The sequence below is a fragment of the Amblyraja radiata genome, chromosome 5, assembly GCF_010909765.2.
Source record: "Amblyraja radiata isolate CabotCenter1 chromosome 5, sAmbRad1.1.pri, whole genome shotgun sequence".
In the NCBI taxonomy this organism is placed as follows: domain Eukaryota; kingdom Metazoa; phylum Chordata; class Chondrichthyes; order Rajiformes; family Rajidae; genus Amblyraja; species Amblyraja radiata.
The window spans coordinates 114,656,733-114,728,821 of record NC_045960.1 but is presented as its reverse complement, the minus strand read 5'-3'; the positions used below and the strand labels follow the sequence as shown (position 1 = coordinate 114,728,821).

The 72,089-nt window shown below is 48.8% G+C and overlaps 1 protein-coding gene across 1 annotated transcript; it reads left to right on the top strand.

The window, feature by feature from the left end:
- The first annotated feature begins 18,138 nt into the window (after nucleotides 1-18,138).
- On the top strand, nucleotides 18,139-65,273 carry dlgap2 (DLG associated protein 2). The gene is made up of 9 exons (XM_033022104.1): nucleotides 18,139-18,380; nucleotides 22,410-22,557; nucleotides 24,260-24,479; nucleotides 46,896-47,248; nucleotides 49,860-49,954; nucleotides 51,123-51,535; nucleotides 57,732-57,823; nucleotides 61,938-62,090; nucleotides 65,024-65,273. Exons 1-9 carry the CDS (start codon nucleotides 18,139-18,141, stop codon nucleotides 65,240-65,242), a joined length of 1,935 nt encoding a protein of 644 aa, XP_032877995.1. The 3' UTR covers nucleotides 65,243-65,273.
- Nucleotides 65,274-72,089: the final 6,816 nt, after the last annotated feature.

Here is a 72,089-nt window from a genome sequence, read left to right as displayed (position 1 = left end):
ACCATTCTATTGTCTATTGTCGATTCCGTGGGGTGGGAGATTGCAACCTTCACGTGGTCCGCCCTGTTACATAGAAACATAGAAACATAGAAAATAGGTGCAGGAGTAGGCCATTCGGCCCTTCGAGCCTGCACCGCCATTCAATATGATCATGGCTGATCATCCAACTCAGTATCCCATCCCTGCCTTCTCTCCATACCCCCTGATCCCTTTAGCCACAAGGGCCACATCTAACTCCCTCTTAAATATAGCCAATGAACTGGCCTCAACTACCTTCTGTGGCAGAGAATTCCACAGATTCACCACTCTCTGTGTAAAAAATGATTTTCTCATCTCGGTCCTAAAAGACTTCCCTCTTATCCTTAAACTGTGACCCCTAGTTCTGGACTTCCTCAACATCGGGAATAATCTTCCTGCATCTAGCCTGTCCAACCCCTTAAGAATTTTGTATGTTCCTACTGTTTCGACGAATGCAATCAACCTGGCATACACAATCAAATAACATCAAATAGAACAAGTTGTCCTACAACGTTCGGCTGTGCACGCCATACGCAGGAAGAAGTAGAACCATTCCTCATCCCACGTGCCCAGCTGGCCAATAAACATCATCTGGAATATTTTATCTGTGATGCCAGATTTGGAGTGGAGACCTGATACATAAAACTGTGCGGCATAGATAGAGTAGACAGTCACAACCTGTTCCCCAGGGTGCAATTTCCAAATACTAGAGAACACAGCATTTAAAATGAGAGGGGAAAAGCGTAAAGGAGATGTGCGGGGCAGGTTTTTTTACACAGAGGGTGGTGGGTGATGGAACGTGCTGCCAGGGGTGGTGGTGGAGGCAGATACGATAGTGGTGTTTAAGAGGCTTCTGAAATCTACACATGGATACGCTGGGAATGGATCATGTGCTGGCTGATAAGAGTTGGTCATGGCATTAAACTCAGCATTAGTTTAACTCGGTATCATGTTTGGCACAGACATTGTGGGCCGAATCAGGCAGGCAGACAAATCCAGGGCAAAAATCAAAAAGGGCCACTTTTCAACATAATTGTATAAGGGGTAAGAGCGTTGTAAAAACAAGCCTGAAGGCTTTGTGTCTCAATGCAAGGAGCATTCGTAATAAGGTGGATGAGTTGAATGTGCAGATAGCTATTAACGACTATGATATAGTTGGGATCACGGAGACATGGCTCCAGGGTGACCAAGGCTGGGAGCTGAACATCCAGGGATATTCAATATTCAGGAGGGATAGACAGAAAGGAAAAGGAGGTGGGGTAGCGTTGCTGGTTAGAGAGGAGATTAACGCAATAGAAAGGAAGGACATTAGCTTGGAGGATGTGGAATCAATATGGGTAGAGCTGCGAAACACTAAGGGACAGAAAACGCTAGTGGGAGTTGTGTACAGGCCACCTAACAGTAGTAGTGGAGTTGGGGATAGCATCAAACAGGAAATTAGAAATGCGTGCAACAAAGGCAAAACCGTTATAATGGGTGACTTCAATCTACATATAGATTGGGTGAATCAAATTGGCAGGGGTGCTGAGGAAGAGGATTTCTTGGAATGTATGCGGGATAGTTTTTTAAACCAACATGTAGAGGAACCAACGAGAGAGCAGGCTATTCTAGACTGGGTATTGAGTAATGAGGAAGGGTTAGTTAGCAGTCTTGTTGTGTGTGGCCCCTTGGGCAAGAGTGACCATAATATGGTTGAGTTCTTCATTAGGATGGAGAGTGACATTGTTAATTCAGAAACAATGGTTCTGAAATTAAAGAAAGGTAACTTTGAGGGTATGAGACGTGAATTGGCCAAGATTGACTGGCAATTGATTCTTAAAGGGTTGACGGTGGATATGCAATGGAAGGCATTTAAAGACTGCATGGATGAACTACAACAATTGTTCATCCCAGTTTGGCAAAAGAATAAATCAGGGAAGGTAGTACATCCGTGGATAACAAGGGAAATCAGGGATAGTATCAAAGCAAAAGATGAAGCGTGCAAATTAGCCAGAAAAAGCAGCCTACCAGAGACCAGCAGAGGAGGACAAAGGGCTTAATTAGGAAAGGGAAAATAGATTATGAAAGAAAACTGGCAGGGGACATAAAAACTGACTGCAAAAGTTGTTATAGATATGTGTAGAGAATGTGTTAGTAAAAACAAATGTAGGTCCCTTGCAGTCAGAAACAGGTGAATTGATCATGGGGAACAAGGACATGGCGGTCCAATTGAATACCTACTTTGGTTCCGCCTTCACCAAGGAAGACATAAATAATCTGCCGGAAATGGCAGGGGACCGCGGGTCAAAAGAGATGGAGGAACTGAGTGAAATCCAGATTAGCCGGGAAGTGGTATTAGGTAAATTGAATGGATTAAAGGCCGATAAATCCCCAGGGCCAGATAGGCTGCATCCCAGAGTACTTAAGGAAGTAGCTCCAGAAATAGTGGATGCATTAGTGATAATTTTTTTAAACTCTTTAGATTCTGGAGTAGTTCCTGAGGATTGGAGGGTAGCTAATGTAACCCCACTTTTTAAAAAGGGAGGGAGAGAGAAAACGGGGAATTACAGACCAGTTAGTCTAACATCGGTAGTGGGGAAACTGCTAGAGTCAGTTATTAAAGATGGGATAGCAGCACATTTGGAAAGTGGTGAAATCATTGGACAAAGTCAGCATGGATTTATGAAAGGTAAATCATGTCTGACGAAACTTATAGAATTTTTCGAGGATGTAACTAGAAGTATGGATAGGGGAGAACCAGTGGATGTGTTATATCTGGACTTTCAGAAGGCTTTCGACAAGGTCCCACATAAGAGATTAGTATACAAACTTAAAGCACATGGTATTGGGGGTTCAGTATTGATGTGGTGAGACTGGCTGGCAAACAGGAAGCAAAGAGTAGGAGTAATCAGGTCCTTTTCACAATGGCAGGCAGTGACTAGTGGCGTAACGCAAGGCTCAGTGCTGGGACCCCAGCTATTTACAATATATATTAATGATTTGGACGAGGGAATTGAATGCAACATCTCCAAGTTTGCGGATGACACGAAGCTGGGGGGCAGTGTTAGCTGTGAGGAGGATGCTGGAGGCTGCAAGATGACTTGGATAGGCTGGGTGAGTGGGCAAATGCATGGCAGATGCATTATAATGTGGATAAATGTGAGGTTATCCACTTTGGTGGCAAAAACAGGAAAGCTGACTATTATCTAAATGGTGGCCGATTTGGAAAAGGGGAGATGCAACGAGACCTGGGTATCATGGTACACCAGTCATTGAAAGCACGCATGCAGGTGCAACAGGCAGTAAAGAAATCGAATGGTATGTTGTCATTCATAGCAAAAGGATTTGAGTATAGGAGCAGGGAGGTCCTGCTGCAGTTCTACAGGGTCTTGGTGAGACCACACCTGGAGTATTGCGTACAGTTTTGGTCTCCAAATCTGAGGAAGGACATTATTGCCATAGAGGGAGTGCAGAGAAGGTTCACCAGACTGATTACTGGGATGTCAGGACTTTCTTATGAAGAAAGACTGGATAGACTCGGTTTGTACTCGCTAGAATTTAGGAGATTCAGGGGGGATCTTATAGAAACTTACAAAATTCTTAAGGGATTGGACAGGCTAGATGCAGAAAGATTGTTCCCAATGTTGGGGACGTCCAGAACAAGGGGTCACAGATTAAGGATAGAGGGGAAATCCTTTAGAACCGAGATGAGAAGAAAATCTTTCACGCAGAGAGTGGTGAATCTCTGGAACTCTCTGCCACAGAAGGTAGTTGAGGCCAGTTCATTGGCTATATTTAAGAGGGAGTTAGATGTGGCCCTTGTGGTTAGAGGGATCAGGGGGTATGGAGAGAAGGCAGATACAGGATACTGAGTTGGATGATCAGCCATGATCATATTGAATGGCGGTGCAGGCTCGAAGGGCCGAATGGCCTACTCCTGCACCTATTTTCTATGTTTCTATGTTTCCTGTGCTGTATTGTTCTATATCCTCTGTTGTATGGCACATACCTTGCTGATATTTATCTCAGAGGTTGGGTAGCTGAGGGGTGATGGAACACATGAGGCTGAGGGGTGATCTTATAGTGGTGTGTAAAATCATGAGAGGAATATATTGGGTGAATGCATAGACATTGTGGGCCAAAGGGCCTATTCCCGCGTGTACTTTTCTACGTTGATCCTTTATAATTGCTGGGTCTCAGTCCTTCATCTCCCGGTCCCACTGCATTGTGAAAGTATCTAGGCCACAGTGGTTCACCAGGGCATTTAGACAATAGGTGCAGCTGTAGGCCATTCGGCCCTTCGATGGGATGGCCGATAAATGCTGGCCTTGCCAACAACTTGTAGATCACAAATCACTCGTTACGGCAGGGCAGGAGTTGATAGTGTATCGTGATTTCTACTTGGTTAGTTCCTGGGGTTCATGAAATGTCATCACATTGCACATATTCCCAGAATGGTGAAACATTTTGTTTCCACACCTTCGCTCGTTCAGTTTAGTGATCATTTTATTGTGTCAGTGTACGTAATTAATTAGAGTTTAACAGCTCCATTAATTGTCGATGAAGGAAAGAAGATAGTTTAAACTATCATTAAAGTTGCAATTATCTTATAAATGGTGAAATCTAGAAGATAATGGGTCCAGTTTGCTTCAAGCCACATTCCGAGCAAGTGTATTTACCCCAGTGGCTGTGTGTTGGTGTAGGGTGGATCATCGCCGGTCCACTCATGTCTGGGAGTAAGTGGCCGTGGATATGGTCCACCTCCCATCAATGTCCATCCTGCACCACCAACCTACATGGTGGGTCTAGACACAGAGTGCTGGAGTAACTCAGCGGGTCAGGCAGCATCTGTGGAGAACATGGATAGGTGACGTTTCACAGAGTGCTGGAGTAACTCAGCGGGTCAGGCAGCATCTGCAGTTATTTCCTAAACCTGATTAGTACGGGTATCAGGGGTTATGGTGAGAAGGCAGGAGAATGGGGTTGGAGGGAGAGATAGATCAGCCATGATTGAATGGCTGAGTAGACTTGATGGGCCGAATGGCCTAATTCTACTCCTATCACTTATGAGTTTAAACAAAACTAAAGTTACGTGCTGTGAATCAGAAATCAGCCCAGTGACTGAAACGGCAACGAGGTGGAGTTTGACCGGTACTGAACAAGGTGCTGGAGTAACACAGCAAGTCGGGCAGCATCTGTGGAGGGAATGGACAGACAACAGTTTGTAGAATCCGACGTTCGGAGGTTGTATCTTTTGGAGTAAATACAAGAAACAGCAGGAGCCTCTGTCTCCCGTTCACAGGGTCAATGCTCCCACTCTGTGTGTCTAATGATACATAAAATGTACACCATTCTGGCTTTCAAACATTGATGTACCTGCCTCTTTCAGTCATTACACACAGCTTTGCAGTTATTTTTAAATCGTATGAATTATTAACTGGTGCCAAATACTGTTCACCAGTTTAGCATTTATCTTCATTGTGAGAGGAGTTAAGTACAGGAGCAAAGGGGTCCTTCTGCAGTTGTACTGGACCCTGGTGAGACCTCACCTGGAGTATTGTGTGCAGTCTAATTTGAGGAAGGACATTCTTGCTATTGAGGGAGCGCAGCGTAGGTTCATGAAGTTAATCCCCAGGATGGCAGGACTGTCATATGCTGAGAGAATGGAGCGGCTGGGCTTGTATACACCGGAATTTAGAAGGATGAGAGGGATCCTTATTGAAACATATAAGATTATGAAGGGTTTGGACACGCTAGAGGCAGGAAACATGTTCCCGATGTTAGAAACATAGAAACATAGAAAATAGGTGCAGGATTAGGTCATTCGGCCCTTCGAGCCTGCACCGCCATTCAATATGATCATGGCTGATCATCTAACTCAGTTTCCTGTACCTGCCTTCTCTCCATACCCCCTGATCCTTTTAGCCACAAGGGCCACATCTAACTCCCTCTTAAATATAGCCAATGAACTGGCCTCAACTACCTTCTGTGGCAGAGAATTCCAGAGATTCACCACTCTGTGTGAAAATTGTTTTTCTCATCTCAATCCTAAAGGATTTCCCCCTTATCCTTAAACTGTGATCCCTTGTCCTGCACTTCCCCAACATCGGCAACAATCTTCCTGCATCTAGCCTGTCCAACCCCTTAAGAATTTTGTACGTTTCTATAAGATCCCCTCTCAATCTCCTAAATTCTAGCGAGTACAAGCCGAGTCTATCCAGTCTTTCTTCATATTCCGGAAGTGCCGGTGCTGTGAAACGGCTGCGGCTCGCCTGCAGTCTGTCTGTTTTTACTTTTTTGTGTTGTTTTTTTTGTCTTGTTCAGTTAAACTTTTGGTTATTAGGTTGTGTTATGTGTTGGGGGGGGGGGGGGGGGGGTGAAACAGGGCTTTCTGTCTCTCCCTTCGGGGGAATGCGACTTTCTTGTCGTATCCCCCTTCTCTTCCCCCGTCTGAGCTGAGGCCTAATGGCGGAGCTGGCGGCCTCCAACCTGCGACCGTCCCCGAGGATCCGGAGGTAGAGCCAGCCAGGACTTACCAACGCGAGGCTGGCCGTCTTCGAGCAACGGCGGCGTTCGGGCAGCGGCACAACTCGGCGCTCCGGTGAGGGCGGACGGCGCGGGGCTGAGACACTCCTGTGTGGGCGGCCCGGCTCCCAGCTGGAAGGTGCTCCCGTGTGGGCGGCCCGGTGCGGGGCTGAGACGCTCCAGTGAGGGCGGACGGCGCGGGGCTGAGACACTACTGTGTGGGCGGCCCGGCTCCCAGCTGGAAGGTGCTCCCGTGTGGGCGGCCCGGTGCGGGGTTGAGACGCTCCCGTGTGGGCGGCCTGGTGCGGGGCTGGAAGGCGTCCCGTGTGGGCGGCCCGGTGCGGGGTTGAGACGCTCCCGTGTGGGCGGCCTGGTGCGGGGCTGGAAGGCGTCCCGTGTGGGCGGCCCGGTGCGGGGTTGAGACGCTCCCGTGTGGGCGGCCCGGCTCCCGGCTGGAAGGCGCTCCCGTGGGGGCGGCCCGGCTCCCAGCTGGAAGGCGCTCCCGTGGGGGCGGCCCGGTGCAGGGCTGGAAGGCGCTCCCATGTGGGCGGCCCGGTGCGGGGCTGGAAGGCACTCCCGTGTGGGCGGCCCAGTGCGGGGCTGGAAGGCGCTCCCATGTGGGCGGCCCGGTGCGGGGCGGAGACGCTCCCGTGTAGGCGGCCCGGTGCGGGGCGGAGACGGTGCTCCGGCGGCTGAGTCAGCGTTCTGGCGGCGGCGACCTGAATCCGGGGCTCGGCCACGGGCCAGTGGATGACATCGTCGGGAGCTCGCGGGTCATAGGTTGATGCCTGTTTTCCGGAGCTCCCATGGCAACAGCTGCGTCCGCTGGACTGGAGGGCGGCAGCTTCGACCTGCCCGGGCCACGGAGCTCAGTGAACCGCGGGACTGACTTACCATCGCCCGGTGGGGTATCGCCTCAGCGCAGAGGGAGAAGAGGACGGAAGAGACAGCAACCCTAAGACTTTTGCCTCCATCACAGTGAGGAGGTGCTTGGTGAACTCACTGTGGTGGATGTTAATTTGTGTTTATTGTGTGTTGTTTATTATTACATGTATGGCTGCAGGCAACGACATTTCGTTCAGACCGAAAGGTCTGAATGACAAATAAAGGATTCAATTCAATTCAATTCAATTCAAAGTCCTGACATCCCAGGAATCAGTCTGGTGAACCTTCTCTGTACTCCCTCTATGGCAAGAATGTCTTTCCTCAGATTTATAGACCAAAACTGTACGCAATACTCCAGGTGTGGTCTCACCAAGACCCTGTACAACTGCAGTAGAACCTCCCTGCTCCTATACTCAAATCCTTTTGCTTTTGGGGGAGTCCAGAACTAGGGGCCACAGTTTAAGAATAAGGGGTAAGCCATTTAGAACAGAGACGAGGAAACACTTTTTCTCACAGAGAGTTGTGAGTCTGTGGAATTCTCTGCCTCAGAGGGCGGTGGAGGCCGGTTCTCTGGATACTTTCAAGTGAGAGCTAGACCGGGCTCTTAAAGATAGCGGAGTCAGGGGATATGGGGAGAAGGCAGGAACGGGGTACTGATTGGGGATGATCAGCCATGATCACATTGAATGGCGGTGCTGGCTCGAAGGGCCGAATGGCCTCCTCCTGCACCTATTGTCTATTGTTAGATCGCATGGGATTCAGGGAGAACTAGCCGACTGGACAGAGAATTGACTTCATGGTAGGAATCGAGGATGATGGTGGAAGGTTGCTTCTGGGGCTGGAGGCCTGTGACTAGTGGTGGGCCTCAGGGTTCAGTGCTGGGCCCGTTGCTGTTTACAGTTTCTATCAACGATTTGGATGAGAATTTCCAAGGCACGATGTGTCCATTTGCAAATGACACCAAAATAGCTGGTATCATAACCAGTGAAATGGTTATCAATAATTGTTATTTAATTAGGAATAGGGTTTTGATTAGCTGGGCATGTGAGCTGAGGAATGGCTTTGTATTTTGGTAAGTCTAACAAGGGCAGGACTTACACAGTGAATGGTCGGGCTCTGGGGAGTGTTGTCGAGCAGGGGGATCTAGGAGCACAGGTGCATGGTTCCCTCAAAGTGGTGTCACAGCGAGATAGGATGGTCAAGAGGGCTTTCGATACCTTGACCTTCATAATTTAGGGTACTCTTTACCTCAGTCCCCAGATAGTAGCATGTTGTAGGTGATACTGTCCTGGAGGCTCAACAACTTTGTAACAAGTTAGTACAATCGCAATAGACAGCAGGGGTTCTTCCTTATAACTAATTTCCTTTTACCACTAAACAACTCTTTCTTAGGCGGTTAACTTTGGTTTCTCAAAGGGGAGTCCTGCTATTCACATTTCCTCTTTCTTACTATTTCCAATGCCAACTCATGTTCCCTGTATAACTCTTCCATTTTATCAGATCTTCCCAAGTTCCGTACTTCCCTGATGTTCTTTGAACAATCCTTCCCATCTTTGGCTGCCTGTATGGGGATGAGACAATAAAAATACCAAGTTAAGTAAGTAAGTAAGTTTATTGGCCAAGTATTCACATACAAGGAATTTGCCTTGGTGCTCCGCCCACAAGTAACAACATGACATACTGTGACAGTTACGAATGACTCAGAAAACACTAAACATTAATAATAATTAAACATTAATGATAAAACACCATTGATCAAGCATGTGAACCAACAAAATACCAGATCAAAAGGAGGCTACACATTTTTGGCTGTAGAGTAGAGCAACTACTCGTGGATAAAATCTTTTTTTATGTCTGGCTGTGGCAGCTTTGACAATCCGGAGTCGCCTTCCAGAGGGAAGTGATTCAAAGAGTTTGTGGCCAGGGTGAGAGGGGTCAGAGATAATCACATTTTAAATACTCCTAAGCCAGATCTCATGCCAGTTCCAAATCTCAAGCTTTAAAGTCCTTCCAATTCATCACCATACAATTTAGAGATCGAATTCAAAGTTTTGTCAATTTATTTCTAATGACTATCATTTAGTCACAAAGTAGGTGTCTTGCCCCCGAGCCACAGAGGAGTACTTCATTTTCAAATTTCTAAATTCAATTCTTCAAATTGGAGCTTTCTTTAGAAAATGTTGGATGCTGTTCTTTTCTTTTCCCTTCACTGGTGTCAACTATATGGTATGTTAAAGTTGGGCACTTCTTCTTCTTCCTCAATGTTAGTTCCAAAGGAGTAGGAATGCCGAGGAGCAGCTTCCTTTGTTTGTTGGCCTCTCCCAGACAGTATCTTAAAGGGGACAGAACAGTATCGTTTCTTCTTTGTTGTTGGTCTTTGTCTCTGGGGAGCTACCTGGATGGAGATAATAACTACACATCCTACCTGAGCTGTGTCTTCCGCCCGTTCTTAAGGGTCCACATACTCTTTACCTCACTTTATTTATTTAGCGAATGCAAAGTCCTTTAGCCAAGCAGTTGCCTCTTGATCTGCTGTATGAAGGGTGACAAGTCCTCCTTTGAGTCTTTGTTGAGGGCATGCTTCAATGATGTGTTGCATTGTTTGCTGCTCTCCACAAGCACACCATGGGGTTGGACTGCTGCCCCATTTGTGAAGGCTGGCCAAGCAGGGGCCATGTCCAGATTACCTCACTGCCCAGATAGTAGTCGGTGTTGTCGGTGATACTGTCCTGGAGTCACAACAACTTTGTAACAAGTAAGTAAGTTTAAGTAAGTAAGTAAGTAAGTTTATTAGCCAAGTATTCACATACAAGGAATTTGCCTTGGTGCTCCGCCCACAAGTAACAACATGACATACAGTGACAGTTACGAATGACACAGAAAACACTAAACATTAATAATAATAAAACATTAATGATAAAACACCATTGATCAAGCATGTGAACCAACAAAATACCAGATCAAAGGGAGGCTACAGATTTTTGGCTGTTGAATAGAGCAACTACTCGTGGATAAAAGCTGTTTTTATGTTTGGCTGTGGCAGCTTTGACAGTCCGGAGTCGCCTTCCAGAGGGAAATGATTCAAAGAGTTTGTGGCCCGGGTGAGAGGGGTCAGAGATGATCTTGCCCGCTCACTTCCTGGCCCTTGCAGTGTACAGTTCATCAATGGAGGGAAGGTTGCAGCCAATAACCTTCTCTGCTGATCGGACGATTCGCTGCAGCCTCCAGGTGTCGTGCTTGGTGGCTGAGCCAAACCAGACCATGATGGAGAAGGTGAGGACAGACTCTACGATGGCAGTGTAGAATTGGACCATCAACAAGTTAGTACAATAGCTCCTTTCTCCAACTCCAGTACCTCCTGTGCACTAAGTTCATTTCTTCTCTCCATAGTGCCAGTTTAGTTCTCTTTAGTTCTTATCCTTTTTGCCACCAGCTACTATGTTTCTCTTTTCATATTCATATTCCTTCCTTTGGTGAAGTTTCTCAATCCCAATCAGCTTCTTTGTGCCTCTCTTCCTGGGATTCGAAAGGGGCAGCGTTCTTTCTTGTTCTTATAATTTATCATTATTTTCTTTGGGCCGTATGAAGGATACCCTCAGATTTCATCTTTTTACTTTGTACTAGCTGGCAGATCAGGGATATCGGAATGGATTTGGCTGCCAGAATGTCCCTGCCCCCTGATCCTCCGGCCAGTGTTCCCCTCCTCTATCTTCAGGGTACCAAGTGTCCCTATAACCTCCAGGGATCCACTGATTTCTTAGACCCTGTGGCCCTCTTCTTTGACTCCTTCCTCCTCTGTGTTCCCTCATAGGGCAAGATCTGCTCCAATATCCAGTTTCTCCGCAAACATAGCATTGGTCAGGTCTAACAGCTCGATAGCCACTCCAACCAAACTAAGGGAAAGTCTGCTCCCGGATTGGCATGTCTCCAATGTAACCAGGAGGGATCCATGCTTTACATTCCTCATCCTCCTTCGATGTTACTTCCCGTTTCTGGATTCTTAATACTGGTCCCTGGAAGGATTTAGCTGCTGTTGAACCAGGTTGCACTGGAACGGGGACATCTGTAGCCCGGGGATAGTCTGCCCCTACTGCGGGATCTAATTCTAAAGGCGGAGTAGGCAGCTTCCTACTAGGGAACTGCCTACGGGGAATCCGCTCCATATTGCATACAGTTTTGGTCTCCTAATCTGAGGAAAGACATTCTTGCCATAGAGGGAGTACAGAGAAGGTTCACCAGACTGATTCCTGGGATGGCAGGACTTTCATATGAAGAAAGACTGGATAGACTCGGTTTGTACTCGCTAGAATTTAGAAGATTGAGGGGGGATCTTATAGAAACTTACAACATTCTTAAGGGGTTGGACAGGCTAGATGCAGGAAGATTGTTCCTGATGTTGGGGAAGTCCAGAACAAGGGGTCACAGTTTAAGGATAAGGGGGAAATCTTTTAGGAATGAGATGAGGAAAACTTTTTTCACACAGAGTGGTGAATCTGTGGAATTCTCTGCCACAGAAGGTAGTTGAGGCCAGTTCATTGGCTATATTTAAGAGTGAGTTAGATGTGGCCCTTGTAGCTAAAGGGATCAGGGGGTATGGAGAGAAGGCAGGTACAGGATACTGAGTTGGATGATCAGCCATGATCATATTGAATGGCGGCGCAGGCTCGAAGGGCCGAATGGCCAACTCCTGCACCTATTTTCTATGTTTCTATGTTTCTATATCCATAATATCGGGGATTTGCTCTGATCTTATAATTTTAGCGATATCAGGATTTCATAGCCCCCTACTATCTCACCCTCAGAGAAACTGCTATTTCAGCTAACGGAATCTCTATACTTTAGGAAGGATCCCTTCATTTCTCCAGTGGTCTTCTAATTAATGTTGGCACCCACTTCTGATGAACCTCCCTTCTAGCTCCCTGATCCCCCACACTATCCTCTACAGGTGAAGCAGTCGTCGGAGCTAGAGAGTCCTCTCCCAATTTCCCAGCTTTGGATTTACATTTAGTGGGTGGAGTCAAAGATACCACTGACTCCACCCGAGCTCCCTGTTCGCAAGCTGCACAAGGTGTTTTAGAACTAAGAACATGAGAGGGCCTGAGAGGAATGCTGTGACTCTGTTCCAAAACAGTCTGCCCATCCTTTTATATATTGGGCTTCTGTCCCTTCGAGATCCACGCTAACCGCTGCACTCTTACTAAATTTAATTTTAGTCGGCACCTCCCCTTTAAGAGCCATCATAGTCATTTCCCCTTTGAAAGTCGATGCCCCCTCCTGCTCCTGCTGCTGACTTCCACTATCTTTCTCTCCCTCTTCCGAAATACCTAGAGAAGGACCAGTTCATTCTTATCCCTAACTTTGATGCTGCCATGCTCAAAGCAGCAAGCAGAACAACCTCTTTAGTTACCTTCCTTTCGACATTTTCCATAATTCAATAAGTTTATTCCCCTCTTCACTGCCCCCATATTGCCTAATAATTGTCTCTATGTAGGTTATTCCTATTACAGACTTTAACTCCCCTATCGGCCAAAGTTCATTTCCTAAAACTTTATTTAATTTCCCCGACAATTTCCTTAATCTCTCTGCTTCCCGAGGAATTTTCTCGCAAATTATTCTCAACGGGCTTTCAGGAATGTTTGATCTGTCCTTCTCTAGAATATTTCCCATCCTCCTACACAGATGGACACAAACAGATAAGTTTCAAAGCACTCAAACCTCATCAATACTCGCTCATTTCTTTCAGACTCCAAGGCCACAAAAAATCGCCCTCACACACAATGACTAACGTCTAGCAGATTCACATCTCTCACACACAAATGTACATTCAATCTTTCCCAACCGCTAGTCAAATGTTCTATTCAATCGCTCAGTTCAATCACTCTACTCAATCGTTCTATTCAATTGTTCGACTCAATCACCCAACTTGATCACAATCACCTCATTCAACTTCCAGCCTGTAAACAAAGAATCTCCAGTCTCCCAAACTAAGACTCTTAATATTTAAATCTTCTAGCAGCAATCCCTCCCACTCTGAACACTTTAAGTTCACAAAGACAAATAAACCCGAACCAAAACTATAATCAAACAAGAAACTATTCCCCCAGTTTCAAGTAGACCAAGACACACCCCAATATAAACTACAAGCATCCACTTATTATGACAATGAATCACGCACTGTAATAAATCCTCCTCGTGGCGTACTCGGTCAACGGAATGATCCCTGCCCCGACACATCGATCGAACCCTGATCGAACCACCACGAATCGGATTCTAACAATACTAACAATCCCGATTTAAACAGATCCCATATATTCAATTCAAATGCACTTTTACCCCAATGATCTAACATCCAAAATCCTTAAGCACACACACAGACAATACAAGTAGCGGTTCGCAATCTTAACGCACTCTAAATATATTTTACATACACAAAGTATTTATACAGTTCGGATCCGATAAAGATACTAAAAAGGACTATACTGGAAATTTACATGAATAATTTAACACACTAGCGCACAATTCACAAACCCTTGATTTCAATTCTGCGTCACGCTGTTATCAATCAGTGAACCTCTCCCTCTGATACCGAAGATGTTCCCCCTTCCTAGGGTACTCTTTGCTGAAGGGTACTACTTCTTAAGTGACTACCTTTCCTCCTTCAGATACTTTCCTCCTGCTAAGACTGGACTTCTATTGGGGGACCTCTATCCCTCCACTCTAAGTTCTCAGAATTAGGGGTACCTTTCCCGTCCGGGTACTTTTCACCAAGTAAGCCAGGTTCCAATCTCTCAGGTACTCTTCACTATCAGGTACTAATCAACAATCGATCAGAGGGTTACTATTCACTGTTGATCAGCCGCTATTCAGAATTGATCCCAAACACGTTATACAAACTTCAAAGTTCTATATACACAGAATTCGAATTCTACCGTATGGGCAGAACCTCAAAATGAAGTCCTGTATTTAGGTCTTTGTTTCTGCAAACTTAAGTACACTCTGTGTGGGGTATGAAGAAGGGTTTTGGCCCGAAACGTTGCCTATTTACTTCGCTCCATAGATGCTGCTGCACCCGCTGAGTTTCTCCAGCACTTTTGTCTCCCTCTGTTTGGACCAATCAGTTTTGGTGTGTACCACTCAACGAACGCGGGTTCAAATTCAATTTCCTCAAACAATGAAATCTCGAATAAGGCTTTGCAACATTATTTACACTACGTGTATCTGGTTTGCATTGACCCAATCAGTTCCATGCAATTTACACCTTATTGTAAGAATCTGCAGATGTCCCATTCTTTCCCTGCAGCTCTTATCTAGGTCACGGACAAACTGGCACCATTCAGCAGCTTGTCCTAGTTCTGCAAAAGCACATTTAACTTGACCAAAATGGCCTAGCAGCACACAAGCATTTACTCAATGTTAATGTCCTGGCTGCCCCAATTGAGCCAGGATTAACAGACTCACTCACTCAGGACTTTGGCATTGAAGCGCAGAAAATGGGTGGTGAATCTGTGGAATTCTTTGCCACAGAGCAGAGATAAAGAGATTGAATTGAATAGAATGGAATAAATGTTATTAGCAAGAGTGTACACATACAAGGAACTTGCCTTGGCGCTCCGCCCACAAGTAACAACACGATATACAGTGGACAATTAAAAATAAAACATTATAATTTAAACATGTGAAGAGTGAAATAAAATACCAGAGCAAAATTAGGCTACAGATTTTTGGTTATTGAGTAGAGCAACTGCTCGTGGAAAAAAACATTTTTTATGTCTGGCTGTGGCAGCTTTGACAGTCCGGAGTCGCCTTCCAGAGGAAAGTGATTTAAAGAGTTTGTGGCCAGGGTGAGTGGGGTCAGAGATGATCTTACCCGCTCGCTTCCTGGCCCTTGCAGTGTACAGTTCATCAATGGAGGGAAGGTTACAGCCAATAACCTTCTCTGCTGATCGGACGATTCGCTGCAGCCTCCAGGTGTCGTGCTTGGTGGCTGAGCCAAACCAGACCATGATGGAGAAGGTGAGAACAGGCTCTACGATGGCCGTGTAGAATTGGACCATCATTACCTGTGGCAGATTGTGTTTCCTCAGCTGCCGCAGGAAGTACATCCTCTGTTGGGCCTTTGTTGACTGTGGAGTCGATGGTAGCCCCCCCACTTAAGATCCTTGGAGATGATGGTTCCCATGAACTTAAAAGACTCCACAGATGTGAATGTGGTGTTGTTGATGGTGAGTGGAGGGAAGGGAGGGGGAGCTCTCCTAAAGTCTACAATCAATCCCACTGTCTTAAAAGCATTGAGCACCAGGCACCAGGACACCAGCGGTGACACTTCCTGTCTGTAGGCAGATTCCTCCCCATCCTAGATCAGTCCAATCAGGGTTGTGTCATCCGCAAACTTGAGAAGCTTGACAGAGGTGTCTGTGGAGGTGCAGTCATTGGTGTAGAGAGAGCTGATGTTTCTGGCTTTCTGGCGCAGTAAAATTCGTTCAGGTCGTTAGTCAGCTGACGATTGTCCAAAGAGCGGGGGCTTTCTCCTTCTAGCTGGTAATTTCTTGCAAGCCCTTCCCAACTGAAGAAGAGAACTATCAGTCTGAGAACTATCAGTCTGAAACATCGCCTATTTCCTTCGCTCCATAGATGCTGCTGCACCCGCTGAGTTTCTCCAGCACTTTTGTCTACCTTCGATTTTCCAGCATTTGCAGTTCCTTCTTAAACATTAGCTGAGAACTTGCTCCTCAACTTCTCAGAGTACCTTTCCTTGACAGCTCTGATTCCTCTTCTCAGCTTGTACTTGGCCTGCCTATAGAGGTCTGCATCCCTGCTCCTGTAGGCCTCCTCTTTAGACTGTCGGAGCTGTCTGAGTTCTGCAGTGAACCAGGGCTGGTTGTTGTTGAACCAGGTCTGGGTCCTAGTTGGAATATAACTGTTCTCACAAAAGCTGACATATGATGATACAGTGTCTGTATGGTCATCGAGGATTGTGGTTGCTTCCATGAACACATTCCAATCCGTGCAGTCAAAGCAGGACTGTAGGTTCTCAATACCCTCCCTCGCTTGTCCACCTGTTCATTGTTCTGACCACAGGTTTAGCAGCTTTTTGTTTCTGCCTGTAGGTCGGCATAAGGTGAACTAGACAATGATCAGAGAGACCCAGACCCACCCGGGGAACAGAGCGAAATGCGTTCATGTTTGCTGTATAATTGTGATCGAGTGTTCTCTCCCCTCTGGTGGGGCAGGTAACGTGATGTCTGTATTTTGTCAGGTCACAGCTGAGGTTAGCCTTGTTAAAGTCCCCCAAAACAATGACCATGGAGTCTGGGAAGTCACCCTCTACCCTCATTACCTGGTTAGCGAGTTGCGTTTGTGCCTCACGTACGCAGGCTTGTGGGGGAATGTAAACTCCAGCGAGAATAAAGGAGTTAAATTCCCTCGGAGAATAGAAGGGTTTGCAGTTTATAACTAAAGATCCCAGGTTAGGAGACCAGACAGTAGACCCAAGTGCTGGAGTAACTCAGCTAGACAGGCAGCATCTCTGGAGAGAAGGAATGGGCGACGTTTCGGGTCAAGAACCTTCTTCAGACTGATTAGATTCTGAAGAAGGGTCTCGACCCGAAACGCTGCCCGTTCTTTCTCTCTAGAGATGCTGCCTGTCCAGCTGAGTTACTCCAGCATTCAGTGTCTACCTTCGATTTAAACCAGCATCTGCAGTTCTTTCTTACACAGAGAAGTTAGACAGTACCGTGATATCGCTGCACCCGCCCAGGTCAGTAGAGAAGCATATCCCACCGCCCCTTGATTCTTGATTAGTACGGGTGTCGGGTTATGGGGGAAGGCAGGAGAATGGGGTTGAGAGGGAGAGATAGACCAGCCATGGTTGAATGGCAGACTAGACTTGATGGGCTGAATGGTCTAATTCAGCTCCTATCACTTATGACCTTATGGGAAGTGAGGAGGGTGGTTGGTGGCAATCCACAGGAGGTTTTTGTGTGTATCAGGGGGTATGGAGAGAAGGCGGGTACAGGATACTGAGTTGGATGATCAGCCATGATCATATTGAATGGCGGTGCAGGCTCGAAGGGCCGAATGGCCTATTTCTGAACCTATTTTCTATGTTTCTATGTATGTGTTTGACTTGTTGCTGAATAAATCCCATGGATCCTGAGGTCCGTGTGTGAATCTTCAAGAGAGAGCTAGATAGGGCTCTTAAAAATAGCGGAGTCTGGGGATATGGGGAGAAGGCAGGAACGGGGTACTGATTGGGGATGATCAGCCATGATCACATTGAATGGCGGTGCTGGCTCGAAAGGCCAAATGGCCTACTCCTGCCCCTATTGTCTATTGTGTATAGACACAAAAAGCTGGAGTTACTCAGCGGGACAGGCAGCATCTCTGGAGAAAAGGAATGGGTGACTAGAGTCTGAAGAAGGGTCTCAACCCGAAACGTGACCCGTTCCTTCTCTCCACAGATGCTGCCTGACCCGCTGAGTTACTCCAGCACTCTGTGAAACGTCACCTATCCATGTTCTCCACAGATGCTGCCTGACCCGCTGAGTTACTCCAGCACTGTGAAACGTCACCTATCCATGTTCTCCACAGATGCTGCCTGACCCGCTGAGTTACTCCAGCACTCTGTGAAACGTCACCTATCCATGTTCTCCACAGATGCTGCCTGACCCGCTGAGTTACTCTTGCCTGTCTCTGCCAGATATTCCTTACGTTGTGTCTATCTTGGTACTAATGGGTGGTGGTGCATGGCGTTGTATGTTCCAGGTGCCCCAGGATGAGTGGGCAGGATATCCCCTGGGAGGCAAGGATGAGGAGATCCCGTGTCGAAGGATGAGGAGTGGCAGCTACATTAAAGCCATGGGAGACGATGAGAGCGGGGAGTCGGACACGAGCCCCAAAGACTCACCGAAGGCCACCAGTCTCCAAGAAACCCTGATCAAGGCCGCTGCCGCACACAAAATGGACAATCAGAAGTAAGTGGTCTACATCTCTGTCCTGCCCCTGCTCCAGCTGACCATTGAGGGCAACAGACAATAGATGCAGGAGTAGGCCGTTCGGCCCTTCAAGCCAGCACCGCCATTCAATGTGATCATGGCTGATCATCCACAATTAGTACCCTGTTCCTGCCTTCTCCCCATATCCCCTGACTCCGCTATCTTTAAGAGCCCTATCTAACTCTCTCTTGAAAGTAAATAGAGAACCAGCCTCCACCGCCCTCTGAGGCAGAGAATTCCACAGACTCACAACTCTCTGTGAGAAAAAGTGTTTCCTAATCTCCGTTCGAAATGGCTTACCCCTTATTCTTAAACTGTGGCCCCTGGTTCTGGACTCCCCCAACATCGGGAACATGTTTCCTGCCTCTAGCGTGTCCAAACCCTTAATAATCGTATATGTTTCAATGAGATCGCCTCTCATCCTTCTAAATTCCAGAGTGTACAAGTCCAGCCGCTCCATTTTCTCAGCATATGACAGTCCCTCCATCCCGGGAATTAACCTTGTAAACCTACGCTGCACTCCCTCAATAACAAGAATGTCCTTCCTCAAATTGGGGGACAAAAACTGCACCCAATACTCCAGGTGTGGTATCACTAGGGCCCTGTACAACTGTAGAAGGACCTCTTTGCTTCTCTACTCGACTCCTCTTGTTATAAAGGCCAGCATGCCATTCGCTTTCTTCACTGCCTGCTGTACCTGCATGCTTACTTTCATTGACTGATGAACAAGGACCCCCCAGATCCCCTTGTACTTACCCTTTTCCCAACTTTAATCTTATGTCCTCTAGTATGCGACATTTCCATCCTGCGATAAAGATTCTGGCTGTCTACCCTATCTATTTTATATAGTTTAGTTTCGAGATATAGTGTGGAAACAGGCCCTTCGGCCCACTAAGTCCGTGCCGACCTGTCTCCCCTCAACCTCTGGCGTTCCGGAGAAAACAATCCCAGGCTGTCCAGCCTCTCCCTGTAGCTGTAACCCTGTAATCCCAGCTTCATTCTGGTGAACCTCCTCTGCACCGTCTCCAAAGCCCCCACATGCTTCCTGTAATGGGGGTGACCAGAACTACACTCATTACTCCACATGCGGCCTGACCAACGTCCTAGAGAGCTGCATCATGACTTCCTGACTCTCCATTGCAATGCCGCTAGCATAGAATACGCCTTCTTTACCACCCTATCTACTTGTGTTGCCACCTTTAGGGAGCCATGGTCTCCAACATCCCTCCGCACATCAATGCTGTTCAGGGTCGTGCTGAGGGGTGACCCTTGGACTATCTTTAATCGGACTTTACTGGCTTTATCTTGCACTAAACGTTATTCCCCATACATATATCGTATCTATATATGTCATGTCATAAGATCATAAGTGATTGGAGCAGAATTAGGCCATTAGGCCATGTCATGGCTCGAAGGGCCGAATGGCCTACTCCTGCACCTATTGTCTATAGTCATGCATCATGTATCTGTACAATGTGGACGGCTTGATTGTAATCATGGATTGTCTTTCCGCTGACTGGATAGCACACAACAAAAGCTTTTCACTGTACCTCGCTACACGTGACAATAAACTCAACTGTACACTGTAACTGTATACACTTTTCTTATATTGAACCACCCAAAATGCCACACCTCACACTTGCTCTGGTTAAACTCCATCTGCCATTCCTCTGCCCATTTCCACAGCTGATCTGTACCCCTCTGTATCTTCGGACACCTTTCCTCACTGTCTGCAACTCCTCCAGTTTTGATGTCGTCAGCAAACTTACTGACCGACCCATCTACACTTACGTCTAGATCATTTATACATGTCACAAATGGCACAGATCCCCGCATAGATCCCCGCACAGGTCCCCGCACAGGTCCCCGCACAGATCCCCGCACAGGTCCCCGCACAGGTCCCCGCACAGATCCCCGCACAGATCCCCGCACAGATCCCCGCACAGGTCCCCGCACAGATCCCCGCACAGGTCCCCGCACAGATCCCCGCACAGGTCCCCGCACAGGTCCCCGCACAGATCCCCGCACAGATCCCCGCACAGGTCCCCGCACAGATCCCCGCACAGGTCCCCGCACAGATCCCCGCACAGGTCCCCGCACAGATCCCCGCACAGGTCCCCGCACAGATCCCCGCACAGGTCCCCGCACAGGTCCCCGCACAGATCCCCGCACAGGTCCCCGCACAGGTCCCCGCACAGATCCCCGCACAGATCCCCGCACAGATCCCCGCACAGATCCCCGCACAGATCCCCGCACAGGTCCCCGCACAGGGGTCCCCGCACAGGTCCCCGCACAGCACAGGTCCCCGCACAGGTCCCCGCACAGATCCCCGCACAGATCCCCGCACAGGTCCCCGCACAGATCCCCGCACAGATCCCCGCACAGGTCCCCGCACAGATCCCCGCACAGATCCCCGCACAGGTCCCCGCACAGGTCCCCGCACAGGTCCCCGCACAGGTCCCCGCACAGGTCCCCGCGGAACTCCACTGGTCACAGACAAACAGCCAGAAAATCCACCTTTCAGCACAACCCACTATCAGTCCCAAATCCATGCGACCATGTCATGGTGAATCCTGTATATCTGAAACGTCTGGATCAGCCCACCATGACGGACTTGGAGAGGAGGTGGTGGTATTACTGCGGGAGGTATATGGTGGTGGTTGGATCAAATTTCCACATTGATCATGGTAACATCAGTGATGAATGTAGAGTCATGGAGGCACACAGCACTGGACCACACCGTACAAGATCCCCACCAACATGCCCCATTTAAACTAGTCACATTTGCCTACATTTGGCCCATATCCCTCTCAACTTTTCCTAACTATGTACCTTTTCAAGTGTCTTTTACATGCCGCTATAGTCCCTGCCTCAACCACCTCCTCAGACTGTGCGTTCCATACACTAACCAGCCCCTGTGTGAAAATGTTGCTGCCTTACAGCTCTATCAGCGCCAGAAACCCGGGTTTGATCCTGACTACGGGTGCTGTCTGTACGGAGTTTGTATGTTCACCCCGTGATCTGCGTGGGTTTTCTCCGAGTGCTCCAGTTTCCTCCCACATTCCAAAGACTACATGTTGGTAGGTTCATTGGCTTGGCATAATTGTAAATTGTCCCTAGTGTGGAAAGTGTTAATGTGCGAGGATCGCAGGTCAGTGCGGACTCGGTGGGCCGAAGGGCCTGTTTCCGTGTTGTATCTCTAAAGTAAACTAAATGAATGAATGAATAAGTTTATTGGCCAAGTATTCACATACAAGGAATTTGTCTTGGTGCTCCGCCCGCAAGTGACAACATGACATACAGTGACAGTTAGGAATGACACATAAAACATTAAACATTAATAATAAAACATTATCGATTAAACATGTGAATTAAATAAAATACCAGATCAAAGGGAGGCTACAGATTTTTGGCTGTTGAGTAGAGCTACTACTCGTGGATAAAAACTGTTTTTATATCTGGCTGTGGCAGCTTTGACAGTCCAGAGTCGCCTTCCAGAGGGAAGTGATTCAAAGAGTTTGTGGCCAGGGTGAGAGGGGTCAGAGATGATCTTGCCCGCTCGCTTCCTGGCCCTTGCAGTGTACAGTTCATCAATGGAGGGAAGGTTGCAGCCAATAACCTTCTCAGCTGATCGGATGATTCGCTGCAGCCAATAACCTTCTCTGCTGACCGGATGATTCGCTGCAGCCTCCAGGTGTCGTGCTTGGTGGCTGAGCCAAACCAGACCATGATGGAGAAGGTGAGGACAGACTCTACGATGGCCATGTAGAATTGGACCATCATTGCCTGTGGCAGATTGTGCTTCCTCAGCTGCCGCAGGAAGTACATCCTCTGTTGGGCCTTTGTTGACGTTGCGCTTCTAACAAGTATCATTCATTCATTCATTCATTCATTCATTCATTCATTCATTCGTTCATTCATTCATTCATTCATTCATTCATTCATTCGTTCATTCATTCATTCATTCATTCAATCATTCATTCATTCCTTCCTTCTTTCCATCTGCAGCCAGAACTACCTACAGTCGGCGATCGAGGTGACCATCAACCACAGCCTGGATCCCAGCGGCAACGAGAACTCACCCAAGTTCCGCTCGAGAAACCAGAGCTACATGCGGGCGGTCAGCACCCTGAGCCAGGCCAGCTGCATCAGTCAGGTGAGGGGGTGGTCACCCCACCCTGGAACGGGACCCTCCCTGTCCACCCCCTCCCTGTCACACCCCCTCCCTGTCACACCCCCTCCCTGTCCCACCCCCTCCCTGTCCCCCTCCCTGTCCCCTCCCAACGGGGTGCAGAGTAACAGGATGCAGAGTAACAGGGTGCAGAGTGCAGAGTAACAAAGTGCAGAGTAACAGGGTGCAGAGTAACAGGGTGCAGAGTAACGGGGTGCAAAGTAACAGGATGCAGAGTAACAGGGTGCAGAGTAACAAAGTGCAGAGTAACAAAGTGCAGAGTAACAGGGTGCAGAGTAACAGGGTGCAGAGTAACAGGGTGCAGAGTAACAGGGTGCAGAGTAACGGGGTGCAGAGTAACAGGATGCAGAGTAACAGGGTGCAGAGTGCAGAGTAACAAAGTGCAGAGTAGCAGGGTGCAGAGTAACAGGGTGCAGAGTAACAGGATGCAGAGTAACAGGGTGCAGAGTACCAGGATGCAGAGTAACGGGGTGCAGAGTAACAGTATGCAGAGTAACAGAGTAACAAAGTGCAGAGTAACAAAGTGCAGAGTAACAGGGTGCAGAGTAACAGGGTGCAGAGTAGCGGGGTGCAGAGTAACAGGATGCAGAGTAACAAAGTGCAGAGTAACAAAGTGCAGAGTAACAGGGTGCAGAGTAACAGGGTGCAGAGTAACAGGATGCAGAGTAACAGGATGCAGAGTAACAGAGTGCAGAGTACCGGGATGCAGAGTAACGGGGTGCAGAGTAACGGGGTGCAGAGTAACAGAGTGCAGAGTAACCGAGTGCAGAGTAACTGAGTGCAGAGTAACAGGATGCAGAGTAACAGGATGCAGATTAACAGGATGCAGAGTAACAGGATGCAGAGTAACAGAGTGCAGAGTAACAGAGTGCAGAGTAACAGGTTGCAGAGTAACAGGGTGCAGAGTAACAGGGTGCAGAGTAACAGGATGCAGAGTAACAGGGTGCAGAGTAACAGAGTGCAGAGTGCAGAGTAACAGGGTGCAGAGTAATAGGATGCAGAGTAACAGAGTACAGAGTGCAGAGTGCAGAGTAACAGGGTGCAGAGTAACAAGATGCAGAGTAACAGGATGCAGAGTAACAGAGTGCAGAGTAACAGGATGCAGAATAACAGAGTGCAGAGTAACAGGATGCAGAGTAACAGGGTGCAGAGTACCAGGATGCAGAATAACAGAGTGCAGAGTAACAGGATGCAGAGTAACAGGGTGCAGAGTAACAGGATGCAGAATAACAGAGTGCAGAGTAACAGGATGCAGAGTAACGGGGTGCAGAGTAACAGGATGCAGAATAACAGAGTGCAGAGTAACAGAGTAACAGGGTGCAGAGTAACAGGGTGCAGAGTAACAGGGACAGTAACAGGGTGATTGGGGTGGTGGGAGATAGTGGGAGGGTGGGATGGGATCGTATGTACTGTGGCCTTGTATACTCGCCAAGCAGAATATGAGCATCAGGCCAAAGCTGTTGCACTTGGTGGGCAAATGGGGCTGGCTTAAAGGGACAGCTTGGTCAGCATGGCCCATCTGGGCAGGAAGGGCCTGTTTCCCCTGTGCTGTGTGCCCCTGTGCCTGTATGATTGTAGCTGGGGCGCGGCGTGGTGGTGTTTAAAGGCCCTGCGTGCTGACCCTGACCTTTGTCTCCCCTCTCTCTCTCTCTCTCTCCGTGTGCAGGTGAGCGAGGCTGAGGTGAACGGGCAGTTTGAGTCGGTTTGCGAGTCTGTGTTCGGAGAGATTGAGTCTCAGGCAGTGGATGCGCTGGACCTGCCGGGCTGCTTCCGCACGCGCAGCCACAGCTACCTGCGCGCAATCCAGGCCGGGTACTCGCAGGATGACGACTGCATCCCCTCCATGTCAGCGGCCATGATGGCCTCCTCCATCAGGGCCACCACAGGTGAATGCACACCTCCACCACCCACTCCTCCCTCACAGAGCCCGGACAGCACAGCAACAGGCCCTTCGGCCCACAATGTCAATAGACAATAGGTGCAGGAGTAGGCCATTCGGCCCTTCGAGCCAGCACCGCCATTCAATGTGATCATGGCTGATCATCCCCAATCAGTACCCCGTTCCTGCCTTCTCCCCATATCCCCTGACTCCGCTATCTTTAAGAGCCCTATCTAGCTCTCTCTTGAAAACATCCAGAGAACCGGCCTCCACCGCCCTCTGAGGCAGAGAATTCCACAGACTCACAACTCTCTGTGTGGAAAAAGTGTTTCCTCGTCTCCGTTCTAAATGGCTTACTCCTTATTCTTAAACTGTGGCCCCTGGTTCTGGACTCCCCCAACATCGGGAACACGTTTCCTGCCTCTAGCGTGTCCAAGCCATTAACAATCTTATATGTTTCAATGAGATGCTCTCTCATCCTTCTAAACTCCAGAGTGTACAAGCCCAGCTGCTCCATTCTCTCAGCATATGACAGTCCCACCATCCCGGGAATTAACATTGTATGTCCACGCCCAACATGGTGCCCGGACCAAGCCACAACTGCCCGCACAAAACCCATATCAAGGGTCAAGAGAGTTTTATTGTCATGTGTCCCAGATAAGACAATGAGATTCTTGCTTGTTGCAGCACAACACAATGTGTAAACAGAATACAGAACATAATCCCTCCATTCCCTGCATATCCAAGGGCCTACCCACAAGCCTCTTAAACACCACTATTGTATCTGCCACCACCACCACTCCTGGCAGCACGTTCCAGGCACCCACCACCCTCTGTGTAACTAAACCTGCCCCGCACATCTCCTTTAAACTTTCCCCCGCTCACCTTAAAGCCATGCCCTCTAGTATTTGCCATTCCCATCCTTGCAAAAAGGTTCTGACTGCCTACCGTATCTATGCCTCATAATGTTATACACTTCAATAGACAATAGACAATAGGTGCAGGAGTAGGCTATTCGGCCCTTCGAACCCGCACCGCCATTCAATGTGATCATGGCTGATCATCCCCAATCAGTACCCCGTTCCTGCCTTCTCCCCATATCCCCTGACTCCGCTATCTTTAAGTCCTATCTAGCTCTTTCTTGAAAGCATCCAGAGAACTTGCCTCCACCGCCCTCTGAGGCAGAGAATTCCACAGAATCACCACTTGCCTCAACCTGCGGAGAAAACAATCCCAGCCTGTCCAGCCTCTCCCTGTAGCTCTAACCCTGTAATCCCAGCATTGTTCTGGTGAACCTCCTGTGCACCGTCTCCAAAGCCCCCGCATGCTTCCTGTAATGGAGGCGGCCAGAACTACATGCAATACTTTAAATGCGATCCAACCAAAGTCCTAGCTGTTATATTCAACGCCTCCACCTATGAGGACAAGCGTGCCGTCTGCCTTCTCTACAGCTCTGGCAAAGTGCTGCTGCTTTAAGGAGTGTCTGCCGTTCAGTCAAAGCCCTGATATAATCTGCCCACTGGCGAGGTCACACCTCAGCCTAGACCCTGAAACGTTGTTGCCCGTTTGTGGTGAGGGGCTAATGCTGGACCTGATCTGCCCCCTCCAATAGGTCATTGGCAGAAGGAAGTGCCGGTGACCTGGTCTCACCATCCAACCCCATCATTGGAGCCCGCAGTGCCAGTGGTTATTCCCAGCCCATCCAAGTCAAGTCAAGTTTATTTGTCACATACACATACCAGATGTGCAGTGAAATGAAAGTGGCAATGCTCGCGGACTGTGCAAAACAACAAACAAACAAACTACAAACAGAATGGACCAGAATCACATATTCACATGTTACATATTTGTGGGAGGGAAGAAAAAGGAAAAAAACAGCAATTTAAAAAAGACACCACACACCAGTAGAGTGGTTCAGTAAAGTTAGTCCCTGGTGAGATAGGAGTTTACAGTCCGAATGGCCTCTGGGAAGAAACTCCTTCTCATCCTCTCCGTTCTCACAGCATGGCGTTTGCCATGACCCCACCGCTTGCCCACTTTGGTCACCTGCACCCGTCACCTACCACTGGGCATCCCCCGCTCCAGATCCTGTTTGGCCCTCCTCTCCTCCCGCATGCAAATCCACCTCGAGGGTTGCCGTTGCTGATTCCCCTGTGGGTTCAGAGCTGACCTCTACCCCATTGCGGACATTGGACTTTGTCTCTGGAACTGATGCCCTACAACAGGGTTTCCCAAACCTTTTTCGGCCCGTTTACCCCTGGCAACTTGAAGAGCATGTAGCAATGTTCTTTCACTTATTTATGAACAGCTAATGATGAACAGATACCGGTATACCTGAACCAAACACAGTCCATCAATGAGAACAAATATGTACAAATCCACAATCAACTAATTTACCCCCTGGGTAGGTGAAATATACCCCAGGTTGGGAAGCCTTGGTCTATAACACTGCCCCAACCGTAATAGCACAAACTGAAGTCGGTCGTGCAACCACAGACACCATCTGTAGAAGGTCACAGTTGCTGGGGTCAGTGTTGTGCAGTGTTCAAGAGCCTGATGGTTGCTGGGAAGAAGCTGTTCTTGAACCTGGAGCTCACGGTTTTCAGGCTCCTGTACCTTCTTCCCGATGGTAGCAGCGAGATGAGAGCATGGAACGAGAGAAATGATAATGATACAATGGTTTGATTAAAATTATAAAGTTAGTCTTTCCATATAAATACTATGGTCCAAATCTGTTTATTGGACTGAGAGCAGGTTGAGATATATTGGAGATGTACTAATTACCCATGAGAGAGAAAATGAGTCATACCTTCCAATTAAACGTTGCCTCTTGCAACCACTTACTCTTCAGACTGAATTGTCCATAAAATGCGCTCAATGGAGCCAATATTACCAATATTTCTACTTGTCATTTTCACTAATATCTGGTCTAATCTGTAACAGCCTAGGACACACGGCAGTGAAATGAAACTCGTTGATATTCTATTACTGATATATTTCCAAACGATAGTGTTGATTTAGGAATGATATTCCAAAAATTATCTGCCCGGTGTCGCAGCGGGTAGAGCTGCTGCCTCACAGCACCAGAGACCTCAGCATATGACAGTCCCGCCATCCCGGGAATTAATGGCGGGACTGTCATTAATGTGAACCTACACTGCACACCCTCAATAGCAAGAATACCCAGATACAGTGAAACATCCTGACCCTGGGCAGGTTTGTAGGTTAATCGGCCCTCTGTAAATTTGTCCCCTAGTGTGTAGGGAGTGGGATAACATAGAACTAGTGTGAACAGGTGATCGATGGTCGGCATGGACTCGATGGGCTGAAGGGCCTGTTTCGATGCTAACTATCCAGTTTAATGATTCATAATTACATGTACCGTGGTACAGTGAGATGCTTTGTTTTACAGACAGCCGGGTAGAATCATCAAACAGATCTCATCTGGGATGTTCACATGAATTGCCACATATAGGCACCGACAAAGTCACAAAGCTCACCAAACAGTTCTATCTCCTGCCTGCCTCTGCAAGAGAGGGTGGGAGCACATGAAGGAAGGTCACGTCATGATAGGAGCAGAATTAGGCCATTCAGCCCATCGAGTCTACTCCGCCATTCAATGATGGCTGATCTATCTCTCCTAACCCCATTCTCCTGCCTTCTCCCCATAACCCCTAACACCCGTACTAATCAAGAATCTATCTATCTTTGCCTTAAATATATCCACTGACTTGGCCTCCACAGCCGTCTGTGGAAAATAATTCCACAGATTCACCACCCTCTGACTAAAGAAATTCCTCATCTCCTTCGTAAAGAAACATCCTTTAATTCTGAGGCTCTGCCCTCTGGTCCTAGAATTCAAGTGTCTTAACTCCAGATGTTTAATTGCCACATGTACCAAAGCTGATCAACAAGCTCCTTACTTGCGGTGGTACAACAGGTTTGTAAAAGCAGTGCTCAATAGATACTATCATAAATAAACGTAAAAAAAGTTCAGTCCATTTAAAATGATATTATAGTTTCAATGAACAAAAGCCAGCCAGTGCTGAACAACATCTGGTCATTTTTCCGATTCCTAGACTGAGTTTGCATTCTGTTTAATCCAATGACATCCTGCCATTTCATGTACTGACATTTGCTCCCCCCCCCCCCCCCCCCCCCCCCCCCCCCCCCAGCTTTGTAAAAATGCTTCTTTTTCCCGTTTATTCAGCCTTCCCCCTGTACGGCACGCAGCATTATTCGCCAAGACCCCGGGAGCTGAGTGCGTGGGGAGTTTCGGGCATGGCCACTCGCCCTAACACACCGCAGCATATCGGTACACCAGCGCCCTGCTTTGTTCTCTCTCTCTCTGTCTCCGTCTCTGTGGAGTGGTCAAGTGGTTGTCCGTGACGTGACTCAGTGTCCTTGCAATCGGCACAAGGGTTGTCGAGTGAAGAGTGTGCGGCTTGCACTGCCGCCTGGCTGGCCAGCTCATAGTGTAGGAAGGAGTCAACCAGGGATACAGCTGCTGCATCAGCCACCTGTACATAGGTCCGGGTTCATTAATGCCTCGTTACAATAGACAATAGACAATAGGTGCAGGAGTAGGCCATTTGGCCCTTCCAGCCAGCACCGCCATTCAATGTGATCATGGCTGATCATCCCCAATCAGTACCCCGTTCCTGCCTTCTCCCCATATCCCCTGACTCCGCTATCTTCAAGAGCCCTGTCTAGCTCTCTCTTGAAAGTATCCAGAGAACCGGCCTCCACCTCCCTCTGAGGCAAAGAATTCCACAGACTCACAACTCTCTGGATGAAAAAATGTTTCCTCGTCTCCGTTCTAAATGACCAACCCCTTATTCTTAAACTGTGGCCCCTGGTTCTGGACTCCCCCAACATCGGGAACATGTTTCCTGCCTCTAGCATGTCCAAACCCTTAATAATCTTATATGTTTCAATAAGATACCCTCTCATCCTTCTAAACTCCAGAGTGTACAAGCCCAGCCGCTCCATTCTCTCAGCATATGACAGTCCCGCCATCCCGGGAATTAATGGTGGGACTGTCATTAATGTGAACCTATGCTGCACTCACTCAATAGCAAGAATATCTAGATACAGTGAAACACTTTAGCCTTCTATCCAGGAATATCATCTATGCGTGAGTACAAGAGGCAATGTAGAAATAAACAGGAAAACGAGAGCAGCATTAAGTGTAACAGCGGCAGAGAAAGTGCAGGTAAAAATGAGCAGGTGTTGGAGCAAGGTAGGTTGGAGGATCAGGAATTAATTGTTAGCTTATGAGGTCTGTTTAAGAGCGTGATAACAGAGGGGAAGAAACTGTTGGTAAACATGGTGGTTTGTGCTTTTGTATCTGATGCCTGACGGGAGAGGGGAGAATGACTGATGTAAAAAATGGCCCTTAATTATGTTGCTGCTTTCCCGAGGCAGCGTGAAGTGGAAATGGGGAATCTGTCTGTGTGATGGACGGGGCTACATCTACAATGGTGGGGAGTGTGGTGTGTGTGGGACTGGGCTACATCTACAATGGTGGGGAGTGTGGTGTGTGTGTGGGACTGGGCTACATCTACAATGGTGGGGAGTGTGGTGTGTGTGGGACTGGGCTACATCTACAATGGTGGGGAGTGTGGTGTGTGATGGACTGGGCTACATCTACAATGGTGGGGAGTGTGGTGTGTGTGGGACTGGGCTACATCTACAATGGTGGGGAGTGTGGTGTGTGTGTGTGGGACTGGGCTACATCTACAATGGTGGGGAGTGTGGTGTGTGTGGGACTGGGCTACATCTACAATGGTGGGGAGTGTGGTGTGTGTGGGACTGGGCTACATCTACAATTCTCTGCAATTTCCTGTGGTCTTGGGCAGGGCTGTTCCCAAGCCAAGCTGTGATGCATCCCGACAGTGTGCTTTCAATGATACATTTATAGAAGTCACCAAGAGTCATTGGAGACATGGCCAACCATTGATCTTCTGAGGAAGGAGAAGCAATGGTGTGTTTTCTTGGCTGTAGCATTAATATGGTTGGTCCAGAAAAAATAACTGGTGATGTTTTCACCGAAGAACTTGAAGCTCTTGACATCTCCAGTGGTGCACCATCATTGACCAGTACGTGTCACTGACCAGTGTGAGTCATTGACGTGTGCGTGTCATTGACGTACGTGTGTCAGTGACGTGCGTGTGTCATTGACGTGTGCGTGTCAGTGAGGGTTGGTCCGTGTCATTGACGTGTGCGTGTCAGTGACGTGTGCGTGTCAGTGACGTGTGCGTGTCAGTGACGTGCGCGTGTCATTGACGTATGCGTGTCAGTGAGGGTTTGTGCATGTCATTGACGTGTGCGTGTCAGTGACGTGTGCGTGTCATTGACGTGTGCGTGTCAGTGACGTGCGTGTGTGTGACGTGCGTGTGTGTGACGTGTGCGTGTCAGTGACGCGAGCGTGTCAGTGATGTGCGCGTGTCAGTGATGTGAGCGTGTCAGTGATGTGAGCGTGTCAGTGATGTGAGCGTGTCAGTGATGTGCGCGTGTCAGTGAAGTGCGCGTGTCAGTGACGTGAGCGTGTCAGTGACGTGAGCGTGTCAGTGACGTGAGCGTGTCAGTGACGTGAGCGTGTCAGTGACGTGAGCGTGTCAGTGACGTGCGCGTGTCATTGACGTGTGCGTGTCAGTGATGTGCGTGTGTCAGTGACGTGTGCGTGTCAGTGAGGGTTGGTGCGTGTCATTGACGTGTGCGTGTCAGTGACGTGTGCGTGTCAGTGACGTGTGCATGTCAGTGACGTGCGCGTGTCAGTGACGTGTGCGTGTGTCAGTGAGGGTTTGTGCGTGTCATTGACGTGTGCGTGTCAGTGACGTACGTGTGTCAGTGACGTGTGCGTGTCAGTGACGTGTGCGTGTCATTGACGTGTGCGTGTCAGTGACCGGTGCGTGTCATTGACGTGTGCGTGTCAGTGAGGGTTGGTGCGTGTACACCACCTCATTCGTTTGCTGAAGTCAGTAACTAGCTGCTGACATTGAGGGAGAGGTGACTGTCCTGACACCACGTCACTGAGCTCTCTATCTCCTCCTTTCCACACTCATTATTTGACCCGCCACAGTGGCCATCTGCAAACTTGCAGATGGAATTAGAGCTGAGTTTGGCCACACAGTGTTGAGTGTGCAAGGAATATAGTAATCAGCTGAGAACGTATGCTTGCAGCGCACCAGCGTTGGGAGGTAACTGTCAGTTTTGTCCCCTCTCCTCACTGACAGGGCAGCTAGCAGTACACCACCAACCCTCTGCTCCAAGCGGGTGTAGGATGCATGGAGTTCATGGGGTGGGGACCCACTGTGGCCATCGATACCGCACGCCTTCTCTTTGTGGCCCATTACAGCCTTGGTGCCGTCCTTGCCACCATAGACAGGGTTCCATCAGCTTATCCTGGGACTGTAGCTTGGAGCACCATGTCCTCTTGCTGCCTTGGATGGCGTGGCCAAGGTGGTCTGCAGAGTCCCGTACCGCTGGGGATCATTTGCCGTCAATGCCAGAGATATGCCCTTCACTATACTGTGGATCGCACCATCCACCATGTCCAGTTGGGGTTAAGGTCAGAGTTGAGGAGCTGCAGTAAACACAGTCAAACACTAGAGGGCACTGCTTTAAGGTGGGTGGAACATCACCTATCCATGTTCTCCACAGATGCTGCCTGACCCGCTGAGTTACTCCAGCACTCTGTGAAACGTCACCTATCCATGTTCTCCACAGATGCTGCTGCACTCGCTGAGTTACTCCAGCACTCCGTGTCTGTTTTTATAGATCAACATCTCCAGTTTAAAGGAAGTGTGTGGGGCAGGTATTTTACACAGAGGGTGGTGGGTGCCTGGAACACGCTGCCAGGGGTGGTGGTGGAGGCAGATACGATAGTGATGTTTAAGAGGTTTTTGGATAGGCACATGGATACGCAGGGAATGGAGAGATATGGATCACGTGCAGGAAGAGGTGATTAGTTTTCCTTGGCATCAAGCTTGGTATGGACATCGTGGGCCGAAGGGTCTGTTCCTGTGCTGTTCATGTTCTACGTATAAGATCGCAGTCATTATGTTCAAGAGCCTGATGGTCTCTGGGAAGAAGCTGTTCTTGAACCTGGAGGTCACGGTTTTCAGGCTCCTGTACCTTCTACCCGATGGTGGCAGCGAGATGAGAGCGTGGCCAGGGTGGTGTGGGTCTGTGGCCAGGGTGGTGTGGATCTGTGGCCAGGGTGGTGTGGATCTGTGGCCAGGGTGGTGTGGGTCAGTGGTCAGTGAGATGAGAGCGTGGCCAGGGTGGTGAGGCTGCCTTTTTGACCAATTAAAGACGCATTAACTGGAACATCATGAATGAATCAGTTACAAGATGGGGCAGGAGGGATGGAGAGACGGGGGGGAGAGGTTGAACTCTGCAAAACAAGGTCACCTCTTACATATCCAGCATCCAAAGTAAGTGACGGAGAAAATTTGTGACATGCAATTCCATGTTCCAACACGTGATGTTACCCATATACCATGTTCACACATGCCATGTGAATGTAACTGATCTTTCTCTAGACTGCAGTGGGGAATGGACCTTTGGTTGAGTTCAGTTTATTGTCCCGTGTACCGAGGTACAGTGAAAAGCTTTTGTTGCGTGCTATCCAGTCAGCGGAAAGACAATACATGATTACAATCGAGCCGTGTGCAGTGTATAGATGTTGCTGTAGGAGTGGAGATTTAAGAGTGTGGGGAGATAGTAATATGTGAATATTTCAGAATAAGGGGAAAGCCATTTAGAACGGAGATGAGGAAACACTTTTTCTCACAGAGAGTGGTGAGTCTGTGGAATTCTCTGCCTCAGAGGGCGGTGGAGGTCGCTTCTCTGGATACTTTCAAGAGAGAGCTAGATAGGGCTCTTAAAGATAGCGGAGACAGGGGATATGGGGAGAAGGCAGGAACGGGGTACTGATTGTGGATGATCAGCCATGATCACATTGAATGGCGGTGCTGGCTGGAAGGGCCGAATGGTCTACTCCTGCACCTATTGTCTATTGTGATTGTAGATCAAGCACACAAATAGATGGGTTGGGCACCATCTTGGAAGCAAGACTCTGGCATTTGTGTCCCCTGATGTGAGGGCTCTTTGCAGGAAGTCAGTTAGAGCGGCAAGATCACAGCTAAAGCATTTTGTTTCCCATCCATCTCCGCTGGGGGGTCGAAAAGATGTTTACATCAGTCGAGGCATTTATTATAAGAGTCAGGAAGTCATAATGCAGCTTTGTAGAAGCTTTGGTTAAGGCACATTTGTAGTTCTGGTTGCCCTGTTACAGGAAAGATGTGGAGGTTATGGGGAGGGTCCAGAGGAGATTTACCAGCATGGAATGTTGGCCTTCACAACAAGAGGATTTCAGTATAGGAGTAAAGAGGTTCTTCTGCAGTGGTATAGGGCTCTGGTGAGACCACATTGGGAGTATTGTGTACAGTTTTGGTCTCCTAATTTGAGGAAGGACATCCTTGTGATTGAGGCAGTGCAGCGTAGGTTCACGAGATTGATCCCTGGGATGGCGGGACTGTCATATGAGGAAAGATTGAAAAGACTAGGCTTGTATTCACTGGAGTTTGGAAGGATGAGGGGGATCTTATAGAAACTTATAAAATTATAAAAGGACTGGACAAGCTAGATGCAGGAAAAAAGTTCCCAATGTTGGGCGAGTCCAGAACCAGGGGCCACAGTCTTAGAATAAAGGGGAGGTCATTTAAGACTGAGGTGAGAAAAAAACTTTTTCTCCCAGAGAGTTGTGAATTTATGGAATTCCCTGCCACAGAGGGCAGTGGAGGCCAAATCACTAGATGGATTTAAGAGAGAGTTAGATAGAGCTCTAGGGTCTAGTGGAATCAAGGGATATGGGGAGAAGGCAGGCACGGGTTATTGATTGGGGACGATCAGCCATGATCATATTGAATGGCGGTGCTGGCTCGAAGGGCTGAATGGCCTCCTGCACCTATTGTCGATGTTTCTATGTTGCTCGGGTTAGGGGATTGAATTATAAAATGAGGTTGAACAGACTTGGATTGTTTTATCTAAAACACTAGCAGTTGAGGGGAGACCTGGTAGAAGTGTATAACATTCTGAGTGGCATAGATAGGGTAGACAGTCAGAACCTTTAACCCAGGGTGGAAATGTTAAAGATTACAGGGTATAGCATTAAGGTGAGAGGGGCAGAGTTTAAAGGAGATGTGCAGGGCATGTTTTTTACACAGAGGGTGGTGGGTGCGTGGAATGTGATGGTGGAGGCAGATACGATAAGCTTCTGGATAGGCACATGGATATGCAGGGAATGGAGGGATATGGATCACGTGCAGGCAGAGGGGATTAGTTTAACTTGGCAACATGTCCAGCATGAACATTGTGGGCCGAAGGGCCAGTTCCTGTGCAGTACTGTTCAATGTTTTAGTTGAGGCAAGTACTAGAACAACATTTAAAAAACTCTTTGACAGGTACATGGACAGGAAAGGTTTAGAGAGATACTAGACCAAGTGGGACCCGTTGGGTCCCTGTCACAAGGGTGGGTGGTCCCCCAACGCAATATTCCACCACACGGGTCACGGCAACCCTTCCCAAGTGCGCCTCGCCTCTTCCTACCCCTATCTTCCTCCATTCCCCCTCATCCCCAGCACTCCCTCCCCTTCCTCTTCACCCTCCGTCTTCTTTCCCCTCTCCACCTCCCCTCGCCCACTCCCTCCCTCTCAACTCCCCTACCCTTAGTCACTCCCTCCCTCCTTAACCCCTCCCTATCCCCATTGACGTCATTGTGAGGTGGAACGCTGCTGTGTTTCTTTAATGTAAGTGAGATCCCATTGTGATGTCATTGTGAGATGGAACACTGATGACAGGCAGTTTATGTAAATGAGATCCCATTGTGACATCATACGCTGCTAACTGCCAGTGCAGATGGAAGAGATTTTTGGCAAAGTGGTTTTTTATAAGCTTAAAATGTGAATAACTTGTAAAAGATACCATCGATCTGAATGAAACCTGCCACAGCACACCCCAGGACAAGGGTGAATAAGGTGGGCGAAATATTGTAGTGCTATCGTGTACTGTTTTGGCGTAATTGCAGGATCACACTCATCACATCGTGCAGACAGACATAATAACAAACAACATGAGAGTTTTACTAGTATATAGGTAGATAGATGGGCCAAATGCGGGCAAATGGGACTAGTAGAGAAGATGCACTTGGTCGACCTGGGCAAGTTGGGCTGAAGGGCCTGTTTCCGTGCTTTGTGACTCGAGGGCATTGCTTTCTGAGCAGGGTATCTATCTATCACCTTGAAGTACATTCAGTAATATTGAGTGTATGTGATTCTATTCCCGCCATTAAATGTGTTCAATTTCCTGACAATTTAAAATTACAATAATATTACACAAAATGTAACAGCAATTTCTGTGGTCATTAAAGTTAATGTCATCATTGATTCTAGCCATGCTAAACACAAATATTCACAAGGTTATTGACAAAGGCGAGCGCAATGTGCTGCTCACTCTATATATGAGCTAGGACACAATCTCCTTTCAAATGATGACAAGATGTGAATGTGGGGTCGTGCTGGGGCCAGCAGCATTGTCGGTGTGGATAATATGATTCTCCCACAAACTATAGTTCAAGGCATCTTCATGCAGCATTGAACCACTGACGCACATAGCAGGGAAACAGGCCCTTCGGCCCACAATGTCCTGACTAAGATGCCTCATCTATGCTAGTCCCACTGCCCATGTTTGTTCTATGTCCCTCGAAACCAATCCTCTCCAAATACTGTCCAAATGACTTTGAAATGTTGTTCATCTCCTCTGGTAGCTCGTCCCCCCCACGTTCACAGTCTGTTCCCCAAGGTAGAGGATTCTAAAACTAGAGGGCACAGGTTTAAGGTGAGAGGGGAGAGATTGAAGAGGGACCTCAGGGGCAACTGTTCCACTCAGAGGGTAGTCTGTATCTGGAACGAGCTGCCAGAGGAAGCTGTGGAAGCGGGTACAACTACCACCTTTAAACGATATTTGGACAGAGATATGTGGAAGGGACGGGTTTAGAGGGATATGGGCCAAAGGCAGGCCAATGAGACTCGCCCAGTATCCCAACTGGGTCGGCATGGATGAGATGGGCCGAAGGGTCTGTTTCTCTACTGTACAGCTCTGTGACTGTGTGACGGAAACAAATGTTTTCTCGACCTGTACGTTGTTTCATGTCAATTTGCCGATTTAACCCTAGACGATGATGTGTTGAGTGAGGAGAGAGTCAGGGATGGATGGACAGTGATATCTGGAGCATGTTCACATTAAACATGACGAGGTATTGGATGTGTTGGAGAGCTGACATGTGGATGAACTGGGCGGCAATGATGCATCCCAGCTGCTGCAGGCTGCAAGTTAAGATGCACGGGACTAACTGTGAGCTGGGCCTATGGATACAGGGCTGGCTAGTGGAGAGAAGTCACAGGGTCCTGGTGGAAACACAAGATTCAGGCTGGAGGGTCAGAAGTTCACAAGTGATAGGAGCAGAATTGTGCCATTCGGCCCATCAAGTCTACTCCGCCATTCAATTATGGCTGATCTATCTCTCTCCCACCTAACCCCATTCTCCTGCCTTCTCCCCATAACCCCCTGTCACAGAGTTAGTAATGTGGCCAGTGGGGTTTCTGTGGCAGGGATCTGACCTCGGGTTAGGACAGGGTCGAGGTTAGGTCTAGACCGGGTCAGGACCTGTCCCCACGACCCTGGCGTGTGGTGAAGCCACTCTGTATCACCAATGCGGTCACACTGAGTGCACCTGTAACATTCTGTGCCTTTCACCCCAGCCATGGCCATGGAACCATCAACCACAGGAGCTGTCCTATTAACATATTCACATCATCAAATAATCAAAGATTTTCTTTAAATCCAGCTATTAGCTTTAGATTGGCCAGATATCAGTTAATGCTTTACAAATGCCAAGTTACCTGATCTTAAATTCCATTTCTTATTAATAGACCTTGGAGTAGAATTGCTTGAATCAATTCAGTAGCTGGCCAAATAATGAAGCAGTTTATCTGGTGTTTAAGAACGCAATCACGGTGCTGGAGGTACAACAATGCAGGACTTTATCCTTCTGAACTGAACAGTGATTGACTATTCTCACCAGCAGCAGCTGAGCTCTGAGCTCCCACTCTGCTCATCACCTTACATAAATCTTCCTCTAGCCTCTAAACTATGTATTTCTCACTCCATCGTCAAAATGCATAAGATCATGAGATAGGAGCAGAATTAGGCCATTCAGCCCATCTAGTCAAGTCAAGTCAATTTTATTTCTATAGCACATTTAAAAACAACTCTCGTTGACCAAAGTGCTTTACATCAGTGCAGATACTAACGTGCTACATACAGTGGTACATAGATCAACAATACATACATAAATACATACATACAGCGCTCCCTCAGAGGACCTCAAGATACGCTTGAGAGTAGAAATAAGTTATAAGTCTAGACATAAAGGAGTCGATGGAGGGGGCAGTTCTGATGGGAAGGGGGATGCTGTTCCACAGTCTAGGAGCTGCAACCGCAAAGGCACGGTCGGTCGCCCCTGAGCTTATGCCTAGACCGCGGGATGTTCAGTAACCCCAAGTCGGCCGATCTGAGGGACCTGGAGTTGGTGTGGTGGGTAAGCAGACTTTTGATGTAGGTGGGGGCAAGCCCGTTAAGGGCTTTGTAAACATAAAGGAGGATCTTGAAATTTATTCGGAACCGCACAGGGAGCCAGTGGAGAGAGGCCAGGATCGGGGTGATGGGGTCCCTTTTTCGGGTGCCCGTCAGGAGTCTCGCTGCGGCGTTTTGGACCAGTTGCAGGCGGGACAGGGAAGATTGGCTGATGCCAGTGTAAAGGGAGTTGCAGTAATCTAGGCGGGAGGAGATAAATGAGTGGATGATCTTTTCCAAGTTGTCAAATGGAATGATTTTAGTTTAGCTATCGTGCGAAGCTGGAAGAAGCTCACTTTTACCACGGCATTGACTTGTTTGTCAAATTTCAGTGATGAGTCAAATATCACGCCAAGGTTTAATCTAGTCTACTCCGCCATTCAATCATGGCTGATCTATCTCTCCCTCCTAACCCCATTCTCCTGCCTTCTCCCCACCCGTACTAATCAAGAATCTATCTGTCTGCCTTCAATGTATCCACTGGGAATGGGCAGATGATGTTTCGAGGCAGGACCCTGCTTCAGACTGATGGAGTAGGGGTAGAAGGCCTACACAGCTTTCTGTGGCAAAGAATCCCACAGATTCACCACCCTCAACATTCAACCCATATATTAAAAAGCTCCTCTAGTTGGGCAAGTGTTCTGGTCATATCTCATAGGGAACTGCAGGTGCTGGAACCTTGAGTAAAACACAGAGTGCTGGAGGAACTCAGTGGGTCAGGCAGCATCTGTGGGGGGAATGGACAGATGACGTTTCAGACTGATGGAGGAGGGGGGAGAAGGCCAGTATAAAGAGGTGAGAGGCAGGAAGGACAAGCATTAGGTGGGTGCTGGTGAGGAGGGGGTGATGGCTAGATGGAGTCGGGTCAGGGAGGGAGGAGTGGATATAGTGAGAGGCTGGGTGGGGGTAGGTGGAGGGTGGATGCACAGAGTTGTTTACCCAGAGTACGGGAATCAAGAACCAGAGGACATAGGTTTAAAGTGAGAGGGGGATGGGTGTGGAATAGAATAGAATAGAATAAATGTTATTCGCCAAGTGTGTACACATACAAGGAACTTGCCTTGGTGCTCCGCTTACAAGTAACAACACGATATACATAGAAACATAGACAATAGGTGCAGGAGTAGGCCATTCGGCCCTTCGAGCCTGCACCGCCATTCAATATATCATGGCTAATCATCCAACTCAGTATCCTGTACCTGCCTTCTCTCCATACCCCCTGATCCCTTTAGCCACAAGGGCCACATTAACTCCCTCTTAAATATAGCCAATGAACTGGCCTCAACTACCTTCTGTGGCAGAGAATTCCACAGATTCACCACTCTCTGTGTAAAGAATGATTTTCTCATCTCGGTCCTAAAAGACTTCCCTCTTATCCTTAAACTGTGACCCCTAGTTCTGGACTTCCCCAACATCGGGAATAATCTTCCTGCATCTAGCCTGTCCAACCCCTTAAGAATTTTGTAAGTTTCTATAAGGTCCCCCCTCAATCTTCTAAATTCTAGCGAGTACAAGCCGAGTCTATCCAGTCTTTCTTGATATGAAAGTCCTGCCATCCCAGGAATCAGTCTGGTGAACCTTCTCTGAACTCCCTCTATGGCAAGAATGTCTTTCCTCAGATTAGGAGACCAAAACTGTATGCAATACTCCAGGTGTGGTCTCATCAAGACCCTGTACAACTGCAGTAGAACCTCCCTGCTCTTATACTCAAATCCTTTTGCTATGAATGCTAACATACCATTCGCTTTCTTCACTGCCTGCTGCACCTGCATGCCTATTTTCAATGACTGGTGTACCATGACACCCAGGTCTCGTTGCATCTCCCCTTTTCCTAATCGGCCACCATTCAGATAATAGTATACTTTCCTGTTTTTGCCACCAAAGTTGGATAACCTCACATTTATCCACATTATACTGCATCTGCCATGCATTTGCCCACTCACCCAGCCTATCCAAGTCACCTTGCAGCCTCCTAGCATCCTCCTCACAGCTAACACTGCCCCCCAGCTTCGTGTCATCAGTAAACTTGGAGATGTTGCATTCAATTCCCTCGTCCAAATCATTAATATATATTGTAAATAGCTGGGGTCCCAGCACTGAGCCTTGCGGTACCCCACTAGTCACTGCCTGCCATTGTGAAAAGGACCCGTTTACTCCTACTCTTTTATCCTTAATAAAGAATTAAGGAATTGTGATGCATAATGCAGAATGAACCGGGCAGGTAGAGAACAGATGAACTGTGGAAGAGTAATGGGGGGTAAAGGGCCTGTCCCACTGAGGCAATGTTTAGGCGACTGCTGGCGATATCCGTGCCTGCCTATAGATATGCATGGGATGGAGGTGTGTGGATAAGGTGCGGGCAGGTGGGATTGGTTTTGATTGGCGTCACGGTTGGCAGCGACGTTGTGGGCTGAAGGGCCTGTTGCTGTGCTATACTGTTCCCTGTTCTATGTTCAGTGAAAGAAAAGCTTCTGCTTCTTAACGAGTTGTCTACCAGCTGTAGGCTGGGTGGAAAGTTGTACTTGCTCAATCCTGTCTCCAAGTTTTATCTTCTGATATCTTTCAATAGTTTTGCACTCTGTATCTTTGCCTATTGTTTGACGAATGTATTTATGTCTCGTATGTTCGGATCTATTTGCAACGCATGCATACAAAGTTGTTCACTGTACCTCGCTACACATAACACTAGCAAACCAGACCCTGAACCTAACTCCAGTTGTGACCCCCTGGTCTGCATTGGGTAGGAAGGAACTGCAGATGCTGGTTTAAAACGAAGATAGACACAAAATGCTGGAGTAACTCAGCGGGACAGGCAGCATCTCTGGAGAGAAGGAATGGGTGACGTTTCAGTCCAAGACCTTTCTTCAGTCTGAGAGTCAGGGCTTGCGACCTGCTGATTAAATCATCATGGATTGAACTTGTTGTGGTGACACAAATTGAATGCAGATGGAAGGTAGCCAAGGTCAGGCTGCAGTTACCTCAGCATGGCTGACTTCAACCTAACCAAGCGAGCAGGATCATTTAGTATTCCCTTCACTGTGAAGTGAGTCAACACACACACAGAGTCAATCTGTTATCAGGCCATGGGCCGGTTCATTTCCCCTTGTCTATTTCAGCCCCGTCGCTAATATTCTGGTGACATCCAGTTTGCTGCCAGGATGTCCTTATCTATAATTGTCTTTCCACTTTCCTGATGTTGCCCATTTGCTGGCTTTGTGCAACTCCACTCAAGCCTTGCCCGGGATTACAGGTTCATGTCTTCAACCTGCAGACAGCCGGCTGGTAATTGGAGGGAAGTTGGGGCACTTTGTGTCAGGATAAGGAACATTTAAAATGGGAAGTGGGAATTCAAAAGGAATTCCGATACATTGCGTGAAGATTGGCCATCCTCCAGTCATTCTGCGGGTCACCTTGCGAACCTTCAACCTACTCCAGTCGAGCAGCTCCCTATACATGGATCCGAAGGCAAGCAGCAACTCTGGCACTATCTCGTCGTGCCATGGACCCAGATCACCTCCTCCATCAGGCTTTCAGCAGAGAGCAGTGGCCACCCCGACTGAAGTCCTGTCACCCCTTTGCTCCACATGGAAAACAACTCCTAGCATCCATCTAGCCAACTGAGACAAAAGCACAGGTAGACAAAAGTGCTGGAGAAACTCAGCGGGTACAGCAGCATCTATGGAGCTAAGGAAAAAAGCACACTGGATAGCCACCAAGTGGTCACCGGAGTGGAAGGCAACCTCATCTCCATTACACAGCTACATCTCTTCACCAGATAAAAGCTGTCCAGGGTCTGAGCTCCCCAGAAGAGCGTGGATGGGTGAAGCTCAACAGACTTGGTACTGGAGTTGGGCGTTTCAATGCCAGCGTGTGGAGATGGGGGCTCCCACCGCCAGAGCCCAGCCTGTGAATGTGGAGCAGAACAACAGACAGCCATCCATGTCATCTCAGGGTGCCCGCTCTACCACCCACCAAATGGAGCTGTGTCAGGGCCTGGCAGATATTGACGCCAACAGAGACACCAACCTGGCTGAACACCCACCCGGCTTGAGATCTAACTATTCCTTTGGTTTATTTATGTTTCATTCGCAACAAGAAGAAGGCCACAATTGCTGCACGATCTCTGAGCTGAGTACGTCAGCATAGAATAAGTGACCCACGACACGGTGTCATCTGGAAACTGTAACTCTGGCATGCTGCATGAAGGCAGTCATAGAGTGATACAGTGTGGAAACAGGCCCTTCAGCCCAACTTGCCCACACTGGCCCAACATGTCCCAGCTACACTAGTCATAGAGTGATACAGTGTGGAAACAGGCCCTTCAGCCCAACTTGCCCATACTGGCCCAACATGTCCCAGCTACACTAGTCATAGAGTGATACAGTGTGGAAACAGGCCCTTCAGCCAACCTGCCCACACCGACCAACATGTCCCAGCTACACTAGTCCCACCTGCCCGCGCTTGGTCCATATCCTCCAAACCTGTATTATCCATGTACCTGTCTAACTGTTTCTAAAACATTGGGATAGTCCCAGCCTCAACTACCTCCTCTGGCAGCTTGTTCCATACACCCACCACCCTTTGTGTGAAAAGGTTACCCCTCAGATTTCTATCTTTTCCCCTTCACCTTAAACCTATGTCCTCTGGTCCTCGATTCCCCTACTTTGGGCAAGAGACTCTGCATCTACTCGATCTATTCCTCTCATGACTTTGTACCCCTCATCCTCCTGCGCTCCATGGAATAGAGACCCAGCCTACTCAACCTGTCCCTATAGCTCACACCCTCTAGTCCTGGCAAACATGCTGCGTTCAAGTTCAAGTTACATTTATTGTCACATGCACCAATTGGTACAGTGAGATGTGAGTTACCATACAGCCATACGAATAAACAGAACACAACACACGATAGAGTTTAACATGAACACCCCCACACAGCGGAATCAACGTTTCCCACTGTGAGGGAAGGCAATAAAGTTCAGTCATCTTCCTCTTTGTTCACTCGTGGTCGGGGCCTAGAACCCCCCGCAGTCGCCGCTACGGGCGGCCCGATGTTCAGGCCCTCTCGCCGGGATGATCAGAACTCCGACGTCGGAATGGAAGAACACACTCAGCGGCTTGGAGTCTCCGAATCGGCTGCTTCTTACCGGAGACCGCGGCTCACAAAGTCCACAGGCTGAGCTGGGCGGAGCTCCAACACAGGCGACCCTCGGCAAAGGACCCCAGGACTCCGCGATGCTAAAGTCAGCGCCGCCCGTGGCTGGACGCGCTGCAACCACAGCTCCACGATGTTAAAGCAGCAGGCCCAGCACTCCGGAGCTCCAACACGGCAACCCCCGGTAAGGCATCGCCCGCTCCACGATGGAATCCAGCGCTGTGCCGCCCCTGCTGAAGCTCTGGCCGGTCTCCGGCAGGAAAGGCCGCGCCAATCCAGATGGTAGGCTGCGAGGAGGGGGCGAAGATGCGGCTCAGAGAATAGATGCATCCTCGACCAGGTAGTGACTGTTTCCCTTCTTCCCCCCCCCCATAAAATAGACTAAGAAACCTCCAAAAACATACTTTTTAGAGAGATTAAAAACAACAAAAAGGGTGAAGGGACAGACAAACTGCTGGTGAGGCTGCCTCGCGCGATGCCACCTGATGATGAACAACGTTATGCAGGAACAAAAGCCCTGGACAATTGCAAGAGCGTTGACGAGCTGAGCGATTTATTGGATGCAGACGTGAAGAAAGTTGCAGCTGAGCAAAGAATAATGAATGCAGCGTGGTCGACCTTGTAGGACAAAGCAGTCGTGTGTTACAAGAAATAATTCATCCAGTCCCATCGAGCCAGACTACGTCTCAACGTTTAGTAGAATGACCCTTCTCACGATGAGCAGATAGATTCCTGGCGACATGATGGGAATTCTCCAGAGAAGATGCAATAAGGAGTAAGCCATTTAGAGCGGAGACGAGGAAACACTTTTTCTCACAGAGAGTGGTGAGTCTGTGGAATTCTCTGCCTCAGAGGGCAGTGGAGGCCGGTTCTCTGGATACTTTCAAGAGAGAGCTAGATAGGGCTCTTCAAGATAGCGGAGTCAGGGAATATGTGGAGAAGGCAGGAACGGGGTACTGATTGGGGATGATCAGCCACGATCACATTGAATGGCGGTGCTGGCTCGAAGGGCCAAACGGCCTACTCCTGCACCTATTGTCTATTGTCAGAGTGAGCCTCTGAATATACAATGTGATGAAGTCTCTCAAAGCAAGCTGTGATAGTTGCTGGACATATGCAGTGCCATGGAGGGTTGGCGAGAGAGTAGGCGAGCCGGCATGAAAGAGCAATTGGTCAATGTCTGCACGCTGATGTTAGCACGCATCACCTGTGCCACAGAGGTCACAGCTCACCTGACCTCTCCCTCAGTGACATCGGCACACGTGACCTCTACCCCCAGTGACATCACCACACCTGACCTCTCCCCCCCGGTGACATCACCACACCTGATCTCTCCCTGTCCACACTCTGCGTCCTAACTTGCTGAGCCCACTGGGGCAATGGGAGATGTGGTGTCTCTGACATATCTCTGGGTCAGTCAACAGAGCAGCTGTGTGTGAAGCCAAGGCAGCGGTCCATTCGGCCCATTGCTCCCCACCCCTATCCCACTCCCCCCCACCCCATCTCACCATTGTTCACCTTGTACTCATCTCCCCAGTGTCTTCTGACATTCAGCTTAGTTGAGTTTATGTGAAAAGCTTTTGTTGTGTGCTAACCAGTCTGCGAAAAGACATGATTACAATCAGGCCATCCACAGTGTACAGGTGCATGATAAAGGGAATACCGTTTAATGCAAGGTAAAGCCAGCAAAGTCCGATCGAAGAGAGCACTGCTCTCTGGTTGTGGTAGGATGATTCAGTTGCCTGATAACAGCTGGGAAGAAACTGTCCCTGAATCTGGAGGTGTGCGTTTTCACACTTCTGTACCTTTTGCCCGATGGGAGGGGAGAAGAGGGAGTGACCAGGGTGCGACTGGTCCTTGATGATGGCAGCGTGAGGTGCAGATGGAGTCGATAGAAGGGAGGTTGGTTTGTGTGATGGTCTGGGCTGTGTCCACAATTCTCTGCAATTTCTTGCGGTCTTGGATGGAGCTGTTCCCAAACCAAGCTGTGATGCATCCCGATAAAATGCTTTCCATGGTTGACCGGTAGAAGTTGGTGAGAATTGTTGAGGACATGAGGAACATCCTAAACCTTCTACGGAAGTAGAGGCATTGGTAATGCCTCACACAGTTCCAGGGGAGAACGTGCAAACTCCACTCAGGCAGCCACAGCACCTGGCACCAGGGGCAGTGAGGGAGCAGCGTGAAGTGTGTAGTAACAAAGATAGACACCAAGTGTTGGAGTCTGAAGTCCCAACCCAAAACGTCACCTATCCATGTTCTCCACAGATGCTGCCTGACCCGCTGAGTTACTCCAGCACTCTGTGAAACGTCACCTATCCATGTTCTCCACAGATGCTGCCTGACCCGCTGAGTTACTCCAGCACTCTGTGAAACGTCACCTATCCATGTTCTCCACAGTTGCTGCCTGACCCGCTGAGTTACTCCAGCACTCTGTGTCTAAACGTTGACTTAATAGCGTGCCTTGCCACGCTAGATTCTTGATTAGAACGGGTGTCAGGGGTTATGGGGAGAAGGCAAGAGAATGGGGTTAGGAGGGAGAGATAGATCAGCCATGATTGAATGGGGGAGTAGACTTGATGGGTCTAATGGCCTAATTCTTCTCCTATCACTTATGAACCTGTTGCCTTTGCATTAGGTGTGTGTGTGTGTGTGTGTGTGTGTGTGTGTGTGTGTGTGTGTGTGTGTGTGTGTGTGTGTGTGTGTGTGTGTGTGTGTGTGTGTGTGTGTGTGTGTGTGTGTGTGTGTGTGTGTGTGTGTGTGTGTGTGTGTGTGTGTGTGTGTGTGTGTGTGTGTGTGTGCGTGTGCATGGACGCCTGTTGCTCATGGTACATTATATCTCGGTGTTGGCCGGCACTGTTGGTGTGTTGTATCTCGGTGTTAGCCGGCACTGTTGGTGATGTATCTCGGTGTTGGTCGGCACTGTTGGTGATGTATCTCGGTGTTGGTCGGCACTGTTGGTGATGTATCTCGGTGTTGGCCGGCACTGTTGGTGTTGTATCTCGGTGTTGGCCGGCACTGTTGGTGTGTTTTATCTCGGTGTTGGCCGGCACTGTTGGTGTTGTATCTCGGTGTTGGCCGGCACTGTTGGTGTTGTATCTCGGTGTTGGCCGGCACTGTTGGTGATGTATCTCAGTGTTGGCCGGCACTGTTGGTGATGTATCTCAGTGTTGGCCGGCACTGTTGGTGATGTATCTCGGTGTTGGCCGGCACTGTTGGTGATGTATCTCGGTGTTGGTCGGCACTGTTGGTGTGTTGTATCTCAGTGTTGGTCGGCACTGTTGGTGTGATGTATCTCAGTGTTGGCCGGCACTGTTGGTGATGTATCTCGGTGTTGGTCGGCACTGTTGGTGTGTTGTATCTCGGTGTTGGTCGGCACTGTTGGTGATGTATCTCGGTGTTGGCCGGCACTGTTGGTGATGTATCTCAGTGTTGGCCGGCACTGTTGGTGATGTATCTCAGTGTTGGCCGGCACTGTTGGTGTTGTATCTCAGTGTTGGCCGGCACTGTTGGTGTGATGTATCTCGGTGTTGGTCGGCATGGTGCTAACCTCCCCCTTCTCCTCACCAGTAACTTGCACTAGCTACAAGAAGACACCGCCACCGGTGCCACCGCGCACCACGTCCAAGCCGGTCATCTCAGTGACGGCACAGAGCAGCACGGAATCGACACAGGACGCCTACCACGAGAACCGTTGCCAGCAGATCCCGTGGAGCCAGGAGGGCAAAGTGCTGTACAACTCCACCGACAGCCTGGACAGCAGCAAGGCGGTCAACATGGCCCTGGAGGCTGCGGCGCTGCACCACGCCACCAACAACTGCCGGGGTGCCGTCATGCTGACCCGAGACAAGGCCATCCTCACTCTGGACGTGGCCAAAGCTCAACAACTCCTCAAGAACCGACGCTCCTCCATCGGCATCCAGGTGGGTGGATAGCACAGGGCCGATGGGTGAGTGGACACGGGCAGCACAGGGCGATGGAGGAGTGGACACAGACAGCACAGGGCAGTGGGGGTAAGGGGCCAGGGATAGCACAGGGCCATGGGGGAGTGGACACGGGCAGCACAGGGCCGATGGGGGAGTGGACACAGACAGCACAGGGGCGATGGGGGAGTGGACACAGACAGCACAGGGGCGATGGGGTAAGGGGCCAGGGATAGCACAGGGCGATGGGGGAGTGGACACGGGAAGCACAGGGTCAATAGACAATAGACAATAGGTGCAGGAGTAGGCCATTCGGCCCTTCGAGCCAGCACCGCCATTCAATGTGATCATGGCTGATCATCCACAATCAGTACCCCGTTCCTGCCTTCTCCCCATATCCCCTGACTCCGCTATCTTTAAGAGCCCTATCTAGCTCTCTCTTGAAAGTATCCAGAGAACCGGCCTCCACCGCCCTCTGAGGCAGAGAATTCCACAGACTCGCCACTCTCTGTGAGAAAAAGTGTTTCCTCGTCTCCTTTCGAAATGGCTTACCCCTTATTCTTAAACTGTGGCCCCTGGTTCTGGAGAACCAGATTCTCGTCAGAATAGTTCCAGAGAAATATAACGGAAGCATTAATCTTGGTTCCCAATAATTTTGTGATACATGAACAAAACAACAGGATTGGATGTCAGCTATATTACTCAACATAGAATTAAAAATGAGTGCAATAAACTGGAAAATTATAGACCATCTATATTACCCAGTTCACAGATAAACCTGTGGAGTCTGTGTCACTGAATGAGATCAGTAGCTGATGCCTCAACTGATCGAAAATAGAACGTAGAACAAAGGGGTGGCACGGTGGTGCAGCGGTAGAGTTGCTGCCTCACAGCGCCAGAGACCCGTGTTCCATCCTGACCACGGGTGCTGTCTGTACGGAATTTGTACCTTCTCCCCGTGACCTGCGTGGGTTTTCTCCGAGACCTTCGGTTTCTGCCCAACCTCCAAGGTTTGTAGGTTAATTGGCTTGGTGTAAACGTATAAATGTAAACTGTCCTTAGTGAGTGCAGGATAGGGTTAGGGTTAGGGATCGCTGGTCAGTGTGGACTCGGTGAGCCGAAGGGCCTGTTTCCACGCTGCATCTAAATTAAACTAAACTCGACAGGCCCTTCAGCCCACAATGTCTGTACCGACCACGATGCCATTCTAACTAGTGCATATGTTTAGGTTTAGGTCACATGTGCCGAGGTACAGTAAAAAGCATTGTTTTACATACTATCCAAACAAATATCCTCCACATAAATACAATCAGTTCAAGCTCAAGTACGATAGGTTGAGTAAAGGGGAAGATACAGAGTGCAGAATATAGTTCTCAGCAGTTTGCAGCAGGATCTGGATCGATTGGCCAGGTGGGCGGAGGAATGGTTGATGGAATTTAATACAGAGAAGTGTGAGGTGTTGCATTTTGGGACGTCGAACAAGAGCAGGACCTACACAGTGAATGGTAGGCCTCTGGATAGTGTTGTAGAGCAGAGGGATCTAGGTGGTAGATAAGGTGGTCAAAAAGGCTTTTGGTACTTTGGCCTTCATCAGTCAGAGTATTGAGTATAGAAGTTGGGAGGTCATGTTGCAGTTGTATAAGATGTGGATGAGGCCTCATTTAGAATATTGTGTTCAGTTCTGGGCACCATGTTATAGGAAAGATGTTGTCAAGCTGGAAAGATTGCAGAGAAGATTTACGAGGATGTGGCCCAGAGTTGGGGAATCGAGGTCAGAGGCTCAAGGTGAAGGGGGAAAGATTTAAACCCGAGGGGTAACTTTTTCACACAAAGGGTGGTGGGTGTATGGAACAAGCTGCCAGAGGAGATAGTTGAGGCTGGGACTATCCCAACGTTTAAGAAACATTTAGACAGGTAGATGGATAGGACAGATTTGGAGGGAAATGGGCCAAACGCAGGCAGGTGGGACTAGTGTAACTGGGACATTGTTGGCGGGTGTGGGCAAGGTGTGCTGAAGGGCCTGTTTCCACACTGTATCGCTCTATGACTGTAGGTTGATGGCATTTGAACAGGCAATGCTAAGAATTTGCAGTGGAATGAGATGGTTCAAGTTCAGGTTCAAGTGAGTTTATTGTCATGTGTCCCTGATAGGACAATGAAATTCTTGCTTTGCTTCAGCACAACAGAATATAGTAGGCATTTACTACAGAACAGATCAGTGTGTCCATATACCGTAATATAAATATATACACACATGAATAAATAAAATGATAAAGTGCAAATAACAGATAATTGGTTATTAATAATCAAAGTTTTGTCCGAGCCAGGTTTAATAGCCTGATGGCTGTGGGGAAGTAGCTATTCCTGAACCTGGTTGTTGCAGTCTTCAGGCTCCTGTACCTTCTACCTGAAGGTAGCAGGGAGATGAGTGTGTGGCCAGGATGGTGTGGGTCTTTGATGATACTGCCAGCCTTTTTGAGGCAGCGACTGCGATAAATCCCCTCGATGGAAGGAAGGTCAGAGCTGGGAATGAGCAGCTTGGGTTAGTGAGGCGGAGGGAGATGGGCTGAATGGCCTTGTGCTGGCTGATGTTGCTGTGTTTGCTGCACAGGTGGATGCGGTGGAGCCGGCCACAGACTCGGACACGGACAGCCGGGGGCTGCGGGAGTATCACTCCGTGGGAGTGCAGGTGGAAGATGAGAAACGGTAAATCCACGCGGGACCCCCCACACACACACACAGAATAAGCCCCCCCCCCCACATACACACACACACACACACACACACACACACACACACACACACACACACACACACACACACACACTCACGCGCACGCGCACACGCACACGCACACACACACACACACACACACACACACACACACACACACACACACTCGCATAGAACATGAACATAGAACACAGAACATGAACATAGAACACACAACACGGAACAGAACGGAACATAGAACACACAGCACACAACACACAGCACACAGCACACAACACACAACACACAGCACACAGCACACAACACACAGTACACAACATACAGCACACAACACACAGCACACAACACACAGCACACAACACACAGCACACAGCACACAACACACAGCACACAACACACAGCACACAGCACACAACACACAGCACACAGCACACAACACACAGCACACAACACACAGTACACAACATACAGCACACAACACACAGCACACAACACACAGCACACAACACACAGCACACAGCACACAACACACAGCACACATCACACAGCACACAACACACAACACACAGCACACAACACACAGCACACAACACACAACACACAGCACACAGCACACAACACACAGCACACAGCACACAGCACACAACACACAGCACACAGCACACAGCACACAACACACAGCACACAGCACACAACACACAGCACACAACACACAACACACAACACACAGCACACAGCACACAACACACAGCACACAACACACAGCACACAGCACACAGCACACAACACACAACACACAGCACACAGCACACAACACACAGCACACAACACACAGCACACAACACACAACACACAGCACACGCAACACGGAAAAGAGGGCTTAAAACTCATCTTTACTCTCAAGCCTTTCTTGACATCCTCTGAGGGAGGGCTATATGTATGTATATATGTATGTACTTAATCTATGAACCAATGTTGTATAACGTTAGTACCTCCACCAATGTAAAGCACTTTGGTCAACGAGAGTTGTTTTGTAAATGTGCTATAGAAATAAAAGTGACTTGACTGACTTGAGTTGTCTGACCTGTGTGCCAGTGTGTTACAGCCACAGTTGTTTGACGTGTTTGCCGTTGTGTTACAGGCGCGGCCGCTTCAAGCGGTCCAACAGCGTGACGGCCAGCGTTCAGGCGGACCTGGAGTTGGAGGGTTTCCCCGTACCGGTCAGCATGGAGGACAAGGGGCAGCAGTTCGGCAACTCGTTCCAGCGGCACTCGGAGCCGTGCACGCCCACCCAGTACACGGCGCTCAGGACTGTCCGCACACAGGGGCTGCTCAGCTACCGGGAGGATTACCGCACGCCCCTCGACACATCCGCCTTCCCGCCCCCGGAGCCGTGGCTGGAGTCGGTGCCTCCGCCCGACGCTGGCCGCATGTCGCCCTGCCGCAGGGACGGCCAGTGGTTCATGAAGCTGCTGCACGCGGAGACAAAGAGGATGGAGGGATGGTGCAAGCAGATGGAGAGAGAGGCCGAGGAGAATGACCTGAGTGAGGAAAGTAAGAGCAGATCTGTGTGTGTTTGCCCAGCCAAGGCTACCCAAGCCCAATGTCACATCATGCATCACACCGACCAACATGTCCCAGCTACACTAGTCCCACCTGCCCACATTTGGTCCATATCCCTCCAAACCTGCCCTGTACTCTGTGTTAGACACAGAGTGGCTGTTCCCCAGAGTCGGTACATCGAGGGCCAGAGGACATAAGTTTAAGGTGAAGGATGAAAGATTTAATAGGAATCTGAGGGGTAACTTTTTCACACAAAGGATGGTGGGTGTATGGAACAAGCTGCCGGAGGAGGTAGTTGAGGCTGGGACTATCCCAACGTTTAAGAAACAGTTAGACAGGTACATGGATAGGACAGGTTTGGAGGTATATGGACCAAACGCAGGCAGGTGGGACTAGTGTAGCTGGGACATGTTGGCCAGTATGGGCAAGTTGGGCTGAAGGGCCTGTTTCCACACTGTATCACTCTATGACTAGTGTAGCTGGGACATGTTGGCCAGTATGGGCAGGTTGGGCTGAAGGGCCTGTTTCCATGCTGTATCACTCTATGTATCACTCAACTAAATGATAGCATTAATGTTTGCGGATTTTGTTTCTTGGGCGTTGCCTGTTGTGTTCTCCGCTTCCTGCTCAAAGTCATAAGTGATAGGAGCAGAATTAGGCCATTCGGCCCATCACTTCTACTCCGCCATTCAATCATGGCTGATCTATCTCTCCCTCCTAACCCCATTCTCCTGCCTTCTCCCCATAACCTCTGACACCCGCACTGATCAAGAATCTATCGATCTCTGCCTTCAAAATATCCACTGACTTGGCCTCCACAGCCTTCTGTGGCAAATAATTCCACAGATTCACCACCCTCTGACTAAAGGCTAGAGATGTTTAGTTTGTTATTGACACATGTACTGAGATACATTGAAATGCTTTTTATTGTGTGTTGCCCCGATGGAGTTCCTGGCCTTGTCCTTAGTAGCTGCGGGAGTATTTGCGGACATCTTTAATCTCTCCTTACTCCGTTCTGAGGTACCCACCTGCTACAAGAAGACCACCATCATCCTAGTGCCGAAGAAAAGCAACTAAACGACCATCATCCAGTGGCCTTGACATCCCCCATCATGAAATGTTTTGAGATGTTAGGTATGGAACAGCGGCCTTGACCCACTGCAGTTCACCTACCACCACAATAGGTTGACGGACAATGCCATCGCCCTAGCCCTAGAACACCTGGATAAGAGATACACCTACATCTGACTCCTATTCAAAGTCTACAGCTCTGCCTTTAGTACCATTATACCAGCCCAGCTTATCACCAAACTCACGGGTCTTGGTGTCAGCCCTCATCTCTGCAACTGGATCCTCAACTTCCTGTCCAACAGACCCCAATCAGTGAGGATAGGGAACAAATCATCCTCCACGATAATCCTCAACATAGGGTACGTTCTCAGTCCCCTTCGTTGCTCCCGGTACATCCACGACTGCAGCCAAGTACAAATCTAATTCAATTTTCCCACCATTGTGGGTCAGATATCAAATAATGATGAGACAGAGTAAAGCAAGGAGATCGACAACCTCATGTCCTGGTGTCCAGACAACAACCTTTCAATGTCAGCAAGATAAAGGAGATAGTGAGCGACTTCAGGAAGTCATCCCCCAGTTTGCATTGATGGTGTCGAACTAGAGATGGGTGAAAACTTAATTCCTCGGAGTGAATATCACCAACAACTTCTCCTGGACCACCTATGTTGTTGGGGTGGGAGATTGCAACCTTCACGTGGTCCGCCCTGTTTCAACGAATGCAATCAACCTGCTGTGCACAATCAAATAAGATCATATAGAACAAGTTGTCCTACAACTTTAGGCTGTGCACGCCACACGCAAGAAGAAGAAGACCCATGTTGAAGCAACAACCAAGAAAGCACACCAACGCCTTTACTTCCTTAGAAGGTTTGGGAAGTTTGTCATCACTCCTACAACTCTCACCAACTTCTACAGATGCATCACAGCTTGGTTTGGGAACAGCTCCATCCAAGACCACAAGGAATTGCAGTGAATTGTGGTCACAGCCCAGACCATCACACAAACCAACCTCCCTTCCATTGACTCTATTTATACCTCACGCTGCCTCGGCAAGGCCAGCAGCATCATCAATGATGAGTCGCACCCTGGCCACTCCCTCTTCTCCCCTCTCCCATCAGGCAAAAGGTACAGGTGTGAAAACGAACACCTCCAGATTCAGGGACAGTTTCTTCCCAGCTGTTATCAGGCAACTGAACCATCCTATCACAACCAGAGATCAGTCCTAGAAACATATAAAATAGGTGCAGGAGTAGGCCATTTGGCCCTTTGAGCCAGCACCGCCATTCAATACGATCATGGCTGATCATCCAGAATCGGTACCCTGTTCCTGTTTTTTTCCCATATCCCTTCATTCCTTTAACCCCAAGAGCTAAAACTGACTCTCTCTTGAAAACATCCAGCGAATTGGCCTCCATTGCCTTCCGCCTGTTTCCTCATTGTATCTCTAAACTAAACTAAGCCGTCTACAGTGGAGACAATGAAACAATGAAAATCATACTTTACAGGCTCATTAACTCAATAACACAGATGAATATACAATAATCTACATTAAATTAACAATCAGTAAAGCTGAGTAAACACATGATGTATTTTCCACACGTTGGGTCAGGATGGTGATTACAAATCTTCACATCGTATTTGAGGAAATAATCAAATAAAAACCAGGGCCCAGTAGACGTGAAAACCAAGGATCCACAAACCTGTCTTCATTGATGGGACAGTGATGGAGAGTCAACAACGTCTCATTCCTGGGCATGCATATCTCTGTAGAATCTTATTAATGCCTCTACTTCCTGAGAAGATGGAGTAGTGAGCACTGACTGGTTGCATCACGGCCTGTGTCAGTAACTCAAACACCCAGGAATGAAGAAGATGACAGAGCGTGGTGGACATTGCCCGCTCCATCACAGGTACTGACCTCCCCACCATCGAAGGGATCTACAGGAGGCGCTGCCTCAAAAAGGCAGCCAGCATCATCAGAGACCCACACCACCCTGACCACGCTCTCATCTCGCTGCCACCATCGGGAAGAAGGTACAGGAGCCTGAAAACCGTGACCTCCAGGTTCAAGAACAGCTTCTTCCCAGCAACCATTAGGCTCTTGAACACTGCACAACACTGACCTCAGCAACTGTCATCTTCTGTGGACCGTGTCGGTGGTTGCACGACCAACTTCAGTTTGCACTCTTGTCTGGTTACTATTTATTAAATAATTGATTGTTATATATTTATCTGTGTATTATTGCGTTTATGGGCCTGTACAGTTGCAGCAAGTAACAATTGCTGGATAATATGAAGATTAAACATTGCATATTCCCTTGCCCATTGACAATATTGCATATCGGGCCAATAGATCTGTGGATGATGCAGTCAACCTGGGCCTGTACTTCATCCTACAGCACCTAGACCGCCAGGGGACCTTTGCGAGGATCCTGTTTGTTGATTTTAGCTCTGCATTCAACACCATTGTACCAGATCTACTACACTCCAAACTTTCCGAGTTGACTGTGCCTGAACCCCTCTGTAAGTGGATCACCAACTTCCTGACAGACAGGAAGCAGCATGTGAGGCTGGGAAAGCACATCTCGGACCCGCAAACACTCAGCATAGGAGCACCGCAAGGCTGCGTACTCTCTCCTCTCCTCTACTCTCTCTACACCAACGACTGCACCTCCACTGACTCCTCTGTCAAGCTTCTCAAGTTTGCGGATGACACAACCCTGATTGCACTGATCCAGGATGGGGAGGAATCTGCCTACAGACAGGAAGTGTCACAGCTGGCGTCCTGGTGCCATCACAACAACCTGGAGCTCAATGCTCTTAAGACAGTGGAATTGATTGTAGACTTTAGGAGAGCTCACCCTCCCCTCACCCCACTCACCATCAACAACACCACAGTCACATCTGTGGAGTCTATTAAGTTCCTGGGAACCATCATCTCCAAGGACCTTAAGTGGGGGGGCTACCATCGACTCCACAGTCAAAAAGGCCCAACAGAGGATGTACTTCCTACGGCAGCTGAGGAAGCACAATCTGCCACAGGCAATGATGGTCCAATTCTACACGGCCATCGTAGAGTCTGTTCTCACCTTCTCCATCATGGTCTGGTTTAGCTCGGCCACCAAGCACGACACCTGGAGGCTGCAGCGAATCGTCCGATCAGCAGAGAAGGTTATTGGCTGTAACCTTCCCTCCATTGATGAACTGTACACTGCAAGGGCCAGGAAGTGAGCGGACAAGATCATCTCTGACCCCACTCACCCTGGCCACAAACTCTTTGAATCACTTCCCTCTGGAAGGCGACTCCGGACTGTCAAAGCTGCCACAGCCAAACAGTTTTTATCCACGAGTAGTTGCTCTATTCAACAGCCAAAAATCTGTAGCCTCCCTTTGATCTGGTACTTTGTTGGTTCACATGCTTGATCAATGGTGTTTTATCATTAATGTTTTATTATTATTATTAATGTTTAGTGTTTTCCGAATCATTCGTAATTGTCACTGTATGTCATGTTGGTACTTGTGGGCACAGCACCAAGGCAAATTCCTTGTATGTGAATACTTGGCCAATGAACTTACTTACTTACTATTGGTGAAAGTCCAATCCAACAACGTACACAAATCACAATTCACTGCCCTACGCTTCTTGTAGATGGAGTGAAAATCCTGTCAAATAGTTTGAACTCACTAAAGAATAAGGAGAGTTGCCTTCAGTGAAGAATGCTGTGGTGGATGTTTGTGTTAAATATTATTGTGTATTGTGTGTGCTTTTTAAGTGTATCGCTGCTGGCAAATTCATTTCACTGCACCTTAGGGTGCATGTGACCAATAATATTGACTTTGATTTTGACTTTAATCAGTTGCGTTCTGAGAAACACAGCAGTCCTTTGTTCCCTAGTTTGTGGTCTGTGTTTTTCCCCCACTGTAACAGGACAATGGACTGATTCAACATGAAGATAGGATGTAAATCACAAGGCTCTGCCTCTTGACATGATTCATCTAATCCACATGGTTAAGTTAGTCCACAATTAAGAAAGGCATGCAGTTCATTGTGGAAGGCATGCCTTTATAATGAGCCATGCACGTGGACATCGTCCATCAGTTTAGTTTAGATACAGCACGGAAACAGGCCCTTTGGCCCCGCGCCCACCAGTGATCCCCGCACACTAACACTATCCTACACACACTGGGGACAATTTACATTCATACCAACCCAATTAATCTACAAACGTGTACGTCTTTGGAGTGTGGGAGGAAACCGGAGCACCCGGAGAAAGCCCATGCGGTCCCGGGGAGAAGGTACAAACTCTGTACAGACAGCACCCGTAATTGGGATCGAACCCGGTTCTCTGGCGCTGTGAGGCAATAATACCTCCACAAGAAGACGAAAAATGCTGGAGAAATCCACCCGCTGAGTTTCTCCAGCATTTTTTGTCTACTTTCGAATTTTCCAGCTTGTGCAGTTCCTTCTTGAACATACTTAACCAAGAACAATAAATGCCAGGAAACGGATGGAAATTTGTTTGAAGGTTTATGTGTGATTAGCAACCAGGCAGAGAAATATTTCACAGCAAGTGTGTTGATAAATGCAACAAACAACATGTGTTCAGTCACATTTCCTTCCTCTCTTGTCACCTGTCGCCTCTTTCCCACAAAGGGTTAAATACTCTGCGCTGCAGGTTTTCCTACACCTTTGGTTCCACATACATGGATCCGCCAAGAGGTCGAGATACCGGCCGGCAAAGTGGAAGTCGGCGATGGGAACGGATCTGCCGGCTCTAGCCGGGCCGGAGTTCCAGAGCCCCGGCCGCAGGGGGCAGATTCCACCCGCCGATTGGCCGCGGAAGTCCCGATGAGTGCCAAGGGCTCCAGTGAGCTCTCGTGATTCTGTCCGGATTAAAGGAGGTGTCGGGCCATTAGTTGCCGGAGAATCGGTGGTGGAGCTCTAGTTGTATCTCGGGCTAGGAGTTCATTGTGAATATTTCCCTGTGGATTGATGGGATGGAACGAGGGTGTTTGTTACAACAGAGGGATAGTCACGGACAACACTTCAAACTGATTAACCCCAGAGCTAGGGGAGTGCAGTGTATTAATCTATCCTGCTTTGTCTTCTCAGCCTTGGGGAAAATCCGGAGTGCCGTCGGCAGTGCCCAGCTCCTGATGTCCCAGAAATTCCAGCAGTTTTACTGGCTCTGCCAGCAGAATCTGGTAAGTCTCTTCCCTTGTCCCTGGTACATGTTAGTGAATGTGCTACATGTTAGTGAATGTGCTACATGTTAGTGAATGGAACATGTTAGTGAATGGAACATGTTAGAGAATGTGCTACATGTTAGTGAATGTGCTACATGTTAGTGAATGTGCTACATGTTAGTGAATGGAACATGTTAGTGGATGGAACATGTTAATGGAACATGTTAGTGAATGTGCTACATGTTAGTGAATGGAACATGTTAGTGAATGGAACATGTTAGAGAATGGAACACGTTAGTGGATGGAACATGTTAGTGAATGGAACATGTTAGTGAATGGAACATGTTAGTGAATGGAACATGTTAGAGAATGGAACATGTTAGAGAATGGAACACGTTAGTGGATGGAACATGTTAGTGAATGGAACATGTTAGTGAATGGAACATGTTAGTGAATGGAACATGTTAGTGAATGTGCTACATGTTAGTAAATGTGATGCATGTTAATGAATGTGCTACATGTTAGCAGATGTGCTACATTCTTGTCTCATTATCTCTGTGCTACATGTTTGTAGATGAATGGTCTGAATATCAGGTGTTCCCTGGATCAGAGCTCTATGTCAGAGCGTTCTTGCAGCCACTGCTTCTGCCTGTTACATTGCTTAGTTTTAGCTTGGTTTTAATTTATTGTCAGGTGTGCTGAGGTACAGTGATAATCTTTTATATTGCGTGCTATCCAGTCAGCAGAAAGACTATACATGATTACAATCGAGCGGTCCACAGTCGATAGATACCTGATAACATTTAGTGCAAGATAAAGTCCAGTAATGTCCGATTGAAGATAGTCCGAGGGTCACCAATGTGGTAGATAGTAGTTCAGCACTGCTCTCTGGTTGTGGTAGGATGGTTCAGTTGCCTGATAACAGCCGGGAAGAAACAGTCCCTGAATCTGGATGTGTGCGTTTTCACACTTCTGTAGCTTTTGCCCAATGGGAGAGGGGAGAAGAGGGAGTGACAGGGGAGGAACTGGTCCTTGATTATGCTGCTGGTCACGTTGATCACGCTGCCTTCACAGTAACAGGTCACCGCACGGTTTCTGTCCGGCCCAGTGTCCGGCCCAGTGTCCGGCCCAGTGTCCGGCCCAGTGTCCGGCCCCCAGTGTCCGGCCCCCAGTGTCCAGCCCCCAGTGTCCAGCCCCCAGTGTCCGGCCCCCAGTGTCCGGCCCAGTGTCCAGCCCCCAGTGTCCGGCCCCCAGTGTCCGGCCCCCAGTGTCCAGCCCAGTGTCCGGCCCCCAGTGTCCGGCCCCCAGTGTCCGGCCCAGTGTCCGGCCCAGTGTCCGGCCCCCAGTGTCCGGCCCCCAGTGTCCGGCCCCCAGTGTCCATCCCCCAGTGTCCATCCCCCAGTGTTCGGCCCCCAGTGTCCATCCCAGTGTCCGGCCCCCAGTGTCTGGCCCCCAGTGTCCGGCCCAGTGTCTGGTTCCAGGCTGCTCCCACTCAACCTCCTGCACGTTTGACCCCCAGAGCTCTTTCAGATCACTTTCTCTTGCCAAGTGACAAGCTGACTAACAGGAGTTCGGGGTGCAAGTGAGGGTCGGCGGGGATCACTGAGGGGCAATGATAAAGGTCACACAGCACGGAAACAGGCCCTTCGGCCCGACTTGTCCATGCTGGTCAACATGCTACACTGGTCGCACCTGCCCACGTTTGGCCCACAAACCTTTCCTATCCATGGACCTGTCTAAATGTCTTTTAAACAATGAGGTAGTGCCTGCCTCACCTACCTCCTCTGGCAGCTCATTCCTTATACCCACCTGGGTGAAAAAGTTACCCCTGGGGTTCCTATTAAATTTGCAGATGACACAAAGCTGGGTGGCAGTGTGAACTGTGAGGAGGATGCTATGAGAATGCAGGGTGACTTGGACAGGTTGGGGGAGTGGGCAGATGCATGGCAGATGCAGTTTAATGCGGATTGGCTGCATCTGAAGTATTGTGTGTAGTTCTGGTCGCCCCCATTATAGGAAGCGTGTGGAGGCTTTGGAGAGGAGCTTCACCAGAACGATGCCTGGATTACAGTGTTTCTGCTGCCGAGGGAGGTTGGATAGACTTGGGTTGTTTTCTCTGGCACATTGGAAATTGAGGGGAGGTGAGAGAGGTGTATAAAATAATGAGGGGCATTGACAGACAGACAGCCGGACGCTTTACCCCAGGGTGGACAATGTCCAACACTAGAGGGCATAAGGTGAGAGGGGGAAAGTTTAATGGAGATATACTTTTCTACACAGAGGGTGGTGGGGGCCTGTAACACATTGCCAGGGGTGGTGGTGGAGGCAGATATGACAGTGGTGTTTAAGGCGACTGTAGTGGAGGGAATGGAGGGATGTGGATCACGTGCAGGCAGAGGGGATAGTTCGGCACAAGCATTGTGGGCCGAAGGGCCCGCCAGTTCCTGTGCTGTATTATTCTATGTACTCAATATAAATATTTCCCCCTCTCACCTTAAACCCATGTCCTCTGGTTCTTGACTCCCCAGCCCTGGGTACAAGACTCTGTGCATTCACTCTATCTGTTCCTCTATGAGAGAGAGAGAGAGAAAGGCAGAAGCTGTACAGGTGTAGACTATAAACAATAGGTGTAGGAGTAGGCCATTCGGCCCTTCGAGCCAGCACGAGACATTCTCTGACTTGGTACCTGACTTTCTAGTTCTGGATCCTGTCATTTAGTTTAGTTTAGAGATCCATTGCGGAAATAGGCCCTTCGGCCCACCAAGTCTGTGCCGACCATCGATCCCCGCACACTAACACTATCCTACACACACTAGGAACAATTTACATTTATACCAAGCCAATTAACCTACAAACCTGCACGTCTTTGGAGTGCGGGAGGAAACCGAAGCACCCGGAGGAAACCCACGCAGGTCACGGGGGAAACGTACAAACTCCGTACAGACAGGATGGAACCTGGGTCTCTGAAGTAGTGAGGCAGCAGCTCTACCCGCTGTGCCACCATGCCACCTTTATTTTGACAGCGGCAGAGCAGTAGCACTGTCATTGAAAAACTGAAATCCTCATTCTCTCTCCCTATTCTCAAACACACCCAAGATTACAAGAAGATTATATGGTGACAGCATTAATCATCTTCACTGATAAACACCCACAGAAACTGTTCAGCTTCATTTAAAAATTAATCACCACATTTATCAACACAATCAAAGGACAGATTAAAACACCGCTTCATATTTCCTGCAGTTTTGTGAATTATTGTTTCCCATCTCCAGATGTCAACAGATGATGAGAATGTTTCAGTTGTGTTTTGAAGATGTTTCGTTTAATTTGGCCAGAGGATCTAGGGTGACGGAGGAACTGAAGGAAATCCACATTAGGCAGGAAATGGTGTTGGGTAGACTGGTGGGACTGAAGGCTGATAAATCTCCAGGGCCTGATGGTCTGCATCCCAGGATACTTCAGGAAGTGGCTCTAGAAATCATGGATGCATTGGTGATCATTTTCCAATCTTCTAAAGACTCAGGATCAGTTCCTGTGGATTGGAGGGTAGCTAATGTTATCCCACTTTTTAAGAAAGGCGGGAGAGAGAAAACAGGATATTATAGACCAGTTAGCCTGACGTCGGTGGTGGGGAAGTTGCTGGAGTCAATAATAAAAGATGAAATAGCAGCACATTTGGATAGCAGCAACATGATCGGTCCGAGTCAGCATAGATTTACGAAGGGGAAATCATGCTTGACTAATCTTCTGGAATATTTTGAGGATGTAACTAGGAAAATGGACAAGGGAGAGCTAGTGGATGTAGTGTACCTGGACTTTCAGAAAGCATTTAATAAGGTCCCACATTAATGGGCAAAATTAGAGGCACATGGTATTGGGGGTAGGGTACTGATATGGATAGAGAAGTGGTTGGCAGACAGGAAACAAAGAGTAGGGATTAATGGGTCCCTTTCAGAATGGCAGGCAGTGACTAGTGGGGTAACGCAAGGCTCGATGCTGGGACCGCAGCTATTTACAATATACTGTGGGTCTGTGTGGGTCTGTGGGTCTGTGAGTATGTGGGGCAGTGGGTCTGTGGGTCTGTGGGCTATACTGGGTATAGGCCTCTAACAGGTGTTGCTCTTTGCCGCAGGACCCCAGCGCCATGCCGCGCCCCACATCCCAGGACCTGGCCGGCTTCTGGGACCTGCTGCAGCTGTCCATCGAGGACGTCAGCATGAAGTTTGACGAGCTGCACCAGCTCAAAGCCAACGACTGGAAACCCATCGAACCACCCGACAAACAGGTCAGTCTGCAAGTGTGTGGGAAAACTGCAGATGCTGCTTTACACCAATGATGGACACAAACCCAGCGGGTCAGGCAGGCAGCGAAGGAATAGGTGACGTTTTGGCTCGAGGAAGCCATTTAGAACGGAGATGAGGAAACACTTTTTCACACAGAGACTGGTGAGTCTGTGGAATTCTCTGCCTCAGAGGGCGGTGGAGGCTGGTTCTCTGGATACTTTCAAGAGAGAGTTAGATAGGGCTCTTAAAAATAGCGGAGTCAGGGGATATGGGGAGAAGGCAGGAACGGGGTACTGATTGGGGATGATCAGCCATGATCACATTGAATGGCGGTGCTGGCTCGAAGGGCCGAATGGCCTACTCCTGCACCTATTGTCTATTGTCTATTGAGACCCTGACGTGTGAAGAAGGGTCTCAACCCGAAACATCACCCATTCCTTCTCTCCAGAGATGCTGCCTGTCCCACTGAGTTACTCCGGCATTTTGTGTCTTTCAGTCTACAAATGGGTTTGTCCATGGATACAGCACGGAACAAGGCCCTTCGGCCCACCGAGCCCGCACCAACCAGCGATCAGCCGCTCACACTAGTTCTATGTTATCCCACTTTCTCATCCACTCCCTACACACTAGTGACAGAGCCCAATTATCCTGCAAACCTGTACATCTTTGGAGTGTGGGAGGAAACCGGTGCACCCGGAGAAAACCGGGGGGGCGCTGTCCTGTGCACGGCTGACCTGCCAGCAGTTGTCTGTCTTTTCACTGTTTTATTTTTATTTTTAGTTATTTAAAGTGTTTTGTTTGGAGGTCTAGACTTTTTTGTGTGGGGGGTGGAGGGGGGGGAGGGGGAAACTGCCTTTCAGGGTCCCTACCTGGTCGGAGAGGCAGCTTTTCTCCAGGCTGCAGCTTCGAACGGTCCTTGCGGCCTACCAGCGGGCCTGGAGCGGACCGCCCAGAACCTCGGCTTCGGCGGCGGCACAGCGCTGGAGCGCTATCGTGGAGCGGGCGATGCCTTGCCTGGGTCGCCGCGCTGGAGCTCCGGTGAGCTGAGACCGCCGGGTAAAACATCGCGGAGCTGCGGGACTGTGGAGCGGCCAGCCGCGGGCGGCGGCGCCGAACTTTACATCGGGAGCCTGGGATCTCGCGACGAGATCGCCAGTTGTGGAGCTCCAACCGGCGCGGCCTTGTCGGCTTCGGAAGCCGCGGCCTCCAGTACGGAGGCGGCCGTTCCAGGGTTCCCATGCCGCTGTGAGGACTCTCCCGACGCCGGTGCACCACCACCCTGCGAGAACGGCCAGGAACATCGGACCTCCGTAGAGGCAACTGTGGAGGCCTCAATGGGCCCGACTATGGGTGAACTGGGGTTGGGGACTGGACTTTGTGCCTTCCCTCATGGTGGGAGCCATTCTGGGGGGATGTTCTTTGTGTTTAAGACTCTCATTGGTGTTATGTCTGTATTCTTTTTTTGTGTGCTGCAAAATGGCAAAAAGCATTTCACTTCATTACACCTCGGTGTATGAGAATGTGACCAATAAAATACCTTTGATACCTTTGAAACCTACGCAGTGACAGGGAGAACGTGCAAACTCCGCACAGACTGCACCCAAGGTCAGGATTGAACCCAGGTCTCTGGCGCTGTGAGGCAGCAACTCTACCGCTGGGCAATCCTGAACACAATTGAACACAATATTCCAAATGTGGCTTTACCAACATCTTATATAAGTGTAACATAGCTTCCAAACTTCTATACTCAATATTCTGACTGATGAAGGCCAATGTGCCAAAAGCCTTCTTGACCACCTTGGCTGTGACTCCACTTCCAAGGAACCATGCACCTAGATCCTTCTGCTCTACAACACTCCCCAGAGGCCTACCATTCACTGTGTAGGTCCTGCCCATGTTAGACGTCCCAATGTGCAACACCTCACACTTATCTATATTCTTCAGCCCACTTGCTCAACCGATCAAGATCCTGCTGCAATTTGTTGACCAGTATAGTAGAGATACAGCGTGGCCCACTGAGCCTGTTAAAGTTCGATTTGCTTCAAACAGAAATTAGTTACACAGTAACGTCTTTATTTCACCAGATGGGTGTGGGAGTCAACTTTTACAGTATGTAAAATACACACTACAGAGTCTCTCTTTCTCCACACTCAGAAGTAATGTTCAATCAGATATATTTATACCCTAATAATCAGCAATTCTTTATCTTACAGAGCATTGTGCAGCCTCTTGCCTTGTCCATGTATGGTTAAAATCAGAGGATTGACAGGTTCTTCCGATAGAGGAAAGGTTAGCCCAGATATGCTTATGCTGAAGGAACTATTTTTTGCAGATTCAAGCACTCTTGTTTTTTTTACCTTGTTGATTAAGTGTCTGTACATTACAATCTGTAGAGTAGAGAGTAAGAACCGAGTTGTCTGAACATCTCTCTGACTGTTTATATCAACGAGCAAAATATCTAGTGTTATTGTGCTGAAATCTCGCTTGTGTAATAGAAGAAGGGCAAAACCTTCATGTTACCGTGCTGTGATCTCGCTAGTGTTTACATTACAGGACAAGCCACCTGCAGAAATGTTTGTGCAGAAATCTCGCAAGTGTAATATGAACAAGGTTAAGCATTCATTTTGTAACTTCTAAATCATTAAACTCTTCCGTGCCGACCAGCGATTACCCACTCACACTAGTTCTATGTTATCCCACTTTGAATGAGGCCAAACCCCCACGTCTTTGGCATGTGGGAGGAAACCGGAGCACCCCATGCGGTCACAGGGAGAACGTGCAAACTCCACGCAGACGGCAGCCGAGGTCAGGATGGAAGCCTGGCCTCTGGCGCTGTGAGGCAGCAGCTCTACCCGCTGCACAACTAGGTTTGTAAATTGGCCAACTTGACTTTGTGTTGTTGCTGCTATAATCACTGCCCTTTGTGATTATTCAGGAGGAGAGGAAGATCCCGCCCCCAGTACCAAAGAAGCCGGTGAAGGGGAAGGTGGCCATCGTGAGGGAGAAGTCTCTCGACCTGCCCGAACGGCAGCGCCAGGAGGCACGCAAGCGGCTGATGGCCGCCAAACGGGCAGCTTCCTTCCGACAGAACTCTGCCACCGAGCGAGCGGACAGCATCGAGATCTACATCCCCGAGGCCCAGACACGGCTGTGAGCAGCGGCCCCTCACCCCCTCACTCCCTCCTGCACCCCACACACTCCTCACACACTCCTCACACACTCACACACTCACACATACACTCACACACTCCCCACACACTCCCCACACACTCACCCCCTCACTCCTCACTCCCTCCACCACCCCCCCCACACACTCCTCACACACTCACACACTCCTCACACACTCACACATAAACTCACACACTCCCTCCTCCACCCCCCCACACACACACACACTCCCCACACATTCACCCCCTCACTCCTCACTCCCTCCACCACCCCCCCCCACACACTCCTCACACACTCACACACTCCTCACACACTCACACATAAACTCACACACTCCCTCCTCCACCCCCCCACACACACACACACTCCCCACACATTCACCCCCTCACTCCTCACTCCCTCCACCACCCCCCACACACACGCACACACACACACACACACACACACTCATACACCTCGCCAGGACAGTGAGCGCCCGTGGTCCACACCCAGCCGTGATATCCCTCTGCTCTGTGAGAGGAACCAGTGCATGGAGGCAGCACTGAATGATCAGCGCTCTCCCCCCATCCCCAGTCATGGTGAAGGAACCAAGGCAACCACAGCCCAGGGCTCGCTGGTAACTGGCTGTGTGGCTCGCTAGGGTGGGGGGCGGCAGTGTGCGGGGATGGGGGGTCAGGGGACAGGTGTGTGGGGGGGTGGGGGACAGGCATGTGTGGGGGTGGGGAGGTCCGGGGACAGGCGTGTGTGGGGGTGGGGGACAGGTGTGTATCGGGGTGCATCAACAGGTGGAGGTGCTGAACACCCAACAACTAAAGGGAAAGACAGCTCGACATGTCAACACAGTTTATGTTTTCTCCACATCATAAGCAAGCCCAGCTCTGGAGGAGGGGACTGGTCAGCGGCTCCACCTGGGTCACCTGGCCTATTCCTTTCCCAGCTGGGGATGATTCAGGGGAAGTCCCCTCCAGTGGGCTGTGGGCGGGTGAAGATTGTTCCACACTAACCCCGAGCCCACAGTGTCCACCACACACGCTGTGCGGGGAAGGGGCTGGGACCCCCTCACTTTCAACAATATTTGCCAAAACAGCGGATGCTTGAACCAGGGGTACCTCGGTACCCTGAGAATGTACTGACATGGTCGTCAGAAATGCTGCTACCCTCGGAGTGAACGGTTTGGGAGGGGAGGGGGAGGGGAGGGAGAGGGGATGGGAGAGGGGATGGGGGCGTGATCACCTCGTGGGTGGCTTTTATGTGCAATAGTGATCAGACGAATGGAAATGTGCAATTAATGTTGCCAACACTGTGGGTCAGGGGCAAGGAGACAGTGAATGTAAGTGTCTACAGTGGAGCCAGCTACAGTCCCAGCTCTCACCCAGCCACACACACCAACTACACTCCCACTATATATATATATACACTCCACTTTTACAAAGGCACCTTTTATTGATCTGTTTACATATCTATATAGGAGGGAGACAAAAGTGCTGGAGAAACTCAGCGGGTGCAGCAGCGTCTATGGAGCGAAGGAAATAGGCAACGTTTCGTCCCGAAACGTTGCCTATTTCCTTCGCTCCATTGATGCTGCTGCACCCGCTGAGTTTCTCCAGCACTTTTGTCTACCTTCGATTTTCCAGCATCTGCAGTTCCTTCTTTAAAACTACGTATCTATATACAATGAAGTTACACTTCCGAATTGCCATGTGGGTTTTTTATAATTCAAATAACATGCTAGCTATGACAGAACATATATAAATAATATATGTTCACAGAGATTATGGTTTTATATTTATTTAGCATTTTTCCGTATGTTTTGGACATTTGCAAGCAGTTGTTCTGACTATACTTGAACTCTGTGCATGCATGGTTATGCGCATGTGTGCACATATGTTTGTGTGTGTGTGCGTGTGTGTCAATGAGCATGTGTGCACATATGTGTGTGTGCGTGTGTGTCAATGAGCATGTGTGCCCGTATGTTTGTGGGTGTGTATATGTGTGCGTGCACATCTACATGCATGGCGAGTGTGCTTGTGCACATGCGTGTATCACGCGTGTTTGAGTGTCTGCGTTTATTTATGTTCATACGCACCTTTCTATGTATGTGTGTGTGCATTTGAAGCACGCATGTTTGTGAGTGTGCGCATGTGTCTGTGTGTATGCGTGTCTGTGTGTGCGCGTATCTGTGTGTGCGTGTATGCGCATGTGTATCTGGGTCTGTGTTAATCTGCGTGTCTGTGTCTGTGCACGTGGGTGTGCATGTATGTGCGTGTCTGTGTGTGCATGTATGCGCGCCTGTGTGTGTATCTGGGTCTGTGTTATCTGTGTGTGTGTGTGTGTGTGTGTGTCTGCCTGTGTGCGTGTGTGTGTCTGTGTGCGTGAGTCTGTGTGCGTGTGTGTGTGTGAATGCGGCGTATGTATCTGGGTCTGTGTTTATCTGCGTGCATGTCTGTGTGTGCGTGTGTCTGTGTGTGTCTGTGTGTGTCTGTGTGTGTGTGTGTGCATGTGTGTGTCCGTGCGTGTGTCTGTGCGTGTGTGTCTGTGTCCGTGTATGTGCGTGAATGCGCGTGTGTATCTGGGTCTGTGTTTATCTGTGTGTGTCTGTGTGTGTGTGTGTGTGTGTCTGTGTGTGTGTGTGTCTGTGTGTGTGTGTGTGTGTGTGTGTGTGTGTGTATGTGCGTGAATGCGTGTGTGTATCTGGGTCTGTGTTTATCTGTGTGTGTGTGTGTGTGTGTGTGTGTGTGTGTGTGTGTGTGTGTGTGTGTGTGTGTGTGTGTGTGTGTGTGTGTGTGTGTGTGTGTGTGTGTGTGTGTGTGTGTGTGTGTGTGTGTGTGTGTGTGTGTGTGTGTCCATGATGTCAATGTGAAAAGCACGAGACTGCATGACCACTGGTGTTCAGAGTTCACGTGGTCTGGCCACACGCTGACATCATTTCCCCCAAGCGATGGTGAAACTATTTCATGAATTACATTATTGTGAGCAGGAAGTGAGGGTTGAGATTGTGAACACATTGTGGAGCTGATGCATTGGTTGTATAGGAGCAGCCTGCTGCAGGCTGGCAGTGACTGTAGCTGTGTAGGGCAGGGCAGAGACACTCACACCTCCCTGTCATCATCTTCCCGCCAACAGCCTTAAACTAAATTACATGCAAAAACATGACCCAATGTGCAGCCCCCAAATGTGCAAAAAATAAGTGCCCTAGAAATCGTGTTGGTAACGGCATTAGTGTGGAGAGAAGAGTTTAACAAATAGTATTTATTGTAGATAGAGAAGATGCAATTATATTAGCCGGCAGACTGAGAATTGTATTAAAATCCTCTTGTTAGGAAAATGACTGTGAAGATGAGGAACCTTTGTGCTGTTTTTCCAGACTGGGTTCAGAGAGATGACTTATTTTTGATGTGTTATTTGGCTTCTGGGTTCTCACGGTGGTGGAGCGGTAGAGTTGCTGCCTCATCGCGCCAGAGAGCCGGGTCCGATTGTGATTGCAGCCAGTGCTGTCTGTACTGAGTTTGCACATTCCCCATATGACCGCATAGTTTTCCTCCGGGATTTAGTTTAGTTTAGTTTAGAGATACAGCGAGGAAACAGGCCCTTCAGCCCACCGAGCCCGTGCCGACCAGCGATCCCCGCACATTAACACTACCCTTCACTGGGGACAATTTACATTTACACCAAGCCAATTAACCCTCAAACCTGCACGTCTTTGGAGTGTGGGAGGAAACCGAAGATCCCGGAGAAATCCCACGCAGGTCACGGGGAGAAGGTACAAACTCCGTACAGACAGCACCCGTAGTCGGGATGGAACCCGGGTCTCTGTCGCTGTGAGGCAGCAACTCTACCCACTGCATCACTGAGCTGTCGTGCCACTGCGATCTCCTGTTTCATCCCACATCACAAAGACGTGCATGTTTGTAGGTTAATTGACTTTGGTAAAATTGTAAATTGTCCTTAGTTTGCTAAGAATGGTGTTAGTGTGCGGGGATCGCTGGTCGGCCCCGACTCATTGGGCAGATGACCCTGCTTCCGTGCTAGATCTCTAAACTAAGCTAAAAATAAATGAATGTACCTTGACGAATACTTAGACAATTCTTAACTGGTTCTGGCTGGCCTGGTTAGTCACAGCTTGATGGAAAGAATAGCCATTCACCTTCCCTGCTCAGTAACTGAATCTTTAATCAATGTAACACCAGGCAGCAGTTAGTTCTGACTACAGTTTACAGTCTAGTTTATTGTCCCGTGTACCGAGGTACAGTGAAAAGCTTTTGTTGCGTGCTAACCAGTCAGCGGAAAGACAATACATGATTATTGAATCTATGAAGAAAGACTGGATAGACTTGGTTTATACTCTCTAGAATTTAGGAGATTGAGAGGGGATCTTATAGAAACTTACAAAATTCTTAAGGGGTTGGACAGGCTAGATGCAGGAAGATTGCTCCCGATGTTGGGGAAGTCCAGGACAAGGGGTCACAGCTTAAGGATAAGGGGGAAATCCTTTAAAACCGAGATGAGAAGAACTTTTTTCACACAGAGAGTGGTGAATCTCTGGAACTCCCTGCCACAGAGGGTAGTCGAGGCCAGTTCATTGGCTATATTTAAGAGGGAGTTAGATGTGGCCCTTGTGGCTAAGGGGATCAGAGGGTATGGAGAGAAGGCAGGTACGGGATACTGAGTTGGATGATCAGCCATGATCATATTGAATGGCGGTGTAGGCTCGAAGGGCCGAATGGCCTACTCCTGCACCTAATTTCTATGTTTCTATGATTACAATCGAGCCATTCACAGTAAGAATAGTTGTGGTGGGAGTTTGTAAGATGTGATTGTAAATCAGCTCCTGGGGCCAACACGCAGTTAGTCTCCAGGGTTGGGCACCATATTGCTATCTCAAGAGATTACCAGATTAGGGTGCGAGTCGTACAGCTCAGAATCACCCCTTAAACCCACCTCATTCATGCCAGCCAAGATGCCACATCTAAGCTAATCCCATTTGCCCACTTAGGGCCAATATCCCTCTAAACAATTCCTATCCATGTACCTGTCCAAATGTCTTTTAAATGTTGTTCTAGTCCCTGCCTCAACCACCTCCTCTGGCAGCTCGTTCCATACACCCACCACCGTCTCTGTGGAAAAAGTTGCCCCTCAGGTTCCTACTAAATCTTTCCCCCTTCACCTTAAACCTGTGCCCACTAGTTCTTGATTCCCCAACTCTGGGGGTAAAGGACTCAGTGCATTCTCCTCATCTAGTTGCTCGCCCCATGGATGTCAGGGGTTATGGGGAGAAGGCAGGAGAATGGGGCTGAGAGGGAGTGATAGATCAGCCATGATTGAATGGTGGAGTAGACTTGATGGGCCGAATGGCCTCATTCTGCTCCTATACCTGATTTTATACGCCTCAATAAGATAATTCCCTTCATTCTGCCACTTGTTGGCAGTGTATCAGATCAACAGGTTAGGCAAACCTCCACCTTCAGTGGCAAGCATTACCTTTTTATATACACTTAGTAAATAGTTCAAATAAGAAGCAAGCATATCAATTCTCAGACCTTTGCAGAACAGAATTTCATCTGAATAGTCTGAAGAAGGGTCTCGACCCAAAATGTCACCTATTCCTTCGCTCCATAGATGCTGCCTCACTCGCTGAGTTACTCCAGCATTTTTGTCTACCTAGAATTTCAGCGTTGATACTTTTGTTACGGTCAATGCTGATCTCGATGTGGGGAATACTGAGTATGTTCCTGTGGGTGAATCGTGGTCACCTCAGTCATATTGAGAAGCCTCTATTTCTAAGTGCCATATATACCCTGTGTACCAATGGCCATCCAGATAATGTCAGAGCAACTGAACAAAAGGCAAGAGGTATTTTTTGTAAATTCTCCACAACTCTCCACTGGGTGAATAACAGTGGTATTTTATACATCTATACTTGTCATCACACACCGAGGGTAAATACTTGATGGCAAAACATTAACTGATGCGAAGAATTCTGAATGTTTGAACTTTAGCCTGTACATGAAACAAAGCATTAGTTGCATCTAATGCACGACCCATTGCGCCATCACTAAGCACGCTTTAGAACTTGGACATAACATTTACTCTCAAGTGCATTGATTTTTGTAGCTGGGATATCAGGACAATGGGTGAGACAGGATTAAAAAAAATTGTTTTGCTATGATAACTAAATTTCACTTAGTTCACATCAATGGGCATCACGTGGCGCAGCGGTAGAGTTGCTGCCTCACAGAGACCCGGGTTATATCCCGACTACGGGCGCTGCCTGTATGGAGTTTGTACCTTCTCCCCGTGACCCGCGTGGGTTTACTCCGGGTGCTCCGGTTTCCTCCCACCCTCCAAAGAAGTGCGGGTTTGTAGGTTAATTGACTTCAGTAAAATTGTCCATCCTGTGTGTGTGTGTGTGTAGGGTAGTGTTAGTGTGCGGGGATCGCTGGTCGGCACGGACTGGGTGGGCTGAAGGGCCTGATTCCGCGCTGTATCTCTAAACTAAACTGAAGTGAAGATGAGCAAGCACAGCGCTGTGACCAGTGAGCGCATTGTCCATTGGGCTGCAGGAGGACAGAGGGATTCTGACCATCGTTGTCGGGTGGAACTCTTGGCAAAGACCAAGACATATCAGTGGCCTCTTTGTGAGTTGCTGAACACCGCCTCTGTCTGTACATTAGTTAGCAATGAGACCCACTGTAGCAAGTTTACATAGATACTGACCGACAACCCCGTTTATCCAGGAGATCTCTCTTCCTTCAAACATGTCCAGCCCAGAAAACCACCAGTAGAACCTGTGGGTTGTCCTTCAATGACACTTTATTGGCACGTGTTCCGAGGTT

What these genes read in the sequence shown, in the direction of transcription:
- dlgap2 (XM_033022104.1), top strand. Translation starts at nt 18,139, where the DNA reads ATGGGTGGTGGTGCATGGCGTTGTATGTTCCAGGTGCCCCAGGATGAG. An exon ending in AGGCCAGCTGCATCAGTCAG is followed by an intron (nt 22,558 to 24,259) that starts GTGAGGGGGTGG and finishes CTCCGTGTGCAG; the next exon opens with GTGAGCGAGGCTGAGGTGAA. An exon ending in GCTCCTCCATCGGCATCCAG is followed by an intron (nt 47,249 to 49,859) that starts GTGGGTGGATAG and finishes TTTGCTGCACAG; the next exon opens with GTGGATGCGGTGGAGCCGGC.